Below are 68,432 nucleotides of genomic sequence, written 5' to 3'. Positions count from 1 at the left end.
GGCCGAGGTGCGGGGAGGGACCTCCCGACGGGGGAGTCCGGGGGGAGGCACCTGTGTTAGCGTCGCTGTGCACGGAGCCCGAGACATGGTGGGGCGGGCGCTCCTCGAGGGGCCTTGCAAGACCTCCTGGGGGGGGCCAGGGGAAGGGGAGGCGGTGGGCGGGCTCTGTGCCCCCAGTCCCGATTCCGGCCACTCTGGACTCTGGCATGTGCTGGGGGCCGGAGGAGCTCCCCTGAGTAGGGGTCCTGGGGCTGGAACAGGTGTGGGGGCCCCGCCCCCAGCTGAGCGGGCGTGTTGAGGGCAGCCCCCCTCGGGGGTCCTCTCCCCCCGGGACGTGGTCTGGGTGCTCTTGGCCCTGGGGCTCAGCCTGGCCAGCCGCGCGCCGCCTGGATGCGTTTCCACGTCCCCTGCTGTACGTCACGAGACTTACGTTCCTACGATCCACTCACACGCTTGTCCCATGGTGTCTGGTCCCCTCCTCGCTGGAGGGCTCGCTCTCACGGCACGCGGCGCCCTCTGACCCGGCCGGCCCCGCCGTCTCGCTGTGTGCTCCTGTTCGGCTCACCTGGTCCCTGAGCCGGGTGCCACTTTCGCGGCCAGCCTGCTGTCAGTCAAGGACTTTACGGTCCCCTTTTATTCTCGTCTGTCACCTGTTTCGAGTCGACCGTTTAGTGCCTTTTGTGGCTCCCCTGGGAATCACACGACGCGCCCGTCTGCGTGACACCGCGAGCACGTGGGGCAGCCCCGGGGGATCCAGCCATCCCCCCTCTCCTCCCGCCGGCGGATTTGCTTCCACACGTCAGCCCCGCCGGTGGCCGGCACGGTCCACAGCCAGGAGGTGCTGCATCTGCTACTCCGGACGTGGGCCCGGAACGTCTGTGCCTCCCTCGGGGTCACTTCGAGCTCCGCGTCCCGACGACCGTCTCAGGGTCCGCGCTCGTGTCTGCGGGACGTGTTCGCTGGGCGTGGGGGCTCCGGACGCAGGCCTTTCCCCCCCTGGTCCTGTGGAGATGCCATGCGCCAGCCGAGACTCACGGCCTCTCCCCGACCGTCCTCCCCCCTGCACTGAGGTCCCGCGTCAGGGCCGCCCCAGGCCTGCGAGCGGGCACCTCGAGGATTCGGGGAGCCGGCGGAAAACCCTGGGCGGGGGCGGGCGTCACGGGAGGGGGAGGGAGCACGAGGACGCTGGTGGGAATGAACGGGCACCGACAGGTCCCCTGTCCGGGTTCCCGCAGAGGGACGCCCCTGCGTACTGTCGGCCTCTGTGCTCTTTTCTGAGCTGTTGCTGAAACGTGAGCCCTCATTTTTGGGGCCAGAGGATGAGTTTTTCCCATCAGCTTAATCCCCGTGGTTTGTGGGGATGAATCTGTGCAGACACGCTGCTTCCTGCTGGCAGTGGGTGGGGGGCGACCGCCGTGGTCTTCCTCCTGCGGGCGAGAGGCAGGGGTGGGTGTGACGCGGGTGGACGAGCCGAGCGTGCTGGAGCTCATCCCGCATCCCCATCATCCCTGCGTGGCTCAGGCTCAGCTTCGCGTCCGTGGCCGCTCGAGAAGTCTCTCCAGTGTCACTTCTCCCCAGACCCGCCCTGGAGGGATTGTGCAATCCTGGAGGAAGGTGTTCTATTTGGGGTGATGGGGTGGGGGGCAAAACTTCCCTTCCGAGCAGCGGGAAGTGCTCCCGTGGGGTTCGGGACCTGGCTCGGCCCTGCGCACAGTGCTTCCTGGCTTCTGCTGTCCGCCTGCTTGGGGCCCCGCCGGAGAGCGACAGCATTTTAGTCGCGGGATCAAGGAATCGTTTTTGAAGGAACATAGCCAGGAAGCAGGGTGTTCTCTGCTCGGCCCTGTTTTCCTCCGTGGAGCAAACAGATGCCGAGAGCATTTCTGCGAAGTCCCCTGGACAGACCCCGGTCTCACTGTGGGTGCCACGTTTTGACTTTCAGCCCAGCACCTCGGTTTGTATCTTGGCTTTACCAATCTGTCTGTGTTCCTTGGTAAATAAAGCTCCGGTCCTGACACCCTTATCGTTTGGCTGGAAACCTTTTTTTTTTTTTTTTTTTTAAGTTTTTTTTTCTTTATTCTGAGTGAGTGAGAGGGAGAGAGGGAGACAACACACGAGTGGGGAGGGGCAGAGAAAGGGAGAGAGAGAATCCCGAGCAGGTCCACACTGTCAGCCTGGTACAGGGCTCGATCCCACAACCTGGAGATCATGACCTGAGCTGAAATCAAGAGTGGGACACTTAACTGACCGAGCCCCCCGGGCGCCCCTTGGCTGAGAACCTTCGTGAAAACGGTGCATCTGTATTTTCATTACTTTCTCTGTGCATCGCTGTTGGGCGCATGGGTCCTGATCCTGTGGGTAGTGACCACCCCGCCGGGCCTTCTTGGCGTTAAACGTGGCGAGGGGCCCTTTCTTGTCTTGGTCCTGGCCCCGGACGTGCCTGGACCAGAGACTGTGACCTTAGCTCCGGGGCCAGGTCTGCAGAGCTCAAAGGGAACCCTTTGTGTGGAGAGGCGGGTGTGTGCTTGTGGCTGAGCCCTGTGACCCTGCTGTGGGGGGAGGGGAGGGGGCCTCGCCCTCCACCCCCCTCCCTGCGCAGCCCCCATGAGCTCACGATTGCGGCCCCACAAGGGTCTTCTCTCCATGATGTCGTCCTTCGTATCGCCTTCCTCACCGACACTGACAGCCTCCCGAGAATAAGCCGCCTCCCGAAACCTTCCGGAAGGCTCTCTGGGATCCGCTCCTCTGGGTGAGCTTGCCGAATGCTGGGCCGGTGGCTGAAGGGTCCCAGGGCCAGGGCCCAGGCCCCGAGCTGGCGGTAGAGTCAGGGAAGCACCACGGAAGGTGCCGGAAGGCGTGTGAGCTCCTTGCCCCCGTGCCCCAGCAGTGCCTGGGTGCTTGCTGGTATTTGGGGTTGACTTCCCGTGGCAGCGGGGGCATTGCTGTGTCCCACAGAGGGGCGTGATCGATGCACACTCCTCTCCACGCTTGGAGCCCCTCCAGTGCGACCCTCCAGTGTGACCCTCCAGTCACGCGTGCTCGTGAGGCGGCCTTCCTGTGAGGCCACTGCCTTGTAAGCCCGTGTTTCCCTCACGTGGCTCTGAGGGTGATTCGGAGTCTTGAAACTCAATCTGCTGCAGCATTAAGACCGAGCCCTGTGGCTGAGCCCCGTGCGGCTGTGGTGTGCGTGCACGTGTGTGTGCGTGTGACAGACAGAGGGACAGAGACAGAGTGACAGAGAACGAGAGAAAATAAAACAAACCACTCAAGGTTACAAGAAAAACGTGTGTTTGGGCGGGGACTCCACACAAGTTGCCTTTAAAATCCTAAATAGAAATACACAAAACTTGTCAATCCTTAGTGCCCTTCGTTTGGCTCACCCCTCTGTCTGCCCCTCTGCCCCTCCGCCCCTCCCTCAACACCCCTGTGCTGGGGTCCCCGACAGCCAGGTGTGGGGCTGGGGTGTGGGGAACCTGTGTTAACAGGGCCCCGGGGGAGGGCGGGCCCGGGGCCCCGTGCAGAGAAGCTGCGTGTGGTGGGAGTGGAGCACAGCAGTGACATCGGGAGGAGCCTGAGTGGGAGCCTGCTGGCCCCAGGCATGCGGGAACCTTCCGGCTGTCTGTCTTCCTCCGGCACGCGATGAGCTCTTAGCCACCGCCGTCCCCCAGTGAGCAGGGGAGTGCTCGCGGGTGGGTCAGGGAATGAACGAATGATTCCCCCGTGACCTCACGAGTGCGTACTCGGGGGCACCAAGCCCCGTTCCGTTTTGGTTCAGCGGAAGCGGGAAATTCACCCTTCGGTGCGGGACACACGGGGAGAATCTGAAGCCCCTCGCACGGCCCTCCCCGCCCCTGAGCCAGGTAGTCAGATGTGGGTCCAGGACTGGTCGGTGTGGCCCTTCTCACAGGTCCTCCCCGGAGCCCGGCGAGCGGTCGTCGGCGTGACACGTTCGCCCTGTCTGGGGTGACGAGGACTTAGACCCACTCGGGTCAAACGGCCCCCGCTGCAGGAGCCCCCCCACCCCCCCCGGACGACCAGAACCATGAAGCCCCCAGAGCCCGCGGGCCTGAGTGCGGGAAGCGGAGTCTCCGGGGACGGGTGGGAGGAGCGTCTCACGGCCGCGGGTCTCCAGGGGTGCTCCCCGTGCTCCCAGCATCTTCACAGGCAGATGTCACCCGAGACCGGGTGGTGAGAGCCACAGCAGTCCACTCGGTCTCCGTTCCGGGGGCCGGGGGTCAGGGGGGAGGGGTCGCAGGGCTGGTCTTTCTGGAGCCCTTGGGGGTGGGGACCGTGTCCCAGGCGCCTCTCAGCATCCGGCTGTTGGTTCCTGATGATCTGTGGCGTCCTGACTCGCAGGCGCCTCGTCTGCACCTCTCCCGCCTCCGTCTTCCCACCGCGTTGCGCTCTGTCTATACGTCTGAAACTCCCTCCCCTTGTGGAGACACAGTCGCTGTATCTAGGGCTCGTCTGAACTTGACCACACGTGCCAAGACCCTATTTCCGGACCAGGTCACATGCACAGGCCCCAGGCCCCCAGGCCCCAGGGCCACCATCACCCAGCGTCGTGCTATTTGCTCTCTCGTGGCGTTGACGTCCGCACCGACAGGGAGGTCCCGGCGCCACGCCGCGATGCTCCGGGAGGGTGCCGGCTCTGCGGGCGGGCGGGCGCTCTCGGCCACCGGAGACCCTGACAAAGGTGCCAGCTCCCATGATGAGTCCACGTGGCGTGCAGCCACGGCCGAGCTCGAGTAGCCCTGACCGAGGACCTGGCACGCGGGGCACGCAGGCGCGCCCTCCGTGCCGGGTTGCGGTCCCCGGGATGTGCCGAGCCCAGAGCCGGGCCCACGGCCGTGTTCAAGCGGCACCGTCTCCCTAGAGGAAATGGCCAACAGACAGTGGCGAGGGGGACCTGGTCTGAAAACCAAATGAGGTAAGACTGCCATTCAGGGGGAACCACGAACACTGCTCGTTGTCAGAGCCCCGGGCTTTCAGACAAATACCGGGAGTTTGAAAAACTCATCTCCCGGGACTTACAGACTAATGAGGAGATTGATGGGGACATTCATGAATATGATTTGCTTCTATTGTAAAATAAAACGTGTTGACATCTGGAAGACATATTTAGCCGAACGACTCGATAGTTTGTGAATGACCCACGCGGGTTGTTCCAGAATTATGTGTGGGTAAAAGATGCATTCGAAGCACAAGCTGGACCAGTGGGTTTTAACATAACAGATAAAACTTATGGATGGGATTCCAGATTTTATTTTATGACTAAGCTTAGGAAACTGTACTTGTTGAGTTTTGGTGTAATATCAAAGAAGAATAATCCACATGTTCTGAAAATACTATGAAAACACACCTCACAGGGGCTCCTGGGTGGCTCAGTCAGTTGAGCGTCTGACTTCGGCTCAGGTCATGATCTCCTGGTCTGTGAGTTCGAGCCCCGAGTCCGGCTCTGTGCTGAAAGCGTGGAGACTGCCTTGGATTCTCTTTCCCTCTTTCTCTGCCTCTCCTGCTTGCACACTCTCTCTCACTGCAGACTGAATGCAGGAGCACACAGCTGTCAGCTACTGAGCGGGACATTAGAGGAATTTGGAAAATGTGAAACAATGCCACCCTTTTCAGTATTTTTCTTGAAAAATAAGTTTAATAAAAAAATGATACTTATGTTAACATGTAATGGATTTGTTTTTATTTTTAAAATTTTTTGAATGTTTATTTATTTTTGAGACAGAGAATGAGCAGGGGAGCGGCAGAGAGAGAGGGACACACAGAATCCGAAGCAGGCTCCGGGCTCCGAGCCGTCAGCACAGAGCCCGACGCGGGGCTCGAACTCACGGAGTGTGAGATCACGACCTGAGCTGAAGTTGGACGCTCACCCGACTGAGCCACCCAGGCGTCCCGATTTTTTATTTTTAAATGAATGCATATGTATTTTCACGTGACCTATCTGAACTCCCAGCGTGGCAAACAACAATTTCAGTAAGCCGCGAAGGAGAGTGTGTTGGCATCCTTGGCTACAGGTCCTGGGAGCCAGGCGTTGGGGCTGCCTTCTCTCACCGAGCTTGTGCCTCGTCAGTCTCTGGAGAGGGAGCGGTCCCAGCCGCAGCGCGCAGGAGACAGGTGCGCTCCGACCACGTGGTGGCCGCCACACAGCACGACTTGTCTGTGAACAGGCCAAAGCTGGTGGCTAGGCACAGAGTGACTGTGGGGTTTCGGCACGTCCACGAAGTTCCTTAACAGTCCACACGAGAAGCAAGTTGAGGACGGAGGGCCCCCCCCCCCCCAGCAGAGCGGGGCTGCCGACCCTGGGACCCTTGGATGCGCGTGGGCCCTCAGCCGGCTCCCCTCTTGAGTTTCCAGCGTTGTGCTAATCTGGCTAACAGTTAGCAGTGAGTTGACTCATTCTGTGTAAATGTTAGTGTAATAAAAGTTATGATTTATTTCCCCGAAAGCATTGTAGCTGTGACTTCGTGGGTCTGGTAGAAAGTTCCCAGTTACTCAGCTGCAAATCAGAACACTGTGCTGATTGTGACGACGTCTGTGTCCTGTGTGGATGCCGCTGCAGAATGGAACAGAGGGGGAGCAGGTGGAGTGCAAGGTGAGGGCTGGGAAGCCTCTTCTTCCAGCAGGGCGGGGGCGGGGTGGGGCAGGGGTGGGGCGACGCTGCCTGGGCTTCCCTGCTCTGTGTGCGTTCGGCTGGCAGCTTTCTTCCTGGCACGGAGAAGCCCCCTTCCCTGCAGGTGCACCCGCTGAGCTGGCGTTCTCCGCAGCAAAGGGAGGGGGGTCCTCGGAGCCCGTGTGTCAGTTACCCCTTTCCGCCAGAACGCTGCATGACAGACGGCCCCGAATCAGTGGCTCGGGGCAGGAACCGACCGATTTATGAGTCTCGGGGCCTTGGGTGCCCTGGCTGGCTGTTGGCTGGTGCAGGGTGGTCTCCGAGGGCGACTGATGCGTCCTGCTCTCAGGCCGGCCTGCCCGCACCAATCTCCGCTCCTTTCCTGATTGAAACGCTCCTCCCGTGTCAGCAGGGGAGCCGCCGATTGGCAGCAGGAGGCCGTAGCTTAGACACTGTTCTAAGGAGGCATCCCGGTCCCGGCCCGAAGGAAAAGCCAGCTCACCCTGGTTTTCCAGAGGGAGACAGCCAGTCAGGCTTCCCCGAGTGACGGGGCCTCCTCGGGGATGGGTGTGCGTAGTGCAGGACGGTCCACCGCCCTGGGCGTCTGGGAGAAGCTGGAGCCTGGGAGCAGGCGGTGCCCAGGGCGTCCAGCGGGGCCGAGGCCAGGCAGGTGGGTGAGCGGATGGGGAGCCTGGCCCTCAGAGCCTTGAGGAAAGGGCACTGCCTGAACAGAGCCGACGGGGAGGGACAGAGGCCGTGCCTGAGGGGCTCAGAGCACATTCCCCTGTCTTGTGCGGGGACAGCCTGCTTCTTTCCCCACCCTGGACACCTTTCCAGTGTGGCCCGAGTTCAGGTGCTGATGGGTGGCCGGGTGGACACTCGGAGCAGCAGCGGGACCCAGACATTCGCTCAAAGCGGAGCGTGGCCTTTCCCTGTCGCCTTGGCTTGCTCCAAGCCACGTGGCCCGGCCACAGCAGCTCGCGGCCGCCGCCTCCCCGGGGCCACCCGTGCTTGCACTTCCGAAGCATGTGACTTTGCGGCAGGCAGTCCCGACTTCCTGTCGCCGGCCCCTGGGGGGCCCCCACTTCCTGTCGCCAGCCCCTGGGGGTCCCCACTTCCTGTCCCCAGCCCCTGAGGGGCCCCCACTTCCTGTCCCCGGCCCCTGAGGGGCCCCCACTTCCTGTCCCCGGCCCCTGAGGGGCCCCCACTTCCTGTCCCCAGCCCCTGAGGGGTCCCCACTTCCTGTCCCCGGCCCCTGAGGGGCCCCCCCTTCCTGTCCCCGGCCCCTGAGGGGTCCCCACTTCCTGTCCCCGGCCCCCGAGCAGTCCCGGTTCCCTGTGCGCGGACGCGGCCGGCGGGGGCTGTTCGTCTCAATCACTCCAGGCCTCTCCCCCGGCAGTGGCGGGAGGCGCTTTATTGCCGTCATGGGTGTTGCGGCCGCTTCTGCTAATTGAGTTTCCCTCCGCGATCGGGGGCGCCTCTCCCCTCTGCGCTCGCGGTGAGTTATGGCAGCTTGGCTAATAAATGGAGCTTGTTCTGTGGCTCAAATGGCCGTCGTGGGCCAGGGGGCAGCCCGGGGCCGTGAGGGGGTTGACTCCGGGAGTTTGCTGGCGTCAGGAGTTTGCCGCTGCGTGCGGACGTTCTGACAGAGTTTGCAAACGGAAGACGCGGCTCACCTCTCGGCCGCGCGTTTCAGTGACTTCCCAAGAAACCACACAGAAAAGCACTCCCGGTTACGGCTGAAAACTCCAGAAAAGCCATGGCCGTGGCCTCGCTGCGCCGTGCTCTCCTGCACAAAATAGATCTCATCTGTCCGTTCCCCCCAATGTGGGATGAAAGGCTGGGGACAGTTGTCAGAGACGCTCGTGGGTTTATTTTGAAGAGTCACGAGGGGACTATCTTTCGAGAGTCAGGAGCCCCGTGGCCTCCGTCCAGCTCGGCCTGCGTCCCTGATGGGTGGTCCTCCCCTCCCCCTTTGTGCAGCATGCTCGGGGACAGAGGCAGCCCCGTGGCCATGTCGCGGGGGACCCGGGGCCGGTCAAGTGGCCACCGGCAAGTTGGTCCAGCCCTGCGGTCTGGCCGTGGGCACCCGTGGGCTTCAAGCCCCCACCGCGGCTGGCCTGTCACGGCCGACTGCACCGTGTCTGGGGCTGGCACCCGGCCCCGGGGGGGTCCCACCTGGTCCTGGCAGGTGGGGCGACGCTCCCACACAAGGAAGCTGTGGAGTGGGGTCTTTCCCGCTGAGCCGTGCAGCCCCTCTGGGTTTCTCGGCTCTGCTACTGCTCCCCGAGGAGCCCTCCCGCCCGCCTTCCCCAAGCAGGGAGGAGGCGGGTGGGGCGGCAGCTTAGACGGGCCCCCGAGCCTGAGCAAGGGCACAGGACACTTGGAGGGAGGTGGTGGGGCCCGTCTGGGCTCTCGGCCCCAGCCCCCGCCGCCCACCCCTGCGTCTGCGTTCACACGTCCACACCGGTGGCCGCGGTCCACTCCACACAGAGAGCACGACTTCCCCTTTCCCGAGCGGATGGCGGGGGTGGGTGGGCTGGCTTTTCCTTTGGGCCGTGACTCGGATGCCACCTTAGAAGAGTCGTGTTTGGGATCGTCAAGGGAAGGGCCCCCTGGCCCCGGATCCCTGTCCAGACACGGCTTGTCCTCCAGCCATCAGAGGGGCGCGGATGAGCAGTGTCCTGACCGGGGCCCCCGTGCCGGGCGGATACGCACTCACAGCGGGAGATGCGCCGTCACACGCTCACAAAAGGTCACATTTGCAATAAGTAAAAAGGAAATGTAGATAATTGGTTCTGGAGCTGTTAATACCTCTGCAGGCCCTGAGAGCAATCTGACGGACTTGAAACCTTTTTGTTCAGGTAATTAAAAATGAGATTTCATTATATCATTAAAAATGAGGGCCAGAGAGCTGTTTCCTCAGATAGTATCGTGTGTCAGAAGAGGGAAGTAAACCCGGCCAGGCATCACAGCAACCCCCGGGCCCCCAGGCTGGGGTGGAGGCCGGTCAGGAGGGTGGTGGGGACGCCACCGGGTCCGCGGGGGCTGGGGGGTTGGGCCCCACGGTGAGGTCTGGGCAGAAACCACACTGGACTCTAAACACGTCCCGGCCTCTCCCAACTCGAGAGACGATTCACGGGGCTGATTGCACGAGAAACGGGAGGGACAGGAGGCCTCCCGCAGCCCACCCGCGCTCCCCAGACCCAGGCGCGACGCAGTGCCGCCTGGGGGCCCGTGTGCGGGGGACAGCTGGCTGTCTCGCCCGCACCGGGCTTCATGGTGAGGTCGCAGGCTCCCCATCCCTCATGACGGGGCCCCAGGGAGTCTAGACTAAAACCGCACGGTGAAATCTCACCGTTTATGTAATCCAAGGTGAAATGCCACGTCTAAAAAATAAGACACAGACGTTTTCATGACATGTTCATGTGTGTGATTTTTCCCTTTCTCCATCCCACCTGTGAAATCTTTGCGGGCCGTCTTCCAGCCCAGGGTGGCGGCCTCGTGGAAGACAGGCGGAATTTCACCGCAGGGCAATCACCGTCTCCAGCCCAGCCTTGCTTTAACGTTTCCTTAATTGTCATAAAACGGCGCAGACGTGGCTCGGCTGCGCGGGAGGCCGCCACCTGGCACTGGCTGGGGATCACGGCCCCGGCGCTCTGACAGCCGGGCCCAGCCGAGCGGCTGCGCCGGGCCCTGCCTGTGCCCTAGAGCCGCGGCCCCGCAACCCCGGCCCCCGGCTCTCCCAGGAGGCGTGCCCTCGTTTGCTTAAGGGTCCCGAGATTCCACATTTTACTCTTTTAAGGCGCATTTTCTCAGCGCACGGTGCGCCGGAGCACGCTCACACCTCCTTACACGCGGGCGCGGGCGCTCGTGCACACTCATGAGCGCACGCTTCCGGACACTTTGTGTGTTTGCTCAGTTGTCCTCACAAGATTTAGAGGAGATCCAGATCTTTTTACAAATCAGGGATGTTATTTTTATTTTACTGTGAATCGGAAGTGTATAGAAGCCTTCTTCGGGATTCGTGACCGTGTCATTTTGACCAGGAATGCTTTGGGGGAGGATTTTCCTGCAGGGCGCCAACCTACAACTCCAAACTCGGCCCTCGGACGGGACCAGAGCACGCTCTCCTGAGACAGGGTCCGGGCCGCCCGTCAGGAGCACGGGGTCACCTTCCACGGGGCCTAAGTCCTGCTCGACGCGTTTCAAACCAAATTTGTTTCGTTTTTCCACGCCTGCCGTGCTTGGAATCGTGGGGCGTCGGGGTCCCGGCACGCCGTTCCCAGCGCAGCAGGGGAAGGGAGCGCACGGGCCCGAAAGGGACAAACCAACCCCCCCCCCCCCCAATGCCCGGGAAAGCGCGGGTGGGCCGTCTGGGGTCTCGTGAGGCTTCGCGTCTCCCCTCGGGCTCTCCTCCCACGTGGGCCCGTCCTCTCTGGTTCGTGAGAAGGGTTTTGGGCAGTGACCTAAATAACGTCTCAGACGGGAGAGGTGCGGTCTGGTCAATTGTGGCAAATGAAGCGTGGACTGCTCCCGCTTGCAGAGGCCGGATCCCACGTGGGGTTCTCGCGCCTGGGGGAGCCGGCGGGCACCGAGCCATTGTCCAGACGGTGACTTGTTTTCCAAGGCCTGGGTGTTCTCCGCTGTCTACGTGGTGCAGACGCTCATTCTTCCCATTTTCAAACGAAATAGATTTTGAGGAAGCTTTCAGCTCACCTGGGGGTCTGGGTCTGGAAAACTCTGTGGCGTATAAAGTCATCTGTGATTTTGCTGTGACTTATACACAACGGAAGGGTGAGGGAAAGGTTAGCAATAACTCTGCCGTTGCAGTTCAGCTTGGGAAAAATGTAATATTGATCGATCAGAAAATGGAAAAGCACCACTGTTAGCGCCTTACTTGATCTTCTGTGACCTTTACCCCGCCATGTTGATTTTGCTCTGAAATGTTATGTCTCCCGTTCCAAAGGTTTGTCCTGTTTAGTCTCCTATTTAATTAATACATCATCTTCTTCATGCTGTCTAATGTCGCAACAAGACGTTTCCTTGATTTCCTTGTTGAACCGCTGTCCTCACAGCCACGTTCTGTCTGCCACCCCGGCCGCTTCACACCGCGATTGTCTGGAGCCACCGCAGAATCCCCTCGACGGGCGTTTAATACCTCTGTCTTCCTGCAGGTCCTCGGAGCAAATGGCTCTTTCGGACGAGAAAGCCCCGTGTGCGTGGGCGCTCTGCCAGGAGGCCAACCCACGTGTGTGCGTGGGTGTGCGTGTGCCTGCGCGTGCATGTGTGTGCGCACGTACGTGTGTACCTGTGTCTGCATATGTGTGTCTCTGCGTGTGTGCGGGTGCGTGTGTCTGGTGTCTGTGTGTGCCTGTGTGTACCTGAGCACGTGCCTGCACGTGTGCATGTGTCTGTGTGGGCACACGTGTCCACATGTGTGCATGCATGTGCAGATGTCTGCGTGTGCATAAGCGTGTGCCAGGATGTCAGCCTCACGGGAGAGCCCAGCAGCCCCCTCGGAGGGACAGCGTGACAGGAGCGTGTCACTTGGTGGGAGGCCAGAGTGCAGGGGACCGGGGTCCAGCCCAGGGCTCAGGGGCTGAGCCCTCGCTGCCGACAGGTTGGTCACACCTGTGCTGGGTTGAATAGTGTCCTCCCCCAAACTCCTGCCCACCTGGGACGGGGGGGTGTGACCTTATTTGGGAATGGTGTCTTTGCAGATGTGACGGAGTGAAGACGAGGTCATGGTGGCTTCAATCCATATGACTGGTGTCCTCACGTGAGGGAAATGCAGACTCGGAGGCGGGAGTGAGCGTCGGCAGTCCAGGACCAGAGGGGATGGAGGGCAGCCAGAGGCCTGGGTCGGGTCGCCCCCCGAGGCAGCAGCGGGAACCCCCTGTGGGCACCTCGATGTCGGGGCATCGGGACCTCTGCCCCCAGGGCTGTGAGGCAACACGCGTCTGTGTGTGGAAAGTGCCCAGCTGCCTCCCCGTGCTGGGAGTCCGTGCACAGTGCCAGGAGCTCCCCGGGGAGGTCATAAGCCACACGCAGGAGCGGGGGGTTGGGCCTGTCACCAGGTGACCACTCGGTCGCCAGGCTGGACACATGCTCTAGGCCCTGCTGGGCGGCTGGGATGGGCCTCGCACAATGGCATTTCCCGTGTGCCGGGCCAGGCAGGGTACGGGGCTGGGGTTGCGGCACAGAGGGGGCAGCAACGATCCCCGCGGAGCGTTCCCTGACCCCGCTGGGGGACGGTCCTGCCTGCAGAGGCTGGGCCCATTCCCAGGGAGGCCTGCCTCGTGCTGGTGGTTCTGTGAGATTCGAGACCGGCACCGGGTGTGGGTGAATGATGCAGGGCTGTGTTGGGGCAGGAGGAGGGCAGTCGAGTCCCAGGGGCCCTTCCCCTCCCCACCGGCTCCGCTGTCCTTCGGCACCCCCCCCCCAACCATGTTCTGTCCCTTCTCAGGGACAGCCAGGGAGGAAGGACCGAGATAAGCCCTCTTGGGGACGGGGTTATCTTGCTGACCCTTGGAGAGGCTGAAAAGGGAGTGTTGTCACCCAGAGGGCACAGAGGGGTCGTGCGGTGGGGAGTGGCCACCGGCTGCCAGAACGGTCAAAGGCAGACCTGGGAAGACAGCCTGGACGGCCTGGCCCGCTGTCAGCGCCATCAACGCCACCGTGGCTCCCAGACGCCCAGACACGCCTGCCGGCACGCATGAGCGCCCCCGAGTCCCCCTAGGAGGGGCCGGGCTTGGGGCGACGGGAGGGAGGGGCCCACAGGTGGTCTGGCGGGCCTGCGGGGAGGATGGAACGGCTGTTTATTGAGACGTGGCCTCCAGAATGATGAGGACGGAGACAGGAATCTTCCCGTAGGCTTCTCCGTGGCTTTCATTAAATCCCCGGTCCTGCGTTTTCCAGGCAACATGAGGGTATCAGAAGGGCACAGGCGGCCGATTTGTTTAAAAAGTAGGCATTTCTCTTTGTGGGTCCTGCATCCGTCTGTAAATAAGCAGCCTTCTGCATACGAAAGACCGTAGAATCACCTGCATTTATCCACACCAAACACAGCCTCGCGGAGTCCTCCAGACGTGCGTGACCGTTCGCTGCATGGGCGGAGGACGATCGGAAAACAGAGTTTTCCCCCAATAACCATTGCTTTCTAATTCCCTGTGATTGATTTAAGGGGAGGGAGGACGAAATTGTCCCGCGTTAAGCAGCGTTTTCAGAAGCCACCCCAGAGCGCCGGGACTCTCTACAGATTGATGTTCTCACTTAATAAAGCGTTCGGGGGCCGCACGGGGAGGGCGAGGAGACCCCTGCCCGGAATTCGAGACCGCGTTGAAGCTCCGAAACGCAGTATTTATTCAGAACCTACGCTTGTGTGACACGACTCATTCTTGAACACCACTCCACAGTGACAGTGTTGCGCTTCGGAATTATAACTGGTTTTTCGTATGATTGTAAAGGTCCCTTGACTGTGTTTTTTATAAGGTACCTTTTATTACTCAGACCTTATACACACACGTGCGGCCAAAGTGAAAATATTTTTTCACGAGTTATGATCTTTTAAAGAGTTTTCTAAATTATAAATTCCACTCTCTCTTAAAACCTGATCAAACAATAAAAAAAAACAAAAAACAAAAAAACCAACCCTGATACCCTGATACACAACTGAGAGGGGAAATGTATTTTAACCAGTGTGCATCTTTAAATTGCATTCTGTAAACTCGCTCAAACCAATGAGTGGGTTTCAGTGAACCAAGAAATGCATTTGCCATTGGCGCTGAGAACGTCTGGGCCAGCCGGGCTCTGCGGTAACACAGAAGACGCTGCGTAAACACCTGGTCACAGGGACAGAAGAGATTAGAACACGGAAGCTGCAGACTCCCTTACGACCGTGGGAGCAGGGCCCGAACACGCCAGAGAAGCGAGCCCGAGGGCGGACGCTGCAGACGCGGGGTCCGAGGGCGCGTGGGGCTGCACAGGCTCGCCATCCCGTCCCCGCCAGGGACACGTCGTGTCTCCTCTGAACGCCACACGTGACCATTCAGTGCCGGGTGCTGGTAAAATGGAACTTTGTTTTTGCCCCTTTTCTCTGAGAGCCCTTACTGTTAACATTTATTGCCAGTAGACAAGGAAGACCTTCCGGAAGCTGGCGGAAGCGTTGGGTCTTTGGCAGCTGTCCTGGCTCTGGTGGCCCCGTGCCTTCTCTCCAAAGTGTCCCTTTGGGCTCCACTTACGGTGGTGGCGAGAGGGCCCCTTGTCTCTGGAGAGACGCCATGAGCTCGGCCGCACAGCCCTGGGGGCGCATGCACACGGTCCCTGTCTTGTGCTGGGTCACACGCACAAGGACCCCGTGCACTCCCCGACGAGGACCCCGTGCACTCCTGGACGGGCCACCTGCACTCCTCCACCTGCCATGGTGGGCCCGAGTGCCCCGGGCCGTGTGTGGCTAGAGGGCACGCGGCTCCTCCCTGCGGTCGTGGCGCCCTCTGCTTGGCGCCGGAGCCCCTGACAGGCGGCACGGGGTTTTCTAGGCTCAGGCAAGACGAGCGGTGCTGCCAGGGGACAGCCCTGAGGGTCCCCGTTAGTGACGCTGGGGGCTCTTCTCCAACACGTCCGGGACGCTGGTGCCAGGGGCCGAGTGATCAGCCCAGTGGTGGGCGCGGGCGTGGTGTCCCGGCGACCCCCCAGACATAGGGCCCGGGAATGGCTTCCTGTGCGGACACTGACTGTGAGATGCACGAAGTCTCCAGGAAGGTGGACAGTCAGACCCTCCAGTGCCCCCGGGGTTTTCAGTCTCCCGCTGGGGCGCGTTGAGCGCCAGCCTGGCCCTTGGTGACCCACACCTGGCTCTTTGGCTCACCGGTGTCCTCGCAAAGGCCCTTTTCTGTTTGAGTTGGCCAGAGGTGGGGTGTTGTGTGTGACCCAGGGCCCCAGCAGTGGGACGCCCTGTGTGGGGACACTTGGAGACTGTCCCCAGTGGGGGAAGCCAACGTACCGTCCACAGGCATCACTGCCTGCACAGGCCATTTCCTTTCTGTGGATTGGATGATGCCATTATTTGGAACAAGACTTTTTGTTGCTGTTGTTCTTAAGAAAAGACTCAGGGGATAATCCAGGCCGCCAGATTGGTCTGGAAGGAGCCTCAGACCCCTCCCCCCCGAGGTCAGGTGCGTTCTCATCACCGCTGTTGCTTTTGGAATAAAATTTTTGACCAATTCAACCTGTATCTGTTCAGTTCTGTACAATGAAACATAGTGCCTCTCACCTTGCAGTGGGGGATCTCCCGGGGTTTTGTCACAGCGAGGGCCTGAGCGGAGGTCCCCGGGTGCTGGGCCGGGAGAGGCCAACCGTTTGGGCTGGACCGCGTGCGGGAGAGCAGCAGCGGACTCTGCTCCAGGGAAACACGCAGACAGCGTCGACACGGTGCCCGCCTGCTGGACGGGCAGGGCGGCTGTTAGACTGTGTTCCGGGGGCCACACTGTGATTGTACCCGTCTGGGCTTCCTTCGGTTTTGAAGGGACACAGCGTGTTTTTTGTGAGATTGGGGAGCTTGCTGACTTACTTCTCCAGCGCTGGTTGTCGCTCCCACCCAGGGCTTGTGGCAGAGACCGAGGGGGTCCCGGTGACCCTCCCCCACATTCACACCTCTTTGTGGGTGGGGCTGGGATCGCATACACGTGATTGCGTCGCATAGTTACGTCGCGCATCTGTGGTCACGTTCCACAAGATTGGGACATTTCTGGTGAGCACACCCTCTCCCTCGCTGGCTGTGAGAAGCAGGTGGCTGTTCTGGGAAGTCCCAAGCAGCACAGGGCCAGAGTCCTGGAGCTCGGTCCCCACAGTACGAGCGTGTGTGCGTGCACACACTCACGTCCACACCCCCCCCCCCCCCACACACACACCCGCACCCATGCCAGCACTGCCTCGTCTCTAAGGACGACACTGGGAATCACTGTTGGCGGGAGTCTGGCTGTCCCTCCTTGTGTTCCCCGGTGTGACATCTGAGGGGGGCCCGGGATTCAGCTGCCAAGGCCCTTCCGTCCTTCCTCTCTTCCCCCCACCCCCCAGTGCCCACGTGGTAGCGCCGTGAAATAGACGAAGCAGCCACAGGGGCCATGTGAGCAGAACGCAGCTCCTCCTGTTCGCACGGGCGGAGCTGTGTCTTCTCCGTGTGGGACGCTGCAAGTCCTCTCTGTGCGCAGGGCTGGGGACAGACGTGTGTCCCAAGGGACAGAGACAGGCCATCAGACCTGGACGTGGCCCGGATGTGGCCCCTCAGCCTCCTCCCCGGGAGGAAAGTCTGCCCTGCAGGGGGGCCGCTGACACACGCGAAGCACACCCATCACTTGCGCGTGTCTGGCCTTTCTCTAGAAAGGGGCCTCGTCAGCCGCACTGTAACCCGGGCGTCACGCCTCGTGTTTGTGAGGCGAATGTCGCGAGTGGGGTCATGTCAAGATAATCACGTACCTACAGATTCACCACGTGGTTCTTTAGGGCACTGCCTCCTACCGTGCGGCCACGCGCACGTGAGCACACACGTGCACGCACAGCACGCATACTTTCCGCAGGCCTGGGGTCTCAACACCTCCGCTCTCCCGGAACTTTCCGGAGCTGCAGGGAAAGTATGACGTGCCGTCCTCTGGAAGCTCCGTCCGTCTGGACCTGCGTTTCGCTTCTTGCGCCCCCTCGGCCCGCGGTGTGCCGGCAGTGACAGCTGGGAGGCCGGGGAAGTGTCGGCGAGGCGACCTCTCCTCACCTCCGCCTGTCACGTCTGACCCTCTGTCGCTGTGGTATTTGCAGGCGCTCCCCGCTGCCGTGGGCCCTGCAGCAGGATGCGAGCCAGCGGCTGCCAGATGACACACGTCAGCCGGCCGGAGCGGGCGCCTGACCCCGCGGGCGCGCACCGGGAGGACCCACAAGTGGGGGGCGGCACTCAGCAGCCAGCTGGCACATTCCAGAGGCTCCGGTGACCCGGGGGATGACAGGCGCCACCCCGCCCCTCCCGGAGGCCGTCCCTCCCTCTGAGAGCAGGAGAGCCGGGGCCGAGCTGGCCTGGAACATTCATTCATCAGCCGGGCCGGCTGGATCTTGGAAAAGCCTAACGTTTTCCCCGCATGCCTGTCAACGAGGGGCAGGAATGTGAGGCGGGCGGCCGGCCTGTCTGGGCCTGCTGGCCTCCGCCTCCTTCGCACCCGGCTCACGTGCCTCTGGGGACCTCTTGGGGCCCCACCGGCCTCAGAACTCAACCCCCCACAGCCTGCCCTCGGCCCTGACGTGCGCCCTGGAGCGCGGGCGAGCAGGCGACGGCTGGGACCGGCCGGGAAGGCTCGGCAGGAAGCTGCCTCAAAGCGCCGGGAGGCCTCGCCTCGGCCGGGCGTCCAGGACTCTCACTGCCCGAGTCCCGTGTTTCTTAGCTTTTCATGCAACACACGTACTTCTTAGTAACCTTAGCGAAACAACAGAAATTCTGAAATACAATGAAAAATAATTCTAAGGTGGCTTCATTGCGGGAAGAATGAAATGATGGGTTTCATCAGGGGACTCCCTCACCACACTCTTGATTTCTTATTGTTTTTATTAATTCACAGACTGTTTTTTTCACAGCAGTTTTAGGTTCACAGGAACCCGAAGGGAAGTACGTCGCTCCACGTCCCGCCCCTCCCGGTCTCCCCTCCCGCTGACGTGCCATGCTGGCTGGGCGCACCTGTGCCCCAGGTGAGCCAGGTGAGACACCGTGATCCAGCCCCTCCCGTCTACACGGGTGGCTCTTGGCGCTGCACCTTTGCGAGTCTGGACAGACGTACCCTGGCGGGCGCCCCCCGTTCCGGTGCCACCCGGGAGCGTCTCACTGCCCCAAACCTCCTCCGTGCTCCACCTGTTCGTCCCGCCCTCCCCACTGCCGCCCCTGGAGACCATTCAACTTCCCGCCGCCCCCACCGTGTCCTTGACGCGTGCTGTGCGCAGTCTTCAGCCCGGGTTCGTCACTTGGCAGGTGCGCACTGGCAAGTCCTCCACGTCGGCTGTTTTCGTCCCCCGCTGCGCGGCCTTCTCACAGGAGACACGGTTCCGTCCGAAGCCTGCCCACGGGTCTCCAAGCTTCCTCTGCAGCGCGTGCCCACGGCGGGTCCCACATCTCCTTCGCCTGGCGGTTCAGGGTGGCCTCTTCCGCGGCGTCTAGCCGAGGCCTCGTGGGGTCCCTGCACCTGGGTCACCGCGGGGCCGGGAAACGAGCTGTGCAGTTAGGAACCAGCGCAGGTGAGCCTGGGGCTGGCCTATCACCTGTCTCCCACCTCCTCCCTTCCTCCCCTGGCCGGTGGGAGGCTCCTTCCAGAATCATCCACCCCTCTCACCTCACAGGTAGGTTGGGAGTCGCGAGGACCCTAGCCTTGGCGCACTGCGAAAATGGGTGCACCGACCGTGGGGGTGACTTTTCTGTTGTGTTCTTGGTGGGAGCCAGGTGGCCAGTCCTCATGGGGGGCTTTGGCGCCCACGTGGCCGTGGGTCTTGTGGGGCCATTTGTCCCCGAACCCACGGCCGCTTTAAGCTGAATTCATGCCCGGCCAGAAAGTGAGAGGTAGCTCCAGACGGCATCGTCTCACGGCTCCCAACATCCCCAAAGCCCTCTGTGTGAAACCCGCCGGACCTGGGCTCAAACAAAACCTGGCCCCTGTCCTCGAGGAGCCAGAGCCCCGCAGCAGAGGGGACCCAGCCCAGAGCCACCTGGGGGCCAGTGCGGGCAGGCACGCGAGGGTCACAGAGGAAGCCACCTTGCGGCTGGAGGGCTGGTGGGCGTGTGGGGCCCAGGCTGAGAATCAGGGTGGTCCCGGGCCGAGAATCGGGGTGGTGTCGGGACGGGGGGTGCACCTTGTCATCCATCCTGGGCCTGTGCTCCAGCTTCGATGTGGCCAGCGGGGGTGGGATGTTCACTCTCTTAGAGCTGACCTTCAACCTGCATCCCCAGCACCCACTGGGCAGAGACAGGAGAAGGAGAGTGATGGGCAGTTTGTGGGGACCACGGGGTCTCTGGAGGAGGTGGGGGGGGTCCGGGATGGGGCTGTAGCCAAAGTGCCCGAGAGCCCAGCAAAGAGCAGCTGGGGAGCCTTTTTCCACCCTTACACCGTGGACAGGATGACACCAGGCGGGGGTCGTGGGAACGCACACACCGTGAAGAGCTGCCCGAGGCCGTGTCGACCAGGGTGACAACGGCCCGGGCCTGGGGCCTGACTCTGCGGGGCGGTCAGCTCTGCCGTGTAACAAGCACCCCTGAATCTCAGGGCGCTTCCGCCTCGGCCGTGGGCTGGCGCCTCTCTGCGCCTCTCTTCACCCTGGCCATGAGGCCATGAGGAGTGAGCAGCCCCACTGGGACGTGGCTTCCTCATGGCGGCCGCGGAAACCGGAGGCCGGGTGGGAGCTCTTCGCGGCCCTCCGACCTCCAGTCTCACGTGGCTCACGGGGCACCTGCCCGAATCCAGTTGGCTGAGGCGGGTCACACGGCGGGGCCCCGAGTCTGGAAGGCAGAGATCCACGTCCCCCCACAGATGGCTGAGGGGAACGTCACGGTTGGCTGTGCTCTCCTACAGTACGGTCGCGGTGTGCCTGCAGATTCACGTGAGGGCTCGGTGGGGCCACGTGCGTGTTACGCCCAGTAGTGTGGCCGCAGTGGACAGGTGGCCGTGTGAAGGCAGCTCCACGTGACACCTTCAGAGGCCGGAGTCCCACTTATATATTCTCTTCAATAAAGAATGTGATTTCAGGGCACCTGGGTGGCTCAGTCCGACTTCGGCTCGGGTCACGATCTCCTGGTTCGTGAGTTCGAGCCCCGCGTCGGGCTCTGTGCCGACAGCTCGGAGCCCGGAGCCTGCTTTGGATTCTGTGTCTCCCTCTCTCTCTGCCCCTCCCCTGTGCACACTCTGTCTCTCTCTCTCTCTCTCTCTCTCTCTGAAAAGTAAGCAAACTTAAAAAAAAATTTAAAACAAAACGTGATTTAAATGTGGAGTAGACACCACGCTTGTTCACTAGACTAACAGCAAATCTTTTTTAATAGGCCCTTGGCTGGCAGTAACTTGCAGTGAGTTTCAATGGGTGTGGATTTAAAAAGGCAGGCGGTGTGCGTTCAGCGTTGACCAAATACTTTACGTTGCATGATTAGCTCTAAGTGGATTTCAGAGCTCAGCTGGTGGGGGTGACGGGGTGGGGGTGGCCCCACAGCCTGAGTGGGCGAGGCCAGGCTCGGACCGCACCCGGCCTCCTGCCAGCCAGGACGCAGAGCCAGAACCTTCCGCTCGGGCCTTGCCCGCCGCAGCTCCGTCCCTAGCGGCCTTGGAGACGCCCGCTTGCGCTGAGGGATCCGGAAAGCGCTCCTTCAGAAACACACTACCGGGGTGTTTCGTCTGTGAAGTGAGCCTTTACGGGAGGGGTGGTGGCATCACAGTCACCCTCCAGAACGGGGTTGAGGTTTTCCGCACTGAGGCGCAGCCTGGGCTCCTGGTTCTGCTCAGTGGGGCCCGGAGGCGCTCACCGGTGGGCCCGTTACGCTTTCCTCCTGGAGATTCTTAGCTGTCTTTCTTGTTCCGCGTGGAGGGAGAGGCCCCAGGCTGTGGCACGGACGGGGGGCATGCTCAACACCCTACCCGTGGAGACTCCCCCACGTCTGCGGGCTGACCTGACCCTCGGGCTGTGGCCCTGCCGTGGCGTCCGGCCCTCGGCATCCACGGAGGCAGAGGCTGAGCGCACGCGTGCGTCTCGTCTGCAGCTGTGGCACTGGCTGTGTCCCGCGGATGCGGTGGACTGTCACCCTGGGGACAGACTGGCTTTCCGGTCGTCTCGCTAATCCTGTGCTGCCCAGCTCCGTGGTTCTGTGACTTCGCTTCCGGACGTAAGTTGTCCGGTCCCTCATTTATTCGAGTAGACCTGAGACCCGCGTCCATTCGCGGGTGCGGGGGACTCTCCAGTCCACCCGCCAGAGCACCGTCCCTCAGCTGCTCCCACCTCTGCTGTTTCCACCATTTTCTTGCCCGGTTTCCTCCGCCTCTGTTCATTCTCGCCTCACAGCGGTGACCCTCAGGGAGAGGACCGTGTCAGGAACCTTCAGGAGCGATCACGATGCGCACATTCCCTGCACAGGAGACAACCGCATCAGGAACCTTCTGGAGCCATGGGGATGTGCACGTTCCCTGCACAGGAGAGGACCGCGTCAGGAGCCTTCTGGAGCCATCGGGACGTGCACCAGGAGGCCTGCACCAGGAGGCCTCCTCAGAAGGGGCCACGGACAGCTGGAGGGACAGGGCACCCTGCTGACCATCCCCTGGTCACACCCTTCGGGAGGGGCAGGGTGATTACCAGCTGAAGCTTGTTGGGGACCCGTGGCTTTAGGATGTTTCTGGAGAGAAGATGTGCACCGTCCTGCTGGGACCCTCCTCAGGGCAGCAGCACCAGGCCCCCGATCTGTGTGGCCACATGCAGGGCATGCCCAGACCCCAGGGTGTGAGGCCACGTGCCGCCGGCACCCTAGTCACGGAGCCTGTAAATCGCCGCTCCGAGAACCCTGCATCCCCGGACGTGCAGCCACCATGTAGCTAAACGGCGCTGACTATTATTGCAGAGCAAATAAATGGCTATTTCACTTTGCAGATCACCTGTAATTGTGCGTGCACTGTGTCAACCTCAGGTTTAATTGGTGTGTAGGCTGCGAGGCATGAATTACGGCATGTGTAATTTATTTATGCAATAAAATTTACCGTTAACTGAGAGGAAAAATAAAGAGAAAAATCATATGTTTCACACTATAATTACACAATAAAGTTTGAATTAGAAATGTGGTATGGGCCGCACACTTGCTCTGGACCCGGAAAGGCTGGAGCACAGCCGTTGCTTCCTTCCTGCCGAGACGTACAGGAGGCCGCGGTTCTGAGGCCGAGAGCCCGTTTTAAGACGGAACCATCTGGAAGGCTGAGGCCGCAGGGAGCCGGACCGCTCTGAGATGGGGAGGGGCGCCCAGCCCAGGCTGGCAGAAGGGAGATGGAGAATGGGAAGACTACTTTCCCATGTAACAAGGAATCTTTGTGAAAACGGCTTCTTAGGGGCATCAGGGCTTCCACTCAGAAACGGGAAGGAAAGACCCACCAGTGGAGCAGTGTCTTCTGCGTTCGTTCTGAAGTTCTGCCGTTACGCCAGAATTGACAATAATCCTCACGCTAAGTGCCGAACGACACGAGTCTGGCTTCCACCAGACATTTCCAGCAAAGAGAAGCTGTCCGTGGTCACTCCTAATCTGTAGGAGTCCTTAAAGGACTAACACCCAGAGCGCTGCTCCTGGGGCCCAGATGTGGGGGCGACAGCAGCTCCAGGGACCCCCCGGGCCCTCCTGGCTCTGCCAGGACCCCGTCCTGTGGAAGCCTGTCCTGTGGCTCTTCCCGATCCCTTAATAATGGAGAAGGAGGCTGTTCATGGAAGGACACACTGGCACTGGAAGTCAAAAGGGACATTTTGAGGTGTACTGTCTAGGGGTTGATGGCCAGGGAGGCGGCCACGGGCTACGGGGAGACAAGGTGGGCGAGGCTCTGGGGACGAGGCCCCTGCTGGGGGGTGCCCAGAGCGGCCCAGGACTCCAGGGATGCCAGCTTGGTGGGCTCGCTGGCTCACAGCCCAGGTCAAGGTCCTCCCACTGGCTGGACACCATCGTCCTCAGTGTCGTGGGTACCACTGTGAGGGTACTTGGGACAGCAGTGCCCAGGGCCCTGAGAAGGGCAGGATGGTGGGGCCTGGGCCCCCACACGGGGAGAAGAATCTAGATCCCCGAGGAGGACAGCCTGTGGGGAAGTCCAACGCCTACTGTGGTCCTGTGGCCCCAGGAGGTCTCTGAGAATTTGCCTCGGAGCTGTCCGGCCCTGACCGGGGTGGGAGGATGGCTTGGTTTTATTCTTCCTGGTTGTAAGCTGCCTGGACCTGTTAAGATCCGCTCCTTTCTCCTCTGCGTGGCCTTGATCTTCCCCGGCTGAACCTAGCTTCCCTGAGCAGACCTAACCACCACCTTGACCTTTACAGGGACGCATCTGTCCCAGGGAAACAACAGCAAGCATGAACTACATCAGAGTAGGAAGCTTTTGCACAGCAAAGGAAACAGTCAACAAAACGACAAGGCAACCTAGTGAAGGTATTTGCAAATCATGTACCTGATAGAGGATCAATGTCCACAGTACGTAAAGAACTTACACACCATAAAACAAATAATCCAATGAAAATATTGGCAGAGGACCTGAAAAGACGTTTCCCAAAGACGTGCAGATGGTAACAGACACATGAAGAGATGCTCACCATCATCATCATCAGGGAGATGCAAATCTAAACCACGATGAGACACCAGCTCGTACCGTCCAAGTGGCTAAAATCAAAACACAAGAAACAGCGGGTGTTGGCGAGGATGTGGAGAAAAGGGGCCCCTCGTGCACTGTTGGTGAGAGTGAAAACTGGCGCAGCCACTCTGGAGAACAGTGTGGAGGGTCCTCAGAAAGTCGAAAATAGAACCACCCTACGGCCCAGCCCTTGCACTACTGGGTACTTACCTGAAGAAAATGAAAACCCGGATGTGAAAAGACACCTGCCCCCTGACGTCTGCGGCAGCGTTACCTGCGACGGCCATGGAAGGGAGGCAGCCTGTGTCCTTCGACTGGTGGATGGACGAGGAAGGGGCGGTGTGCGCACACGGCAGAATATCACTCAGCCGTGAAAAAGAACGAGATCTTGCCATTTGCAAGGACACGAAAGGAGCCAGAGAGTACTATGCTGAGCAAAACAGTCAGAGGACAAATACCGCACGACGTCCCTCCTGCGTGGAATCTATGAAACACGTGAAGAAACACCCAAAAAGCAGAAACGGGCCTGTCAATGCAGAGCACAAACTGATGGCTGCCAGAGGGGACGGGGGTTCCGCAAGATGGGCGCAGGGGAGGGGGAGGTATGGGCCTCCGGTTCCGGAAGGAGTAAGTCACGGCGACGAAGGGCCCGGTGGCCGGAGCGGTCGTGCGGATGGGGGCAGGTGCTAACACACCCGTGGGCCCCGTGCAGCACAGAGAGCTGGAGCACTGCATCGTGCACCTGAGACTGAGGTGGCGTCGCCAGTGTGGCGTCAGCTGTGTTTCCATTTAAACAATAAAATACTGTAGTGACAAAATTTTGAGACTTAAATACAGATTTATCTATGTCGACGTTAACACGCCTATGTTAGAGTAAGGCAAAAACACACGAACACAAAGCAAGGATCGTCCGTCCCGCACGTCCCTGGGGCTCCTCGTCCTCTCCGGCGGGAAAGGCGGCCCAGACATCCTTCCAGGTCAGCTCATGCCCCAGACACAGGCCCTGCAGGGTCCAGGGCTGTGGAACGACCCCTTACTTCCCGCAGTCTGCCTTGTTCCAGAACACCTGAGGCCCAGGGGTGCGCTCCGTGCAGGGTGCTGACTGCCCGTGGGCGCCTGCCCTCAAGGAGCCCAGACCCCTCAGAGATGGCAGGCGGGCAGCGGGCGAGGGGCGCTGATGGTGTCCGGATTCACCCTGGGCTCCGTGGTAGATGCTTGGAAGCCCACTGGTGGCCCTGCCTCCGTGGCTTGGCAACCACTCGAAGGTGTTGTCGGGAAGCTCCGTCGGTGGCTGGCTCGGGCAGCCTGGCCACTGAGACGCCCGTGTGCCCAGCAGCCCCCGCCGGTCTCTCGCGGCCCCGGCACCGAAAGGGGCCTCGCGTGGTCTGGACCCGAGGGGTAAGGCCCCGTGGTGCCCCGCTGGGCCCCCGGGAGCGGCGGGGTGAGGCCAGCGGTGACCGCCGCCCCCGTGCAATGCTTCACCCTCTCCACCCAGACTCTGGAAAGATCTACTTCAAAAGGCATCATGGGTTCCGTGCTCCTGGTAAAGGTCCGTGGCCAGCTGTTTCCCTGGGGCCAATTTTCCCGAAAAGACTTGTCAGTGTCATTGGCGCAGTAATTGCAGAGATGTGCGTACAGACAGCAACTGGAAAAAATTCATCAAGATTACATACGCTCTGAGGGCGTCACACGTGACTTAATTTTCCTCAAACTCCTTTGTGTTTTCCAAATTTTCTGTTCGAGCGTCTATAGTAACAATCAGAAGAACGGTCTGAGCAAAGGGCAGGAATTGCAGCCCCCCCAAGGACACGGGACTCAGCGTGCATTGACTGTTGGACATTTGTCACAACCGGGCCTGTGGATGCTTCCCCTACAGCGAGAAACCCGGAGAAACACAGGGAAACGGCGGGGCGGGAGGCGAGGGCGATTTATGCGCTATTTCTCTGCAACACGGGAGAGTAATGTGGAGGTCATGTGGGCAAGGTCAAAGGACAATTTGACTTTTGCAGGATGACCCGGGGCCATCTGTCCTTCGTGCAGCTGATGAGCTGTCAGTGCGGGGTGAAGGGAGGAAGGGGGGCCGCCTTACTGACGAGAGCGCCCCGCCCCCCCGGAAGGGACAGCGCTGCCGCTCCCGCTCCCGCGCCCGCCAGGAGGTGCGGGGGAGCAGGGCCCTGGAAGGGGTCCACCCTGGGGACCGGCCTCAGAGGGAGGAAGGCCTCTCTGCCTGCCTGCGGAACCAGGGCAAAGCCCCAGTGCCCATTCCTCCTGTCGCTGGAGGCCGTTCGCGGACGGCTGTCGTTCCAAAGACACTTCCTCCACCAGAACCCTGTTTCCCTCCCTCGCAGGTTTCTGGGACCTCGGAGACCCCACCCTGGGTTCTCTGACCCCCAACCTCTGCTTTGCTCTGGTGGGACAGTGATGTGCCCCGGACCAGAGCTGCGGGGGCCGCTGGCCCTGACCGAGGGACTTCCTAGCCCCGTGGTCTCCTGTCCACGGGTCACAGTCACCTCCTGCCGTAGTAACCCTCCTGCCTGTGACCTGTCCTCATTGTCCCGTGTCACCACCTGACATCTTCCCAGTGTCTCTTCTGGAACCAGAGATTTGCTGGCCCCTCTGGGTTTGGTTCTGATAACCTAGAAGCCAGGGGTTCTGTGTGCCCAGCCGCCCGGCAGGGAGGTCCCTCGCCCTGTGTGTCTGTGGTTCTGCTGTCCCTGGCGAGGCAGAGCCTCCTGACAGGACAGCCCCAGCAAGATGGGCTGAGGGACTCAGGAGCACCCGCTTTCTTTCTGGTAGACGGCTTTGACCGTGCACGGACTTGTGACCCGTCCACGGTCCTGCAGACATGGGCTGGGCTACTTGGGGCCTCGGCTGCTGTAGAGAGAAGATGCCATGCCCGTGCAGCCCCCGCCCTTTCTGTGTCCCGCAAGGACACCGCCCCGGGTGTGGGGAGTGCCAGGCAAGGGGACCGAGCCCGAGGCCCCTGGGGACGCACAGGCATCGCCGGTCCAGCTCGTGCCGCAGAGGCGGTTCAGCACAGGCCCGCTCTGCCCGGCTGCCCGCACTGTTCTCTCCCGGTTGTTTCATTTACGAGGGTGTCCCTGGGCAGTAACGTGCGCGTCGGGGCTGCCGCCCCCCACCCCGAGGCCCCGTGAGTGCAGATGGGTTCGAGTGGAGCAGGCAAGACCGCCGGAAGCGGGGCTTCAAACCGTGCGGGTCCAGGTGGCGGTGACGTGAGCGGTGCTGTCTCTGTGCCAGGACGGCCCCGGAGATCCCGTCGCGATGCCACAGGGCGTGGGCCTCGCGAAGCTCGCAGGACGCGGTCTCGCTGCGGGGTCCACCATCGAACCTGCAATGAGAAGCCCGTCGTCGTCTCGCGAAAGCCGAGGTCTCTGCCCGCGTACCGAGGGCGCGTCGCTCTTCGCAGAAACCCAGCAGACACGCGCGCAAACGGGATATCCCCACTTGGGAGCATTCGCAAAGCTCGGGGCGTGTTAGCGGAAGCCCGCAGCAAATCCAAAGGTCTGCACAAGATGCCTGACCACTTGCTAACAGGAAAGGCTGCGGGCCCGGCGTTTCACAGGGTTTGAGCCAGGCTGTCAGCCTCGACTCTGCCCGCGTCTGGGCGTCCAGCTTCTCCCACCGCCCCCCGTCAGTGCCCGGGGGCTGCTGGGGCGACGGCCGTCCCTAGACCCGGTGACTTCGAGCAAGGGAAGCCTGCCGGTGGGAAGCCCGAGGGCCGGGTGGACAGGCTGCTCTCTCCTCGGCCCGTGGACGGGCACCTCCCCCTGTGTCTGTGTCCTGATCTCCTCCCTTCCTCAGGACACCGGTCGGATTGGATCAGGGCCCACGCTAGTGACCTCACTTTAGTTGATCACCTCTTTGAAGACTCCGTCTCCAATCAAATAGATGTCCCCTCCCCCGTGTCAGATTACAGCAACTTTTCTTTACCCACAGGACGGGAGTATCTGAAAAGCCCAGAGAACCTTCTGGATTGCAGGCATTCTCCTCCCTGCCCCCGTGTGGAGTGGTGACCACTCTCTGTTTTGTGATCAAGGCCACTCACTCGGCACGCCCGGTCACGCCCAGGGGCCAGGGAGCACAGTGGGGCTTCAGGGAACACAGTGGGGCTTTAGCACAGCCTTCTTTGCGGGTGAAACCGTATGTGTGGTGGTGTTTACTGACCGCCATAGAGAAAAATGCGCTCGCACATCGTTAGCCACTCGTTGGTGAGAAGGGACGCGTTGATCTTTTCCCACTAAAGAAGCCACGTTTGGAGAGTCAGCCCCAGCGGGGGTCACCACCCTCCTGAGTTTATGGTGATTCGATGACGTCCTACGAGGTCCAGCCGTCCCCTGTATAGGTCACGGGGAGGTCGGTGGGTGTCTGACTGTGGTCACCACCCCCGAATCTCTCAAGGTTTTGAGCCCCAGCTCCATGCACCTGCCTGCATGGGTTCCTGTCCTGACTGTGGCCACTGCGGCCCTCCTGATTTCCAGAAATTAGTGTCCATCCTGAGCCACTGTGCAGAAATCCCCGGGATGTGTCCCTCACATGGCACACGGTCACGCTGGCCCTCTCGGGAAGGTCAGGAAGGAGACTTGCCCACGCACCTCTGGTGGTGCAGAGGTGTCAGCCCAGGGGACACGGCCTCCCTTCCGCACGGGGCCTCGGAACCGGCGCAAGCTGGGCGTTGGTCAGCAGGCCATGGTTCAGGTCGAATCTTGTCCGTCAGGCTTGGAGGTTTGACCCGGTTTTTGCTCGTTTCCAGGCTTTTTGTCTTTGTCCCCCTTATTGTACAAGCCAAGTAGGATTTGAGCGGGCTGACTACTGGGGTTCGTGAATGGGGTCCCGCGCCCACCTTGTCTCTGGCGGTCGAGACCTAGCCGTTGGCCCTGGCGCTCTGGGACGCCATCCCCGTGAAATCGGGGTCTCTCGTGTTCAGCCCACAGGGAAGAGCCTCGCAGGGCCTTTGAGAATGCGGGCTCTCTCTTCGACGGCTCCCTTCCCAGGGCTGGGGGAGGGGATGCGCTGGGGCCTGTGGCAGGAATGGGCGGGGCTGGGCGGGGCAGGCATGGTGAGCCCACCTGATGCCACAGTCCTGTCTCCCGAGATTTGGTGTCCTCCCCTTCAGATTTAATTCCACGTGGCGGCGAGAGAGCCCACATCTCCATCAGCCACTGAAACACTGGGGGCCCCTCTCGGCCGCCCCAGCCAACGCCACGGAGCCAGAGCGCAGGGTGGGGGATGCCACGCCCTCCAGCCTGGCCTGTTGCCCTCGGGGCCACTGCCCTCCAGACTCCCTGTGGTTCTGTCCATAAAAATTGTACAAACTTCTTGCGCGCACGGCCCGTCCTCCTGGTCAGTTTGTAGCTGAGCCCTGGACCCCCGGGATTTCAGGTGGGTTTCGGGTTTTGAAGCACCGAGGGGTGATGGGGATCCAGGAGCTCCCGGACAAGGAGAGGGTGGCTGGGGGCAGGGCAGCGAGAAGTGCCCAGACTAGGCAGGGGCTCACACCCTCCCCTTACTGGACTCCGTCCCTGTCCTCTCATGGTGCCGCCCCGGCCACTGGCTCAGGCCCTCCAGGGCTGGGACCCCAGGTGCCCTGCCAGGCGGCCTGAGAATCCGGTTTCCAGCCTGTGACCCTCAGGCTACTGGAGAGAAGGGCTTCCTTTAGGACAGCCCCGTAGCTCTCTGGTCCTGACAGGGTCCAGGATGGGGATTCCGAGCCCTGGGGTTCTTCATGCCTGGGCCCTCGCTCTGCAAGTTTCTACCCTGGTGCACGTGGTGGCCGCCTGGTCACCAGAGCCTCCTGTGAACAGGCGGCCGTCTGGAGCCGGCCACAGGTGATGGCTTGCGTCATGGTTCTGTGGCTGTAGGTGCTTCAGACCACGGGCAGCACGGATGCCTCTGGATCCCATCTGACCAGCAAACTCCATCTAGATTTCTATCCTGAGGTTCTGTTTCCCGGAAGTGCACCTGCACTCAAGGCTTGGTCAGTGGAGAGACGGCCCTGTGTGGATGATTAAGGGGATGCAGGGAGTGGGGAGGCTGGGGTAAGGGTCTTCTGGAAGGAAACGCCGGGTGTCAGCCTGTGGTCCTGGGTGGGCAGGACAGCCCCCAGTGCAGATGCTCGAATGCCAGCCCAGGCGTGGCTCATCCGGACGTCCTGCGGCCTCCCGCTCTGTCCCTCTCTCTCCTGGACAGCGAGGCTCCCTTGTTTCCGATCCCCCAGCCTCTCACGAGCCGCTCGTGATGGCACAATTACTAACCCTGTGGAGGCCGGAGGGCGGGTGGTGGCGCGGGAGCCCCGGGCCCGGGCGGACGACATGGCTGCTGCAGCCTGGTTCCCGTCCCCCGGTGACGTGCGCGCGGCGGACCGTCCCATCCGACTGCCGCCCCGCGCGTGGTCTGGACGGAGCCGTGTCCTGCGAGCGCGCACCGTCCTGAACAACCCAGCCAGCGCGGCACCCCCGGAGCCCGGCCCCCTGTGCTGGGGGAGGTGGGTGTTACTCAGCTGGGTGCTCAGCGGCCCCGGGTGGCCATCACCGTGCCCCTTCCTCTGTTGAGCATAACGATCCCTGAGTGGGGATCACCTGGTCCTGTAAACCGCTGCTGTCCCTTTGCAGCAAGTGCCTGAATTACGTCTGTCTTCTGGGTGAACTCGAGGAGAGGGGTCAGCGCAGGCCGGAGAGGGGCACAGAGACACTGCAGGATCAGGCACCAGCACTGCTGGGCCGAGCAGGGACCCGCGAGGGCCCCACGTGCTTCAGGGCCACAGTCTCATTCTCCGAACCGCGTGAGAAGTCAGGTGATTGTGTGAAACAAAAGCAAAGCCGTGATGAAAACCCTAAACTTGATCTTCAAGGAACCACCTAGAAAAGGCAGGAGACACTGCCTCTCCCGCGTCTAACGTGTCCCTTGTGTGCACGTGTCACGTTGCTTTTCAAGTCTGTGCACGTATCTGTGTCTCCCCCCTTCCCTGCGATGCGATCCCACAGCCCTGTAACTTCTCCACACAAGGGGTGCCCTTGGTTTCGAGAGCCCAAAGCAGGTCGGGGTCTTGGGGCGTTCCCCCCGCGAACCCACGCCTGCCAAGGGCGGGTGGCGGCCCGCGAGACGCGGCCTGGGACTTCGGTGACCCAGGCTCGGACGACGCAGTCTATGTTCACCGCAGGGACAGCGCTGTTACGGCAGGTGAGGACCAGGGAGGCCGCATGGTCGCCGGTCTCCCCGGGGGGGTGGAACCGGGCACGTCTGGAAAAGACGTCCGAGGAGGGGTGCTGCGGCAGTGCGGGCCCAGCAGCTCAGTGCGCCACGTGATCTAGTCTGTACTCGAACCGGAGGAATAAAAAGTGACCTCTGGTTTCCAGAAGCTTGGGAACAAAACCAAAATAACAATGTGGTTTGTGTCTGTAGGGGGGTTGCCGGGGGCTCTGGAACCCACCGTCTGGGGTCCAGAGGGCCCTTCCACTGCTTCCTGGGGGGCCTTCCCTGCAGCCCCAGCCCGCTGAGCTGGAAATGGGTGAAAAGTTGCAAATGCGCTGAAAATTCACCCTAATGAGCCGCGTGTGCTGCACCATGGGGGAAGCTGGGGTTCTGGAATGAAATCTAGAGGAGGGCAACCAACCAGGCTGTGGGGGCGGGCGGGGAGGCACGAAGGTGCCTGAGCGCTGGCTGCTTCGTCCCCAGGGCTCTGGGGCCCCTTCCTGCGGGACACCCTCGGCCAACTGTGTGGTCCCTGCACCTGTGTCTTCCCCAAGGGGCTCCTTGCCCTCCTGCGGTGGAACGTTCTAGGCTACTCTGTTACTGAAGACACAGGCGAGGTGGAGAAGGAGCGTGAGCCTTTTCTAAAGCGCTGTCTCCTCCGTTCCCACCGTGTGCGCCTCACCCCTGCAGCGCCCGAGTTAGAAGTGAGCTCTGTACGGGGTGGCCCGATCCCGCAGGCCCCGGGTCTCCCCTGGGGTCAGCGGTGCCCCTTGGTGAGGCCACACTCACCGGATTTCCCTCCCGCCTGGCTTCCAGCGCCCCACCCCCGGCGAGGCAGCGAGCTGAGCTGGGGAGGGAAGGGGAGGAGGAAAGCGGGGCGGGGGCGCCCCTCCCCGCCAGGCCTGCCGCTGCCTTTCTGAACCCTGGGTGCCTCCCCTGCACGGCAGGCGTGTGTGCCCCTGCGGCTCCCCTCCCCCCGGAACTGCTGTGGGACGCCCTCCCCCCACGCCGGCCCAGCCTGGAGCATCCTCGGGGTGCTGCCCCCACCCCCGCAGCCCCCAGGGTCCCACACAGGTAGCCACAACCACGCACGTGACCGGTTTTCACTACCGAAGTGCCAGCGGGAAAGGCCAGCTGTGGCCCCTGAGTCCTGGGGTTCTCCGGCCTCAGTGCCCCACCCCCCGTCAGGGCCGCCCCGTCCACAGAGATGGGGCCGCCTCGGAAAACCTTCATCCTGTTCTCACGGACACACGGGGGCATCCGTCACATACCCACAGACCAGCGGAAGCAGGGCCATGTGCAATGGACTCTGATGACCCCGAGAGGTGCCCATGACAGCCTGTGTGTGCGCCGTGCCACAGAAGGGTCTGTCCCCAGCTCCTGGACGGTCCTGTGCCTGCAGGTGAGCCCCCTGCCCGGAAGCCGCGCGCCCACCCACTTGCCGGACGTAAATTATGTTCCTGCCCCCGGCGAGTGTTGTTGCGAAGCTGGAGTTTGTGTTCAGGCTGATTATCCTGAACTTGGGCTAATGTTCCATGAAAAGAGTCTCTATCATCAAATTCATTAATTAAGGTCCCATTTGCAGGCTGATTGTGAATGGGCGTCACTTGTGTGATGGGGCAGACCTTGCTCCTGGCTGGTGAGGCTGCTGTGGGCACGTGAGTCAGTCTCTGAGGGGCGGGGACACGGTCCCCGATTCCAGGTCAGCCTGCCGGGGGGGGGGGGGGGGGCTGCACTTCGAGCTCAGGCTGGGGCCCGGGGTGGGGGTCCTGTGACCAGTGGCGCCGGTCGGCCGTCGCTTCCCCGCAGGACCGCGTGCCCAGTGCATCGCCCTCTGGTGCGCAGGAGGGGTCGTGGGGCGGGTCCTCCCCGGCCTGTGAGGGAGCGGGGCTCCTGGGGGCCTGGGGCTGCTTGCCCTCTGGCCCGTGACACTGGGTCCTGCCCCCCTGCTCCATTCCCTCACCCCTGCGCAGAGGGTGAGCTCCCCCTCCTCCTCCAGCCGACTCAGCGAGGTCTCTCCTTCGGCGTCCCCCCCCCCCCCCCAAACCCTCCGTAGGTGCAGGCGGGCTTGCTCGCCTCATTCTAGGCAGGCTCTCTCAGTGACAGCTCCTCAGCCAAAGGTGCTGGCACCCTTCCCTCTCCCTGCCCTGCCCCTGCACTGGGGAGGCCACAGCTGGACCAAGCTATACGTCTGCCAGGCGTTTCCGATGGAGCGGCCTCACCTGACCCTGCGGGTCCCCCAGGGCAGGTGCCCTTGGTAAGGCCAGGATGCCCACGAGGCGCCAGTCAAAGCCCGGCAGGGACGTGGCCGTGCCGCTGTGCGGCTGTTCTCCTGGCCCGTGGCACCCGCATACTTACACGCACCCATCAGTTTCCTGCTGTCCCCAGAGATGCCCCTAATCTTACTAGGCCACTAGCAAATGTCAGAGCGTCACACGGAAACCACATTTCCTTTGTCCTGGGGTTTGTCTCTGCTGCCTGCACTCTGGTGGATGATTGGGTGGTTTTCTTCTGTCCTTGGCCGCCCCACGTCAGGTGAGCCGGACACACTTTGGTGAACAGCCCCCACCTGCCTACACCCGCCTGTCTACGCCCACCTGCCTACACCCGCCTGACTACGCCCACCTGTCTACACCCACCTCTCTCCACCTGCCTGCCTACACCGGCCTGCCTACACCCGCCTGTCTACACCTAGCCACTGCATCCCAGCCCTGCCCTGGGAACTGGGTGACTTCCTGCCCCTAGGGGGCTGTGGCAGGTGACCTGAAGCTACCCCCCTGCTCACTGTCCCACCTACACTTTCCTCAGTCCGGCTCCACTGGTGTTGCTGTCCCTGTCTCCCCTACACTCACCCGTGTGAGTCCTGTCACTTCCGGTGCCCTGGCCTCTGGACTGGCCCCTCCCTCCACCGTGAATGCTTTCCCTCCTCCTGCTCTGTCTGTCACAAAGGCCCTCTCCAGGCCAGCTGTGGGCCCTCCCAGCTCACCACGGCCAGCCCGGGCATCATCCCAGCAGGACAGGGGCAAATAGCGACGACATACACACGTATGCCCGACCTGCTGAATAGCTTCTGGGGCCTGGCGTGGGCCCCTCCTGCTCTCCCAGCCTCCCCCGGCCAGGCCTGCTTGCACCTGCTGGGGCCGGGCAGGCCGACACTCAGTGCCTCTCCCTCAGCACGGCATCTGCAAACCCCGGGCCGGTGGAAACGGGGTTCACACAAGTGTTGTGCACATGACCCCATCAGCTCCTTCCACCGGCTCGATCGGACGAACGTAAGGGTTATGCCTTTAAGATAGCACAGTGCCTTGAGAAGCAAAGGCAGGGAGGACCAGGCTGGTGCACCCCCCACATTGATGCCCCCATTAGTTCTACTCCCATCATGACCGTTTCCCGGCCAGATGACAGAGTCCCTAAGCACACAGGCGGCCCCGCTCAGTCTCGTCTGCATCGACACCAGAAGTGGAGGTCGGATGCTGCTACAGACATTCAGCTCCTTTTCTGGGAGCTCCTCCCTGGAGTGACCACACCACTGTAACGGACACAGAATTCTGGTTGGATTGCTGGAAGGGAGGCATCAGCCACCCCGAGTGGGCCAGGGTTCACGCCAAGCCTGCATAAGCCCCTTCTCGCTCTAATTCCCGCTTTGGGCGCTCACTCGGTGGGCTTAGTTCAAGACATTAAGGCTCTTAGCGGGCGGGGCTTCTGGCTCCTGAACTGCACCCTTCGTGTTTAGATCTCCTTGGAAGTGGCAATAAGCCCCGGGGTGGGGAGGGGGCCTGGGGCCAGGGAAGACACCCCCCCCCCCCCGGGGCCGGTGAGACGGGTGCCTCGCCTCGTACAGTCCTGCCCCAGTGCCTTTCGGGCGGCGTCGGCCCCCTGCACCCCAGCAGCCACTGCACCCCAGCAGCAAAGTGGGGGCGCTGCCCGCTCAGGGATCCCCCAATGTGCAGGGGCCTGACTGGTCCCGGGGCTTCAGTAAACCCCTCTTCACCCCAGGGCCAGAGTCCTCCGGGGAAAAGGCAGTTTCTTCACAATTTCATGAAGCTGATGCCAGACATGCTGGAAGGCAGTCCTCCCTCCTTCTCCCTGCCCCCCTCCTCCCTGAAGGCCCCCCCCCCCCGCCTTCTCTTCCTCCAGGGCCCCACTGTTCCAGACAGGGTCAGATGGAAAGGTCACGGTGTTTCCTTCCCAGGGCTTCACCGCCTTCCCACGCCGTGATCCTGGCCGAGGGGCTTTCCAGGTTCTCCCGCTTAGTGGCACCAATGGGGCAAATACCCTGGCCAGTGTCACCGTCACTGTGAGGGAGGGAACGGCATCTTCCTGGTGCCCTGGCGCAGAGGACAGCAGCTCTGGGCAGGGGACTCCCTCTGCCTCAATTGTACCAGCTGGAAGGAGGCACTTCAGAGCGCTCCCCTGGTACCAAGTGCCACCCGCCCCAACCTGGGCTGTCCCTTCACCAGACGGCCTGCCCGCTGTGAGCGAGGCTGACCTCACGGCCTGCAGCCTGGGCGCCCACACCCCACTGGAGGGGCCTCGTCTGGGCCCCGGGGCACCGGGGACACCACGTGGCCAGCTGGATGTCCGCAGGGGGAGCCAGGCTCAGTGTCCCTCAACCCGCTACTATGTGCCTTAGGAGACAGGCGGTCCCAAGAATCTTCCCACTGGGGAGGACTGGAGCACGGAAAGATCTTTTCTCTGTCTCTTGTTTTATGCGAGAGAAAGACACAGACAGAATGGAGAGGGGAACACACGGCGGCAGGTAGGCCGGGGAGAGGGAGAGAGACGGAGGGGCGGGCAGGCCGTGTGCAGCCACCGGCAGGCAGGCAGGCAGGCCCGGGGAGAGGTGGTGGGGCATGAATCGGGCAGTCTCAGGAGACCATCACTTTAAATCTTAATTGGTTGCCTTTTAAATATCATTTAAGGGCTGGTGTCCCTGCCTCTCTCTCTAGTTAAGAAGGTGTCGTGTCAAACTCTATTACCTCGCTGGACGAGTCTCCCTTAAGTTAAAAAAAAAAAAGGGGGGGGGGGGGGGGTAGAAAGAGAAAAAAAAAAGAAAGAAATGGAGGCATCAGCGGCGGTTTGAGGGTCGATAAAGCTCTTAGATTTGGAGACGTTTTCCGGGAGCCCATTTCCCGCGGCTAAGAGTTGTTAATGGAGCTTAAGGAATTATCTTAGACCGGGCCGGCCGCCGCCGTATATTTCCCTGTCGGGTCTGGATATGCTGCTGTCAGACTCGCTTAATGAAAAGTAACGCGCGGCTGATTACAGTTTTATTTGGGCGCTATGTAAAGAGCGCCGTTAATTTAGCAGCCCTTCCTTGGTGTGTCTGAATTGGCCACGCCTGAGTGGCTGAGAGCGCGGTCCCCAGCGCCGCTGCCCTGACAGCCTCCCGGGAGGGAAGCGGGGCCCCGCCCCCACCACGACCTTTCTCCCCAGCACCACAGACCCTTAAAATACACGTCCCCACCCTCCCCAGCCCAGCGGCGGCCCGTCCCCTCCCCCTCACTGAGGGGATCCGCCTCCTGACCCCCACCCCGGGGCACACAGGCCACTTGGGGGTAAGGGTGCCTACGGCCAGCCTTCCAGAGCATTCCCCCCAAAGGTAAGGGGGAGGTCCAAGGGACAGCCCCTGGTGGGGGGGGGGAGGGGTGCGCGGCTGACTCCCCGCCCCCACCTGATGTCTTTATCCCCACAATTTTGCAGATTAATCAAACAAGTCTCTTCCAGTCGGCGCCACCAAGGTCTGGGGGCTCCTGCGGTGCGGGATTCTGACCTCCAGTCTGCGGGGACCGGCCGGGCTTCCTGCCCCACAGACCCTGCCCAGAGTGTGAGGTCTCCAGGGCCAAGGCGTGGTCGGCAGCGGGAGCCCTCTGGGCCCCCCCCCCCCAAACGGGGGGGGGGGGGGCGGGGGGGGGGGGCGGGGGTCCAGACCCGGCCGCGGCCCCCACAGCCCCTGCCACCCGCACCGGGCCCGGGCCGCGGCCCCCACAGCCCCTACCCCGCCCGCCGCGCCGCCTGCGTCAGCGAAGCCTCATTTTTGCTGAAAATGTCTGGCTTTGTCTGGGGCTGGGGTGGGGGCGCGGGGGCAGCCGCCCTCGGCCGCATTAAAATTCCTGGCGCCCCAGCCGCGGCCGCAACGCGTCTCCCCCGAGACTCCACTTTCGCTATTACTGTCAAGTACCCTTGACTCTTTATTTTTGCCCTTTTATCTATTACAACTAATTCGAGTTCTTTTGCCCTTTTCAGTCTAAGACGTGGGCTTTCTGCAAAGCCTCCCCCTGCCAGCGAGCTCTCGGAGCGCGGAGCCTTTAGAAATTGAGGGGTTTACTGTCAAAATGAAAATTTCACTTCAAATTATCTTGGCTGATGCTCGCTCGCCGGGCCGGGGGCCCCCGCCCAGCCTTTGACAGGCGCATCAGCGGCGAGCCTCCGAGTCCCGATGATATCATCCACGGGAGCGAAAGTCAATACGGTGACAGCGCGCGGATACAATCCAATTACCGCGCGGCCCGGACAGGCCTGGGGCGCGGCGCCCGCCCGGCCACCGGGGTCCGGGACCGCCCCCTTCTCTCAGGCGCCGGGGGTCGAGGTCCGGTCGCTCTGGGGCGCGGACCCCGACACCGGCCTCTGGCCACCAGCGCTCGAGACCCGCCCCGGAGCCGCTCCCCGGCGGCCCGGGACCCCCGCGGGGGCGGGCCCCTGTCCAGTCCCAACCGTCGCAGGGAGGGACCCCGCCTGGCGGGCGCCTCCAAGGCCCCCCGCCCCCCGGCAGGTTCGCCGACTTGCCGATCCGTCCTTCCTCGGGACGCCTGGGACTGCGACGAGGCCCCCGCAGCCGAGCGCTGGCCGGCGAGGGGACCCCGAGTGCAGAGCGCAGCGCTCCCCGCCGCCCTCCAGGGGCCCGCGCCACCGGAGGGAGCGCCCCGAGAGCTTCCTGGGCTCGGAGGTGCGGGCCGGGCTCCGCGGGGGTGGGGGTGGGGGTGGGGGCCGGAGGGAAGCTGGAACCCAGGGCTGGAAGCGCGCGGGAACCGGGGCCAGGCGGGGCTCGCCCCCGCCCCCGCCCCCGCCCCGGGGCCTCCACTCCCAGCCCCGCCTTCTATCCGCAGCCGACTAAGCGCTCGCCCCACCCCCCCACCCCCGGGGCGCGGCCCCGGGCTTTCGGAGCGCGGGCGAGGCAGCCGGTCCCGGGAGGGAGGGGAGGCGGGGCCGGGGGCGGGAAGGCCGCGCCACTTCGGCTCAGGGCGGTCGGAACGCAGTCCACGCCACCACCACCCCCCCCCCGCCCCCCCCCCAGTTCCAGGGAATTTAGCAAGTTTAAAAGTTACTCTCATCTTGCAAGGGAAACCCCCACTTTCTCAGCATTGTGGAGTGTGGTAACGGGGCAGAGTTTGCAGTTTAGGGCCTGTGCACTTCTCTCACAGACTCCAAAAATTCCTGGAAGTTCCTGCAACCGTTGCTACAAACGGGGCTTTGAAGCAGGACGTCTGGGCTCTGCGGGTTAACCTCGCGGGGCACTCGGGCAGGCCGCCGCCCCCTCCTCCCCTGGGCGATTAGCACCTTTCCTGGGCAAGACCTCAACCCCCTGGGTGTGAAGCGTGTTCATTTTGCAATGCAAACACCATCACTCGGTTTATTGGTTTGTTATATCAGCCTCTGAAGCAGGCAATTATTGGTGTGAACATACACGTAAAAAAACGTAATTGTATCGAGTTACGAGTGTGCAACAGTGTAAACAGGTGGGAGTGCGGTTGCTGGAAGGTGTGCTGAGGACGACGCGGGTCAGCGGGCTGAGGGGTCTTCGGAAGGAGCAAGGATGCCTCAAACCCGGGAGGAGGCAGCAAAACTAAGCCTCAGAGCTGAAATGTCTGGTCCGTGTAAACTTTGGGACGTAAACTTTAGGCTCCGGGGCGGCTCCCTTCTGCTCTGGGAGCGTCCCTACCCGGCTGGGGCCCGGGGCGGAGGTCGGAAACGGCCCGGACCAGTGCTTGTCCAGGCGGGGTCTGTGGCCGGGAGGGCCGAGTCCGGCCGGTCCCCCCACGGCGGGTGGGCTGCCTGCACTTGGACGCGCTCCCGTCCTGCTTTGGAAACTCCGTAGAAACAGAGTCTGCGACGCGCAGCAGGCCGGCTCCCCGCCTGCTCCTCCTCCGCGCGGGGCGGGGCCCGTTAGGCGCAAAAGGGCTTGCCCCCGGCCTTGGGCGCCGCCAGCAGCTCCTTGGCTGAGCCTGCGGTCGGGGCGTCGTGGGGCGCGGCGGGCGGGAAAGCGCGCGCCAGGGGCGTCGTCAGCACGTTGGCACCTGCCCCCAGAGAGCGTCCCAGCGGTCCTGGGTCCAGGAGGGCGCCCTTGGCGGTGGCCCAGGCCTGGTTCAAAGTGCTGTGCCTGAGGATAGGGTCGTGAAAGACCCCATCCACCCAGTTTCTGAGACTGGTTACCGGGGAGTCCTGGTGCCTGTCCAGGGCACCAGTGGGGGCCGGGGCCGCAGGCGAGGACGACGCAGGAGCCAAGGAAGCGGCCGCAGGGGCAGCGGAGCCTTGGCGCTTCAGCATGCACGAGGGGAACTCAGTCTGGCTCAGGGCTGTGGCGGCCGCGGTAGCCGTGTGAGCCAGCGACCAGATGCGCGGCTTGGCCTCGAGGCCCGCCGTCGCCCCAGCCGGCGCAAAGCCCAGCTTGGCCTCGCAGGCCTGCGAGCCGCCCCCAGCGCCAGGCTGCTGCTCGGGCGCAGCGGCCGCGCTCCGGAGGCAGCTTCTGGCCCTCTCCAGGTCCTGGTCCAGGGCGGCCGCGCCACCGGCGGCCAGGGGCATCCGGAGGGTGCCGGAAGCCTCCTTTCCCGGGGCGCTTGGACCGTCAGGCGCGGCGGGGATGCGCTCCAGACCGCCGTCCAGGGGCTGGAAGGGCGGTTTCAGCTCGCACTCAGGGGGCTCCGCCTCCAGCGGGTCGAAATCCTCCAAGTCTGTGAGTTCTAGATCCTTCTCCCCTTTGCCCACCATCTCTGCGCGGGGTAGAAAGAGGGGCCGGTGCAGGAAGAGAGGAAGGCGCTAATCTGGACCTCACTCTTCCTTCCTAGCTCTGCGCACATGGTTATGGGCCCGACCCTCCGCCCCCAAGCTAGGAGAAGCACCTGTACCTCCCACCTGCTCCAGAACCCCAAGTGGTAACAAAGAAGCCTAGCGATTTCCTGCTCAAATCAATGGGGGGGGGGAGGAGGGGGAGTGTGTCTATTGTTTTAAGCGTTATTTTGGATTTCTTTAAGCCTGTTCCCAGTTACTCCCGCAGGCCCCCAGGTCAGGGTCCCCATGGGTCAGCTCATTCATTTGTTGCCCATGCCCTGACAGTTTGCTCTTACTGCCCCAGGTTCAATGTCTTCAGAGGTCCCAGAACCCAAGAAGAAGGCACAGGGAGTCCCGGCCTCGGTGCCCCAGCCTTAGCATTGCAGGTCCCACCCACCTTCATTCTTGGTGCTCTTGAGGGGCTCCTCCCTGGCTTCCTCTTCGCCCCCCTCTTCCTCCTCGCCCTCCGCGTAGGGTCGCTTCTCATCCGCGCATTTGTTCCTCGGGGGCCACGTCATCTTGTTCTCCTTCTTGAGGCGCCGGCGCGCGTTGGCGAACCAGGTGGACACCTGCGTGAGGGTCATCTTGGTGATGATGGCCAGCATGATCTTCTCGCCCTTGGTGGGGTACGGGTTCTTGCGGTGCTCCTGCAGCCAGGCCTTGAGCGTGCTGGTGGTCTCGCGCGTGGCGTTCTTCCGCCGCGTGCCGCTGTCCATGGTCCCGTACCTGGAGACAGGCTGGGCAATGGGGCGCTGGGCCGAGACCCTTGCATCGCGGGCGGCGGGCCAAGGCCCAGGCAGGCTTTCAGTCCCCGTCGTGTGGGAGTGTTTTTATGGTGGTAAGACCTGGGTCAAACCCAGGCCCCTGGTTCCTCGCCACGGCCCACAGGCACAGCCTTTTGTGGCCCAAGATGTTTATATTTGATTCAACTTACAGGGAGCCTGGGCTCCTTCCTAGCCGGAGTGGGATGTGGGCTCAAGGCCTGGCCAGGTCTCTGTCACCCTACATAGACATCTATTTCTTCAGGTTCCTTTATGGGGCCCCTCGCCTACCCTTTTGATCCCCGAACCACACAAATGTGAACCCGACTATATAACAGCCGTGGGCAGGGGTGGTCATTAGTGTCCGTGGGGAGAAAGCGTCCAGACGGCTTATGTGGACTTCCTGCAGTTAAATTTATAATTGTCACCCTCCTCCCCCCAAGATGGGCCACGCGTCTCTGGATGAGCAGACTGGACTCCCCCTTCTGGTTCCCACCAAAGGGAAAGGTGGGCTGGGCTCTTGGGCAGAGGGAGGCGTCTGAAGCCTGGGCAGGGAGACTTGACAGCCGCCCAGAACCACAGTGCAGCGAGGGCTGTGAGGGTCCAGACAGCGAAGGGAGCGAGAGGGAGAGGCTGGGGACGCATTTGCCCAGTGGGGCAAGGCTTGCCAAGGGGGCGGGGCTCGGGAGTAGCGCAGGTCAGCTGAAACCTGACCCGAAATCCCTCCCCTAGCCGCCCAAACATTCACAGGGGACGTGGGGCTGGTGGTGCGGAGTTTGACGACTGAATGGAGCGCGGGGGCCCGGGCGGGGGCAGTGAGGAGGGATTCTGTCCGCCGGTCCCTCACCTGTCGTAGGGGTACTGGCCCAGCGCCGGCTCGTAGGGGTAGTAGGCGGCGGCCGCAGCAGGCGCGAGGCCCGCATGCGCAGATCCCGGCGCGTCCTTGGAGTCGAAGCCATTCTGTAGGATCCCACGCGCCTGGGGTCGCAGCTTCCGGGAGGCGACCCAGCTCAACCCCAGCCCCCCAGGCCCCTTGGCTCTTGCACGCTTTGCACACACCCCTGGGCAGCCTCATAAGCCACCCCCACCCCCGGACTCTCTCTTGGGCCCAGGGAGCAAAGAAGCCTCAAGATGGGGAGAGAGGACGCGCAGAATTGGGGGGGGGGTGGTCGGGGAGTAGGAGAGAGAAGAATGAGGTTGGAGGGAGAGGGGGGCAGAGGAGACAGGTGGGGGTTGGGAGACAGCAGGAGGGAGGACCCGGACCCAAGAAGAGGACCGACCGACCGCCCGCAGGGAGGAAGGAGGAGCGAGGGGGGAGACGAGCTGGGGGGAGGAGGGGGAAGGGAGCAGGGGAGGGCCAAGCGGTGGGGCACTGGGAGGGAGGAGGAGGGAGACCGGGAGGAGTGAAGGTAGGGAGCTCAGAGGAGGAAAGCGCGGGACGAGGGGCGGGCGCCGAGCTCGAGCTCCGGGGGCGGGCGGTGCTGGGAGGAACCCGGCCAGGAGGCTCCCCCTGCAGCGTGGGGTCCTGGGCACTTGCGCCCGCGCCGCGGGCTCCCTGGGAGGTGGGCTGGGCAAATCGGGGGCAGGGGCGTGGCGGGGCGGAGGAAGGCTTCAGACAATCCCCTCCCCTTACCAGCGAGTAGAAGGCGGACGCCTCGGAGCCGTAGGTCACGTAGTTGCCGTAGCCCTGCGAGCCGCCGTACGGGCCCCCGTACACCCCAAGCGCCGCGGCCGAGTTGAGCTCGTGGCGCGCGGTGGCCAGCAGCCGGCTCTCGTAGACCGGGCAGTAGACGGGCGCCTGGGCCGAGGCGGCGGGCCCCGAGTCGGCCAGCGTGCGGCCGCCGGACTCGCAGCACGTGCTCAGGGAGTTGGTGGTCATCAGGAACTGGGGGAGAGAGGGGCCGCGAGGAAGCGCCGGCGCCGCGGGTGAGGGGGGCGCGCCGCCCAGGGGACCCTGCCCCACGGCCCGGGGCGTACTGCCGTCCACGCCGCGCGTTCCCTCCTGCCGCGAGCCACTGGGGGACCAGCCCTACCAGGCCCCGGAGTTTTCACACGCACCCCGGGAGTGTGGGTGTGTGTGTGGGGGGGAGGGGGTCCCAAGGCCGCGCACGCCCTCCTGTGCCACGATGTCTCTCCTGGGGTGATGGTGAGGGTCAAAGAAAGCGGGAGACAAGGGGGGCCCGCACGTCAGAGTCTCTCGGTGCCCCTGCCCTCCCCGGGGCTGGGTGCAAGGAGCGCCTGGCACAGGCCCCGCTCTCTGGGAAGCGACCCCGGGTCGCTGGACAGCCTGCCAGCCGGCGTGTCCGGCCGCGTTCCCCGCACCCTCGCGGGGCCCCCTTACCTGGGGTGCGGAGGAATAGGGGTATCCAAACTGCGGGTAGGACATGGCGGGGCCGGCGGGGTCCTGCGCGTGGTCGCCCGCGTGGCGCGGCCACTGCTCCGGGGCCGCCGGCTCCTAGGCGCTGGGAGGGCGAAGCGGAAGAGCGGGTTAATTCATCCACGCGCCCCGCAAACTTTTCTAACCCGGCGGGAAAGTGAGCCGCGGCGGCCGCACCGAGCCTTTTAGCCTCACGTTCCCGAGCCTCGAGGGGGCTCTGGGACCAGCCCGCCTCGCAGCGGCGACGCAAATACATATTTTGCAAAAAAGGGAAAAAAAAAACCACCGAGTTGCGCGAACCCGTCAAGTCAAATGTGCTTGGCTTTCAGCGGCGGGGGCGCTGACGTCAGCCCACGCCGCGCAGCTCGGCCGGGCCGCAGACGTGCGGGTCACTGGCGGCGGCCGGGCTGTGGGGCTGCGGGGCTGCGGGGCTGCGCGCGGGGCGAAGAGGCCACAACAGGCTCTGACAAATGAATTCCGTCCGTGGAGTCAATATCGCCCCCACGAATGCCGTTTCTCCTTAGTCACCGAGGATGGGAAGCACTTTTAATTAGAAATTAATTAATGAGCACCTGCGCCTGCCCGCCCCACTGTAATCATTAGTCTCAATTACAAATGAGACATGTGAAGGGACACACGAGCGAGTCTCCACCGAAGATGTAATCAACAGTTAAAATTAGCCGGGCGCTGGCGCAGGCGGCCGGGCCTCCGCGCCCCGCTCGGCGGCAGGTGCAGGAGGGCCGCTCCGCAGGCCCGCGCGCGACCCCGACTATTGTTTAACTGGCTCTCTGCTCGGCCTCCCGCCGGTTCGAACCCTGCTCCGGGGCGGGGAGTTCCAGAACCAGATGCGGCTGCCAGTGTGCGCGTCCGAAGGGCAACCTGCTCTCAGGTGTGTGGGTCCCGCGTCCTCCCCAGAGCCATCCACCGAGGCCTCCCCCAGAGCCATCCACTCCGGGCCTCGGTGGTCCAATTGCCGCGGGGCTCTGCGTCTGCCCGCCAGCCTGTCCCCCGGGAACGCCCCCCCCCCACCGCCCCCGCGCGTCCCACCCCCGCGCGTCCCACCCCCGGTCCTGTGAGTTCCCGCACAGCGAGCGGCCCTCCCTTTCCTCCTCCACCCCCTTCCGCGGCCGCCCTCCCAGCCTCCCCCTGCCCCTCGCGGCTGAACCCGGGACTGCCAGACAGCCCTGCGCGGTCCGGAGAGGAGGTTTCCGCCGCCCTGCTCCGGGGCCCCTCCCGCTGTGCTTGCTCCGCCCGGCGCCCCTCCGGGTTAGGTGCAGGGGAGGGAGCGCCGGGACGCCTTCCCCTGCCCGTTTTGCATAGCTCTGGGCCCGGGGCGTGCGGGGCAGTCTGGGGGCTGGGGGACAGCCACGCGCCCTCTCCAGGACTTTCCATCGGGTCCCGGTCCTGGGACCCAGCTCGAATGCAAAGCGGAGGCCAGCACGCAGGCTGCAAATGGGCGCCCGGGCACCCCGAACTCGCTCCCCGCCTTTTATGCAGCCGCCCTCCGGGGACCTCCCAGCTCGCCCCTGCCGCTCTGCCCCGCTCGGCCTCCCGCGGTCGGGCGGCCGGGAGGGGAGCTGTGCGCGGCGGCGCTGTGCAGACTTGCTCGGAAAGATTCCTGGGTTCAGACCTGTGAATCGCCCCAGGGTCACCCTCTAATTAATGATGACGTTCTCGCCCTCTCCCCAGCTGCAAACCTGCCTCCCAGAAACGAAATCTGCCCGCTCTGACAGCTCGGTTGAAGGTGATTGATGACTGTCTGGAGACCACAGTACGCATCATATAATATCTGCTGCGTAATTGCTTTAATTTACAGATGAAAATACGAGCTCTCCGATCGCTCTGAACCACAGCCGGCCACGTCCGAGCTGCTTGCGAAGGAAAATCATCGGAAATAATGAATAGCCGCCCCATGCAAATTATTCAGACAGTTTAAGCGTCTGTAGCCGGGAGAGATATATAAAGAACACGAGTCAAATGACATTAATAATTGTTTCTGAATTCTGTATTGATCTCGTGGCGGCCGTGTTTATTTCTTTCTCACCTGAATTGCTAATATCACCTTCCTGTAAATAATAAGAAACTAGCCACCGGGGCTTCTGGGGCAGAAATGAATCTCTCAGTCGCTCTCCCTCTTCCTCCTCTGCTCCTCCCCTCCCCCCCCCCCCTCCTCCCAACTCCTTCCAGTTTTCCCGGCTTCTGCTGTGGCTTTTCTGAACATCCTCCTACTTTCCATTATTTATTGTTTACAAACAGCTCTCTCTCTCCTGGTAATGAGGTTTGGGCCACGGAGGGGCCCGAGCCACGGGTGGCCGAGGGGGCTCCGGGAGCAGCAATCCGGGGCAAAGATGCCTTCAGCCCCTTGTCCTCACCCCACTCCCAAGGCCCAACCCCAGCGATCGTGAGCGCTCGGCTGGCAGGGGGAGGACAGCCACCGCCCAGGTCCCAGCAGCACCGAGCCACCTCGCTCTGGCTTGCGGGCAGCACACCCAGGCCTGCGCCCTGCCCTTCCTCACCCGGGCCACAGCTCGCGGGGAACGCCGCCCCCCGAACACGCCAACATTCATCTTGTGAGCAGCCTTCGGAGCCCGGAGCCCTGGAGGGCACAGCCCGTCAGTGGAGGCCTCAGGGGGGTCAAGGGCTTCCTTTGACCATCACTGCAACGTTTCCCTTTCCAGCCTGGGTCGTAAAAAGACGCCCCCAGTCCCCACCCGCTGGCCCGGTTCTCCCAGGCAACCTGGACTTCTAATCCAGAAATCAAGCTCACCGACTACTTTCCAAGGCCTCCGCTTCCCGCCGGCTCCAGGCCTGCCGCACCCTGGCGGCCACCCTGTCTGGGGAAGCTCGGTGCTGTCGTGAGGAGCCTGGCGACCTTGTCCCGGCTCACCCAGGCCCCGCGACCCGATCCTGGATGCAGGGCTGGCCAGGCCTGTCTCCAGACTGGCGCACACCCCGGCATCTCGCGGACACCCTGCGCCGGGCTGAGGCCGGCCTCCTGCAACCGAGATACTTTCTGGGTTATCTTTGTCCCGGAGCAAATGCCGGAATAACTCTCGGAGTGCCCTTTCCCAAAAGGCTGAGCCTTGAGCTGAGGCCCCGGGGTTTCCCTCCCAGAGCGGGCAGAACCGGAGGGTCGGCATCTCAGGTACCATCAGCTAAATGCTCCTGCATAGACGCGCGTGCTGAACCCAAGTCCCTCCAGGGACCCTCGGTTCTAAATACACCCCCCAGAGGCTCCCCGGGGACCGAGCAGCAGCTCAGCTCTGGCGAGGTGCCCCCACCAGCCTGTTGAGTGCTGAAGGAGCCCAGGGCCAGGGGGCCTGAGGATGGTTAGCGCTCAACGTTAGAGGCCTATGGGTCGCTCTCTTCGCCCCGGGGGGTGCTGTAGGCCGCTGAGGGCCTCTGGGAGGTAGGCCGCGCCCTAACGTTCCACGCCGCCCCGCTCCCCGTGGGGCTTCGCTCCCGAGCCCCGCCGAGGCCAGGCGCTCCCCGCGGTTCCCCGAGTCGTCCCTCGGGGCCACCCCGTCCTCCGCACCGAGAGCCTCCCGGGGCTCGCTCCAGCCCGACGAAGTTGACCTCAGGCAGAGGGCGGAGGCTGGAGCGCGCGGAGCCGGGCGAGGGCCAGCCCTCGGGGCGCCGGTGCCCGCCCACTGCTTGCGGACACCCGGGCGGGGTGTGGCGCTGAAAGGCGTTCTGGATGTCGCTGGCGCCGAGGTCGGCGGGTCACTCCTTCGCGGCCGGTCCTCCGGGTCTCACGCGAAGTGAGGCGGGCGAGCTGCAGGCAGGCGCGCGGAATCCTGCTCCCGAACCGCCTGCACGCCCCCCCCCCCCCCCCCCGTTTCGCTCCGGTTCTCCCGCCGCGCCCCCGCCGCCCGCCCGCAGGGCGCCGCCCGAGCGGGAAAGGCGCGCGGTCGGGGCGTCCCGGGGCAGGCCCGGCTGCCCCGCGTCGGCCCCCAGCGCCCCGCGCCTCCCCCGCACCCCGTTTCCGCAACTTGCAGCGAACGCGGCCGCCTCTGGAGACCCCAGCGGCAGGCGGCAAACTTTGTGCCCTCCGGCGCAGGAGCGATCCCCGCAAAGTTTGTGCGGCCGAGCCCACTCCCTACCTGCGCTGGGGACGCGCCCGCCCGCGCCGCTCGGGCGCCGGGGCCGCGGGGAGCAGCGCGCAGCCCGGGACGCACCGGGGAGTCGCCGCAGTCGCCGCCGCCCGCGCCCCTCGGCGGCCGCGCGGAGCCTCCGCCTCCCCGGAAGGGGGGAGGGGTCTCGGAGCCCCGGGGCGGGGGCGGGCGGCGGGGGACCTCGCCTACCTGCGGTGGCGCCCGGCCACTACCGGCCGCCCGCGAGGGCTCTGCGCGGCCGCTCGGCGCGCGCGCTCCGGCGGGGAGCAGGCGACAACTAATGGAGACATTTCCAGGCGGAGCACCTGGCGAGCGGAGCGCGCCGGCGTCCCCAGGCGCCGCGGTCGTCAGCCGAGCCCGCACCGGCGTGACGTGGGCGAGCGAGCGCGCTGCTCCCACCCGGCCGCCCATTAACGCTTTCCCCCGCGGGCGCCGCGCGCTCGCCAACTTTCCCCTCCGCCTGGCCCGCGCCCTGGGTGCGTGGGGCGTAGGGGCAGGCACGGGGGGCGCCCTGGGGCGGGGGCAGGGACGCCGGGCTCAGAGAAGACGGCGCCGCCACAACGGGGCGGCAGGAAGGCAGGCCGCCTCCGTCCGGCCAGACCCTTCGGGGGGGCTGTTAGGCCGCCCTCCCCCGCGCCCCGCTGTCTTGGGCCAGAGGAACGGCGCCCGAGACCGCCTCGCTGGTTCTTGGCCCCAGTTCTCCTGAGTCGCCCGTTGGCCACGCTACCCCGCGCTCCGAGGAGCTGGCAGAGGGCTCGGCTGCCCGAAGGCCTCCTGGGAGTAGGCTGGGCGAGCAGCTCCTGGCCCGGGCTTCCTTCCCCGCACTCCCAGCCCCGCAGCATCGCCCCTTGGCGCGGAGGGAGCCCAGCTCCCACGGCTACTGTCTGGGCGAGTCCACTCGGGCTGTCCGGGCAGCGGGGACTGCCTTGGTGTGGGCAGGTGGGGGTGGCTGTACAAAGGTGACAGCAAGCCTGCAATCTGCCCAGGACTGGGTGGCGGGAGTGGGAGCTTGCTAAGGGCTGACTGCAGTGCTGCTGGGCTGGGTGTCCGGCCTGGGGCCAGCCCTCCGCCTGGACAGCCAGTGGCTCCTGAGACCTGAGTCCAGGAGGGAAGTCAGTCTGGGTGGGTCCCAGGTCACTCAGCCAGAGGAACCTTGCCCCGCCCCCCCCCCCCCCCGCCCCCTCCCCATCATTTCAAGGAACAGGGGAGTTGTTCTCCTCATGATCTGTGGCCTTATAATGACGTCTGAGATTTGTTGACCCGGATCATGTCTGAAAAAGTTACTTGCTGTCCTCCTTGTTTTTTCCCTTCAAAGCTCCGGCAACCGCTGGGGGACAGTGCTCATTTATTTGCCTGCTCCGACAACGGCACGCTGGGTGGTGTTTGTCTCTGGGCCTCCCGTGTGCCTCTGTTTCCTCCACGGAGCAGAAGGAGAGCCAGCAGTCCTGGCTTCCCGGCCCTGCTTCTGAGCCCAGAGCTTCCGCTGGCTTCTCTGGGAAGGACACAGCTTTGCCGTCTGGGTTCGCTCTGGAAGCACGAAGCTGGGCCTCGGGCGGGCTACGGGCCTGCAGACACCCTTTCCGACCCTGGGCTGATTGGAGGGGGTTGTGAGAGGGGTGCCTGTATGTCGGGGCATCTGGAAACGTCCTCCAGAGTGAGGCAGGGAGCTTGCTCGATTCTAGCCGGAAGGAAGTGGACTCAGGGCTCCGAGGGAGGGATGACCGCTGTCCCTGCCCTGCTGGCAGCTTCCTCCTCCCTCTTCTCGCCACAGGATGGTTTTGGCAGGGCCTCGGGGCCAACGGGGACAAGCACGCCAGTCCCTCCCCGCAGAGCCTACCTGGGACTTAGATTCTTTTCATAGCTGACGATAAGCAAGGCATGTTTGTGTTCACAGCCCTGATGGGGAGATAGGCGCATTCTGCCTGCCTTCGCTCATTCAAGACAGCGGTGGCCGTGGAGGCGGGCGTCTGAGAAGCACCAGGGCCCACGTGGAGCTCAGGGCAGCCGGCGGCCTCCGGAGTCTCCACAGCCGGAACAGCACCCAGGCCCCCGGAAATGGCACCTCCCCAGAAGGTGCGCTGAGCGGCCCGTCGCCCTTCCTTGGGGGGCAGGGCCTCCCTTCACTCCGCTCCCTGGAAGCCAATCTTCGTGTCCCATCACTTGGACGCTGCCGGGCCTGACCTTGCCCGGCTCCCTGGCCAAGTGGCCAGAAGCGTCGATGGCCCTCCTCTGCCCCTGCCTCTCGGGCAGGAGGCTAGCGCGGCTCTCCCGCCGCGCTGAGAGGGCCTCCTGGGCCCGTGCTCTGGGGAAAGGATGGCAATACCCCAGGTCTTGCCCAGGGAGCCTGGCAGGGAAAGTCCCTCTTTGTCCCGGGACTGAGTGATCTGTCCAGGGAGCCATTGTGCAGCCGGCCACCTCCGAAGGGCAGCGATCCCCCCAGGCCGACGGAGGGCGCCCCCGGCACTCCCTGCACAGGAACGAGGCCAGGGGCTGCGCCCACCCCTGCGCCCCCACCTCTGGTCCCTGTGGTCGGAGGTGCTCCCTGGTGGATCCATTGTCTGTCGATTGTCTTTTGTTTCTGCTGCTGGCAGAGCGGCCGGGTGCGATCTGAAACAAAGTCTCCGTGCCCCCGGGGCCTGGCCCCGCTGCGCGTCCCCCCCCCCCCCCCCGCCTGGCCGTTGCAGCAACATGCAGAGGCATCTGGGGGGGAACGAGGAGCTGGCCCGATGCTGTCTGCTGCCTGCCGTCACCCAGGGACCCGCGCCCCGGTCCCCCTCCCTGGGGACCCACGAGAGGCTCCGACTGCAGTGGGGGAGGGGGAGGGGAGGCCACAGGAACCGGTCCCGAGTGAGGATGGCCTCAGAGGGACCGCCTGGCAGCACTGGGCATGGGGTCCCGAAGATGCCCTTGGGCTTGGAAGTCTAACGGCTCCGTGGCCAGACTTAGCCGCAGAGCAGCGTGGGGCCCAGATCCTGGGGCTGGACAGTGGAGAGCGACATGGCTCATCTCTGGCAAGTGCCCCCGGGAGCTGAGGACTGGGGCCGCAGGGCTGTAGGAGGGCTTTGTCCCGGCCCAGCGCCAACCTGAATTACTTAAAGCAGAAAGTCTGAGTGGCTTCTCTTTCAAAGCAGCCTGGTGCTGGGGTCAGGGTCAGGGACAGGGACGCGCCCCTGGCCCCGGGTCAGAGGTGCCGGGGGCCGCGGCCCAAGGTGATCGGAGGGGCCTGAGGGCTGCCCCCCACTCCCGCCCGGTCACCGCCTCCCTTCCTGTTTTCCCACCCTCGTGGGCTTGGAAGGAGGCCAGGGAGCAGGAGTTGGGAAGTTTTTCTTTCTCCTCATTTCAGAAACACGATGTCATGTCTGTGATGCTGAAACGCATGGGCAGATTTTAGGGAGGTTTCTGTTATTAAAAGCGAGAGGCTATCAATTCAGACACTGTCTGCAGTCTGTGTGGTCCAGCTTGAAACGTTTACCTGGACTCACCGGCATCCACACCAGAGGGAGGTACCGTGAAGCGTAGAAGAGACAACAGCACACACACCGCCTGGAGTTTGTCGCGTCGGAGTCCTTGACGGAAGGGTTGGGAGACAACGTCTTGCGGGTGGGGACAGGAAGTGTACGGGTGGGTCCCGAGTGTGCGAGCTTGTGGGGGGCCTCCCGTAGGAGCCCCGTGGGGCGCGCTCCCCGGAACTCGCGGCCCGAAAGCCCATTTTCCCACGGCGGCGGCAGCGAAGGCGCGGTCGGCCCGCCTCGTTCACGCGCACTGCTCCGCAATCACACGCCAACAGCCCTGTGGCGGGTGGACGGTGACCAGGTACCAAATGGCACTTGCCCAGGCCAGGGAGCGGGTGAGGGAGACAGAGGGGTGGAGCGCAGGGCACAGGGGGCTGTGCTGCCATCGGGGCTGGGCTGCTGGCCTCTCCTGCACCCCTCCCAGCCCGGGTTCGGGGAGGCCTGTGTGCACCCCTCCCAGCAGCGCCCCAGACGGAGCCGTGCCGTCAGGGACCTTTGCCGACGTGGGCGGGTCAGCGCTGTGGCTCTGTCGTTGGGGCACCGATCTGCCTTGTACTTCGTTGTCCTGGGGACTCTGGTGTGTCCCCCTCAAGGGTGGCTGGGGACAGTTGCCGGCCACCTAAAAAAACCGAGTGTCCCCCCCGCCTCCCCGGCGGTAAACTCAGTGCAGCTGGTGACGCTCCGACGGTGACCGGTGTCACACACAGGCTTTTAATTACTGTGGCAGCAAATCATACAGGAATGTCCTCCAGGAGGTGGCTGATTTTTATATAAAAAAAAGCCATTTCAGAGTATTTTTGAAATTCAATTAATTGAAGGCCCAGATAAAAGGAACATATTCTTAATGGCTATAAAATAACCCCGAGGGAGGAGAGGGAGCCACCGAGCCCGACTTCAAAGTGTGACAGAAATACTTACTGTTTTACTTTAAAAGTATCCAGATCAATGACTCAGTCAAAATTACTTATACATTTAGCAACCTTTTCATTTTCTGTGTACGAACGGCGGAAGAGGCATTCTTCTTGCCCGTGACAAGAAGCTCCTGACAAGGGACTGCGGTCACCAGGCTCGGTCAGAAGCACACCTGCCCCTCGGGGGGCCTGACCCCCAGCTCGGGGCTCAGGGGAGCCCCTCCGCGGGGGCCTGACAAAGAGCCACAACCCAGGGGTCTCTCTCAGCTCTGGAGGGGACAAGTCCGAGGCCAAGCCGTGGGCAGGGCTGGCCCCCCGAGGCTGTGAGGCGGAGTCTGTCCCAGGCGTCTGTCCGGCCTCTGGCGGCTGCTGGCGGTCTGGGGGCTCCTGACCCCCGCTCGCATCTCTGTCTTCAGGCTCACACGGCAGTCGCCCTGGGCGTGTCCGGTGCCTGTGTCCAAAGTTCCCGTTTCTGTAGGGACACCGTCATATTGGATTAGGGCCGCTCACTCCAGCACAATCACATCCTAACCGATCGCAGCTGCGATGACCTTGTTTCCGAATGAGGGTGCGACCTGGGTGCTGGGGGTTAAAGCTGCAAGTACGAATATTGAGGGGACACAGTTCAAGCTGTAACAGAGGAGGAGTCTGGGAAGGCCTGGGTTTGTGTCTTTAGAGCGACCCCACCATCACCACTGGCAGGTCCACGGAGGGGGTCCCCATGTGTGTCCATCGGGAAGGATGGCGTCTCACACACCCTTTTTCCCTAACTTCTCGAGGCCTCTCGGGTCCCCGCCCCAAGTCTGGTGCGGCTGTGTGGGCGGTGAGCCCCAATATGCTCCCGTTTTGTTCCTGTGTTTTATTGCCGTCGGGCACATTGTATCCTTGCTTTATTTCTTTGCCCTCATTTCCTCCCTCCTACGCTAGAATCGATGCTTCAAGAGGGTTGGGGACTTATTGTAATAGTAGGTGCACATTAAACGCAGAGTAGGGGCTTAACGAGTGTTGAATGAATGAGGACATATGGGTGGCATTCTTCGTAGAAGGAGAGCTGCGCAGAGAAGAGACATCAGGAGCGTTCTTGCATGCGGCAGGCTGAAACTGTTCATGTGGGACGTACTGACAGAGCACCTTCCGTGTCCCAGGCGCTCTCCTGGGGCTTTGGGGTGCACCAGTGGACAGAAGAAAGAAAGGCATCTGCCCGGGGGAGCGTGCATGTCCTCAGAGAGAGGCAGATAAGCAATCAGCAGACCGAATGACCGCGTAGACAAAGGAGCTCACTAAATGCGCGAATGCACACCTGCATTGCTGATCCGTTGCTGTGCCTTCGCAGACTCAGCTGCGCGTACTGCTTGCTGCCCTCGCTTTTGGGGGCCAACCACCTTCTCTCACTGTGTTCTCTCCCAGCGCAGCTGGCCTTCCGTGGGCCCCCGGGGGGTCACTCCCGCTCAGCTGACTGGGAAACCACAGACCCCTGTGACTGCATTCTCTGACCTTTGACTTTCCTGAGGTTTCAGCGAAGGCTGTGCAGTCGCGGGAGGCACGGTGGGCTCCAGGCACGATTTCCCCGGTCCTCCTGGTTCCCAGCCTGCTCCCTCTTGCTTCTGGCCCGGGGCTGCGGTGAGGTGGTGACGCGTGGTGGGGAGCCGGCCCTGGGGGCCTCCTGGTGCCGCCCCTGGGGTGAGCGCCCTCGCCCACCGCCCGAGGGCTCGGGACCTTGTGACTGTCTTTGGCTTGCACTTCACCCCCCTCCCTTCCACCTGCTGTGGCAGACGGTGGCACCTTAGCTGGTGGAGGCTCGGCCAGGCTCCGTGGATGGGGCGGCCTGCTGACCCAGGTGGACACACTGTGAGAGCCAGAATCAGCCCCGATTTTAAGCCACTGCGTGTCGGGATTGTTGTTACGGCAGCTCGACCTGCCCTATCTGACTGCTACGGTTTCTTCTTTTAATACTGTTATAATATAATTGTATATTATCATGTGATTATGCTATAATTATGTCACATAATTCCAAATTCAAACGGTATGTTATTACATAATTATACATTACAATCTAATTTTCAATACGGATAAAATACCTAGAAAGAAACACTAACTTTTTTTTTTATGTTTATTTATTGTTTTTGAGAGAGAGAGAGAGACAGAGCAGGGGAGGGGCAGAGAGAGAGAGGGAGACACAGAATCCGAAGCAGGCTCCAGGCTCTGAGCTGTCAGCACAGAGACCCATGCGGGGCTCAAACCCACAAACTGGGAGATCATGACCCGAGCTGAAGTTGGGCTCTCAACTGAGCCACCCAGGCGCCCCAGAAAGAAACACTATCTTTTTTTTTTTTAATTTTTTTATGTTTATTTATTATTGAGAGAGAGACACAGAGCATGAGCAGGGGAGGCGTAGAGAGAGGGGGGAGACACAGAATCTAAAGTAGGCTCCAGGCTCTGAGCTGTCAGCACAGAGCCCGACGCGGGGCTTGAACTTACAAACTGCGAGATCATGGCCTGAGCCGAAGTCGGTCGCCCAACCAACTGAACCACCCAGGCGCCTCAAGAAACACTATCTTAAATCTAACGTAAGGGCAAGATTATACAAGGACACTAAAGGCTGAAATTAGATTACATGCCCTTTCATTGCGGCCATGGTCTGGAAAAAATATCTTCAAGAAACTTTCTTAACTTACCCACGAATATTTTCTATTTATGAACATTTCTAGCACCCACTGGCCTCACTTCCTTGCCCTGGAACTCTCTGTAGGACTCAGTGTCCACACGTTGTGGTACCTGGTTGCTCAGACAAGGGTGTCTGTCCGGCCGGGACTCCAGGACACTAACTGACCACTGCACTGGCCACTGGTGACAAGGACCATGAAGATCATCGGGGAGAGAGGGCTGTTTTGACAGGCCTGAAGGACTTAGAGAAAAATAATGATGTGCTAGTATTTTACAGTTTTAAACTAGCAGCCCAAAGAACAGAGAACCAGGGAAATTCTAGTATGGCTCTAAAAAAAAAATCAAAATCTTCTTATAGTTTAGGAAGATAAGAATATTTAATATTATAATATTAGCAAATTATAATATTAAATAATATGTATTGGTATTTTACCTAGTTTTAGTGATTCAGTATTTGGTAATAACATTTCATGTTGTCGAGGGTATATTTGACTTCGCAGAAATATTTTATTCCGTGAAATAAAACTGTGTGCTGGGGAGGGGAGCCACTCATACACGGGGCCCAAGGCAGGGGTGGCTCAGAAAACCTGTTGGTTTTCCATGCATTAGAAAAGAATAAGAAACTTGTAGATGTGGCTGAACGTAGTCCGTCGTCAGGTTTTTCCGAGCAGATTCCGTTTGTGTTTTCTTTAACCACTGACAGAGTGAGCTTGCGCGGTTAAAAGTCAGTCCTTCTGGAAGAGACGTTCCTTCTCCCTGTACTTCCCTTCTGGCATTTCCCTTGCCCCTGGTGGTGGTTGTGCCCCACAGACGTCCACGGTGGCTGTCCCCTGACCCGCTCTGGATGCATGGCTGGCATGGGCGTGTGCAGGGGCGGCTTGCTGGGCGCACAAGTGCTCACCCCGGAACCACACGCAGGGGCCGGCCCTGGGGTGCGGGACTTGCCTGCCAGTGGGGTCGCCTTGCTGAACACACACCTGCTCCTTCAGAGCCTCGGCCCCACGGCCTGGCGTCCTGAGAACGTGCTGTCTTCCCTTGGAGGGGAGGCGCGCGGGCCTGTGGGGCGAGCCGCCCCAGGAGCTCCTGACTGCCCGAGCCCAGACGCCACCAGGGTTTGCACCCTGTTTCGGTCCCCGCTCCACCGAAGGTGTCGCCACCGTGTCTGAGGGCCTGTGCACATAGGCGCTGTCTTCTGACGTTGCTCCTGGAGCCCGGGATGGGGGACCCCGAGGGCTGGATGGGTCGCTCTGCTCCCCAATCAGGGACAAGCTCAGCTGTAGACCTGCCTCTCTGCTCGGTGTGCCTGTCAGGGCTGGAGCCGCGTCCGGTGCCCTGGGACCCCATCTTAGGCAAGACGCTCAGCTCAGACTGTCTCCCGGTAGGGCTGTCCTGCTGGCTGGCCGGTGTCTCGTCTGCGGGACGTTCCGTTACAAGGAGAAGGCTAGAAATGAAGTCATTGGAGGTTTTGCTCTCCCTTCTACCTCGCATTCTGTGAGGAGGCACAGGTTCTCTGAATTTCCGGAATCCTGATGGGGTCCCGGCCTCCAGAGCAGGAGGCTCAAAGCCGGGTTGGACCTCAGCTCACACCCTTGGGCGTGGTGCAGACTTGAGTTGTTGCCCACGGGGCCCCAGTCACTCCAGTCTCCCCTGTCCCCGGGGCACGATGGGTCTTGGCACCCTTGTTAAGCCTCGTTCTGGGCGGGGAGAGAAGGGCTGGTCATCATTTTGGTCAGAACAGCAGCCTCGCAAACGCCAGGAGCCTCTGCCCATCGTCACCGGCCCCCAGCCAGACGAGGTGGGATCTCAGTTGGGGTCTTCCGATCCTCACAGTTTAGGTGAGCGTCTCCCACAATGTGGAGAAAAGGTTGCTGGTTTTCTCTTTGATTCCTCGTGTTTTGGGGGGAGTGGGGTATGGGGCTGAAAGATCACGAGCTCCGAGAAATTTTCTACGGGCTGAGACTTTCAAAGCACATTGAGCTGGCACTTTGAAAGTGTGCCTTTGCCAGATCTCTCTTTGGAGCCACCGTAAGACAGAGAAACACACGGGGGACCCGCAACCATCCACTGCCGTCTGCGGCCAGAGGTCCGGGAAAGCGGCAGGGCAAACCGTACGGAGGCATTGTTTTCATAAGAAGGCCGGAAATAGCAGGCCCGTGTTCAACCCAGTGACGGTTTTCAGTGTTTCCCTGTGAACCCCGGGAGCCTGGTTCGATACGGCGGGTTCTGGAAGGCAGGCAGGGCTCAGTGCTGTCAGGGAGCCGAGGGAGCTGTCTTCATCGGCCGGTGCTCCGGGCACGCGCTCAGCAGGGAATCAATACACATCTTCCTGGCCTCACTGCCCCTCGAGCCCCTTTTCCAGTTTTGTGTGTTTGCCTCTGATCGGCCTGCTTAGGTCTGATATTGCCGTCGTGTGGCCTTTTCCAATGGGTCACCGTCTTCTGGGGCCCCGGTGGCCAGGCCGCACGCTGAGATGGCGGGAGTGCTCTGCTGCTCCGGACTGTGGCCTGCAGTCACCTTCCGCTGCCCCGGGCTACAGCTCGTCTTGTGCACAACAGGCTGACGTCACGGAAGCCTCTCGGCCGTGGCATCAGAGGCAGGGAAGCCCGGCGGGCAGCCTTGGGAAGGCCTGGCTGGCGGGGTTCTGGGGGGCCCGTCCCTGCCCTCCGAGTGTGCCCAGCCTGGCTCCGAGAGGGCTGAGGACGGGCACGGCCACGCTGGACCCTCTCCTGCTTCCACGGGCCCCGGGGACCTGTCACTGACCCGCACGGGCTCTCCAACAGCTGGCCGGGACAGACGACCGGGCTGCGGGGGACGTGGCGGGCAGAGGTGCACACGCAGGGGCGGACGTGGACCGATGGCACACAGGACTCTTCGCCCGTCACTTGCACACTTAATCTAGAGAATCAGCACGCAGGGCACGGACACCTGCTCCTGTTCCAAACTCCACATTTTAAACGATTCCTCACGGGAAATTCCAGGCATTCACAAAACTAGAGTAGAACAGGCTCACGTAACTTGGGGCCAATCCCACCCGTTTCCCCAACCTGTTTGCTGTGGGGCAAACTCAGGACACCAGACGTGAATGTTTCGGCGCTTGTGTCTAAAAGACGGAGACGTATAAAAATGTCTCCGAGGCAAATATCAGACCTAAAACAGTCAGTCATTCTCTGATGGCCCCAAATACACAGTCAGTATTCCTACTTCCTCATTTTCACCCAGTTTGGGTTTTTTTCAATTTTCTTTTCTTTTCTTTTTTTAAAATTTTATCTTGTTTTATTTTTTATTTTCTTAAATTTACATCCAAATTAGTTAGCATAGAGTGCAACAGTGATTTCAGGAGGAGATTCCTTAGTGCCCTTCCCCATTTAGCCCATCCCCCCTCCCACAACCCCTCCCGTAACCCTCAGTCTGTTCTCCATATTTATGAGTCTCTTCTGTTTTGTCCCCCTCCCTGTTTTTATATTATTTTCCTTCCCTTCCCTATGTGTATCTGTTCTGGGTTTTAAAGTCCTCCTATGAGTGAAGTTCTAGGATATTTGTGTTTCTCTGAGTGACTAATGTCACTTAGCCTAATACCCTCCAGTTCCATCCACGTAGTTGCAATGGCAAGATTTCATTCTTTTTGATTGCCGAGTAATATTCCATTGTATATATGCCACATCTTCTTTATCCGTTCATCCACGATGGACATTTGGGGTCTTTCCATACTTTGGCTATTGTTGATAGTGCTGCTATAAACACTGGGGTGCATGTGTCCCTTCGAAACAGCACACCTGTATCCCTTGGATAAACGCCTAGTAGTGCCATTGCTGGGTCATAGGGTGGTTCTATTTTCAGTTTTTGGAGGAACCTCCATCCTGTCTTCCAGAGTGGCTGCACCAGCTTGCATTCCCACCAACAATGCAAAAGAGATCCTCTCTCTCTGCATCCTCGCCAACATCTGTTGTTGCCTGAGTTGTTAACGTGAGCCATTCTGACAGGTGTGAGGTGGTGTCTCAGTGTAGTTTTGATTTGTATTTGCCTGATGATGAGTGATGTTGAACATCTTGTCATGTGTCTGTTGGCCATCTGGGTGTCTTCTTTGGAGAAGTGTCTATTCATGTCTTTTGCCCATTTCTTCACCGGATTATTTGTTTTTCGGGTGTTGAGTTTGATAAGTTCTCTATAGATTTTGGATACTGACCCTTTATCTGATATGTCACCTGCAAATATCTTCTCCCATTCTGTCGGTTGCCTTTTACTTTTGCAGATTGTTCTCTTCATTGTGCAGAAGATTTTATTTTGATGAGGTCCCAATAGTTCATTTTTGCTTTTGTTTCCCTTGCCTCCGGAGACGTGTTGAGTAAGAAGTTGCTGCGGCCAAGATCAAAGAGGTTTTTGCCTGCTTTCTCCTCGAGGATGTTGATGGCTTCCTGTCTTACATTGAGGTCTTTCATCCATTTTGAGTTTATTTTTGTGTGTTCACCCAGTTTGTTTTAACCTCAGCACGTGGCGAAGTTCACGCCCGGGGCTCAGATGACATGTTAGTGACATCTCGTGAGGTCTTTCTGGTCCTTTCTGTCCCTCCTCCTTCTTCTGACTTTTGGTTGCTGAAGAAGAAACTGGGCTTTTGCCCTAAGAGTTTCCCATGTTCCCGTTTCTGCCGACCCTGCCCTCGCAGCACCAGTGACCGCGCTCCTCTGTCCCCGCACATCACGGCCACTGGCGGCCGGTGCAAAGGCTGCTCAGGTCGGGCTGTGTGTCCTGGGCTGCGTATGTCTCTGCGAGGCCGTGTTGGGGCCGCCGGCGGTGGTTCCGGGCTCGGGAAACGGCGCTGTTGGAGCTCTGTCGTCTTCCCTCACTTGTGAGCTGGGGCAGCGCACTCATGGCCCCTCGGAGACATGGCAGAGACGGAGTGAACGTGATCTGATGGCCCAGGAGCCTCCCAAGGAGAGACGTGAGAGCTGTGCCTTCTGAGCCTCAGGACCACCCCTTGGGTTGGAACATGCTCCCTGTGTTTTGATCCATTGCAGCTACTGGGGCTTAAAGTGTCCCCCTTTGGCCCCTGGGAGACTCCCCAGTCCCTCCAACGGCCCTGCTTTTCTGGCACAGCGACACGTTCTGGGCCCGTGCGCCCGTCTCCCGTCCCTGCCCTGGTGTCCTGCGGGTCCCGGCTGCTTCCGGGGTCAGTGGTACTTACAGGCCGCGGCCAGGGCGCCGTGTCACCCCACGTTTAAGACGCGCAAGATGGGAAGTGAGCGGCTTATTTACGGGGCGCCGTCAGTCCCCGTGCTGTCCGGTCTCTGCTGGGACGCGGGGTCCACAGCGGCCGCCAGACATCCCCTCTCGAGGTCACCGCCCGATGGAGGACCTAACCGCGGCCGTGCGTTTGCGTGTCACACTTATTCTGAGATAACGTTTTGCTGCATAACAAGAAATGTTGCTTTGTGTCACGGGATGACGTTCTGTTCTCAGGACCCCTTCCCCAGGACCGTGCACAGCACCCCCGGACGTCACCTGAAGGACACACGCAGGGCGTCGCGATGTGCGTCGCCCGTTTTGTCAGCTGTTGTGCTGCGGGGAGGAAGCAGGAGCAGGCGGACAGCCGGGCCGCGGGCTCCTGTCCCCCGAAGTGACGTGAGAAGCGGGATTTGGAGAAACACGGATGCACACCCCGTGCTGTCAGAGCACCGAGCCCCCTGACCGGGCGCCTGTCGGGAGGGGCCGCGGGGTCCGCGGTCAGGGCAGGCCCAGCCGGCGGCCGCGGCCGACCCTTCCTCCCGAGAGCTCTCGGTGCTCCCGCCTCTGTCCTCTCGGGCCGGGCTTCCCCGGGGCGCCTGCCAGGACCAGCACGTTTCCAGCGGGCGACCCCGCGAGGCCGGCCTGTCGCAGTGGGAGGAGGCGGGGCACAGGAGCCGTCGGGGTGGCGGACGAAGAGCCATCTTTTCCCGAAGGCCCCGTGCACGGCACCCGGGCCCTTATCTCTCCTTTCAGACCCCGCAGGAAACAGCCACGGGAATGAGAGGAACCCACTGGGCTCGGGTTGAAACCCCCCGACGCACCCATGCGCCCTGGCTGGGATAAAGCGACCTGAAGGTCGGGGCCGAGAGCGCCCTTTGTGGGCCTGGCCCTTCCTCCTTTTGCTTTTTCCTTGTGTCTCTGATTTTGTAGCGAAGTTTCCTGGAACGAGGGCTTTCTCTTCTACACTCAATTGATTTTATGGTACTCAGAACTGTTTTTCATAAGCACCTCACTGGAAAAATATTCTTCAGTAGTGCCTGCCAGCATGTTGACATAAAAAAAAAGAATTGAACTCACTCGACCACTTTCCCATGGTTTAATCCGTTGCCCCACTTCTGAGAATTCGGGAGGGTCCAGCCAATAACCAGAATCATATTGTGGAAAAGACCCCAATCACAGTGGCACGGGGCCCGGGCGAGAAACACACTAGGGTCCTGCCTGCCGAGAAGCCGGAACCACGGTCCGACCCCTAGGCCCAGAGCACAGGCCCCCGGGGCGCGTGACGCTCGCTCCCCAGCCAGCCCAGGCCCAGGACAGAAGCAGGCTCTCGGCAAGAGTGTCTCCAAGGAGCGGTGACGAAATCCGCCCCCGTCTGCCTGTCCCGGCGTCCCCGTGTGGGGACCGACCCCAATACCACCTCTCCCTGTCGCATGGTTGCTCAAGGGCCGCATCAGTTATCAACTGTCCGAACAAATCGCCCTGAGACTTAGCTCAGACTTTCCGTGGGTCGTGGATCCGGACGAAGCTCACGTGGGGCCTGGGCGTCAGGGTCTCCTGCGAGGCCGCGAGCCGGCAGCCAGGGCTGCGGGGTCATCTGAAGGAGCCCTCGGGGAGACACCTGCTCCCGAGGGGGCTTCCGCGGCTGAGGTCGGGAGTCGGTCCCTCGAGCAGGTGGGGACTCACGGCCTCGGCTCCTGTTGTGGAACAAGCCGTGTGCGGCCTGACCTGAGAGGCGACAAACCAGGTCGCTTACTGTGTTCGGTTCGTCGCCGTGAGTGGCCAGGCCCGGCTTGCGCTCAGGACGGGACGTGCACCCGGGGGAAGGGCGTGTACCTGGCACGCACAGCTGGCCGCTGAGACACGCAGGGAAGTCGGCCTGGGGTTCTGGAAAGATTTCTTTGTGACGGAAAGAAATGGCAAGAAAGGGCCTCTCCTTCCACCGGATGCGGCCGTACCTGGAAGTGACCCCTGGAATGAGCGGTACCAGTGCCCACCCGGGGCTGGGGCCCGGGGCCGGCAGGGAGGTGGACGTCCCGTGGTGGGTGAGTTGTGTTGTGTGGCCCCAGGAGTCCCGGCTCCCATCCCCGCGGCCACGCTCCTGAGCCTGCTTGCTCAGTGCCCGACTTGGGTGGCTCAGTGCGCCCCGTTCACCAGCTAGGCCTTCTGGCCTCTCGCAGAGGAGAGCCGCCCGGTTCTTGGGCGGGTTTCATTATCGCCACCAAACCAAGTCTGTCAAGAATGGGTTAAAATAACTCTTCTTACCTTAAAGGATCAGCTCTCAGGCTCAATCTCGTTTGTCAAGTTAGTTGGCTGTCTTCCGAGAGCTGGCTGTGTAGGTTGCTGGAAAGCGTGGGGAGAGTCCACGGGGCAGCCGTGGTTTTGTCCAAGGGCAGGGGGAGGCCGGTCACCGTCAGTCCCCACGGAAGCGTGCGGCAGGAGGCCCGACAGCGCGGACGAACCCTGTGCACCTTGGGGGCCCCCGGGCGAGGGGAGAGCAGGGTGCCGACAGACCACGGGCGTTGCCGTTACCGGAGAAGATGCCAGAGGGCTCGGTCAGAATCCCCGGCTAAGAGGCCGCGGGGCTGGAGGGGGGCCGGGTGGGGAACTCAGCACCTGGCGCAGCGGCGTGTTCCCGCCAGCGTGCTCTCCTGGCGGGCGGGGACCAGCAGGAGGCAGGTTGGCCAGAACCCAAGCCCTCCGAGGCCTTTGCAGGTGCCCGAGCCCTGTCTGCCCGTACGCATTTCTCTTCTGTAGAGTGAGAACTGAGCCTAAAAGCAAAGCTAGAAATCAGTCCGTGAAGTTAGTCACGTGGTTTAACAGAAACCACTTCACGAGCTGTGTTCCAGACTGTGGCACCCATGACGGCAGCGACGCTCAGCGCTGTAGACGTTTGTGTGGACACCTCTGTGCCCGGCCCGTGGGCTCCTGGCCGCCCTCGAGCCGGACACAGTCGGGACGCGTGGCCGCGCAGGGCGTGGCCTGCCAGCCCCTGCCCTGTGTATCTGGAAGTGACCCCTGGAACGCGGGTCCCTCCTGCTCTGCCCAGGCCCTCTTGAACCCCGGGTGGCGGCGGGTGTAACTCCCCGCGCCCCCTGCCCGGTGGACGGTGGGAGCTCATGCACGAGAGCCCATCACACCGGTGACAGGCTCAGGGATGGCCTCAGACTGCCTTCCGTCCTCGTCCTTGGCTTTTCCCAGGCCCCACGCCTGCTTCCCCCAAAGAGCCACGCGCACCCACCGTTTCTGGGTGAAGACTCAGGTAAGACGTCTCATGCGGGCACAGAGGCAACTCCTGGAGGGCCACCGATGGTAGAGGCAGGGATTCTAATGAGCGGGGGGAGCCCCTGGACGGTGGAAACCCCACCCTTTGGCTCCGGCAGAGCTGGTGCCTGAGCTACGTGCTGCTGTGTCCCGTGGTGCAGACTAAGCACGTTTAGGATATTACAGGAGAGAAGAGCCGTCTCGGCAGGGGCTCCCCCAGTGCCACCGTCCCCTGGAAACTCCTCTCTTGCGCGTGGGCCACCGTCCCCTGGAAACTCCTCTCGTGCGCGTGGGCCACGTGGCCACTGTGGGGTGGAGATTCGGTCTGCTTTCTGCATGTAGTGAGCTGGCGTCTCCCACACCGTCCAGAATGGAGGAGGACTGGAACACATCCTTCCTGAATAAATGAATTGGTGAAATTAAGTAAATGAACGGCTACCATTTGTGGAGTTTTTACTGTAAATAGGGACCATCAGAAACAGTGGAAGTTAGGACAAAAATCAAAGGTTTTATGCTGGAATATTCCGCAGTCACCGAGAACATCACACATCCATGAAGATAAGTGGAGACATTCCCTTGATGAGCCAAAGCTAAGCAAACCTGGGAGGGAACAGAACGTTACAGCATTCTCCCAGTTTCCTTAGGAATCTGTCGGGTAGGACAAAAATAATTTGCAAACGTGTTACGAGTTTTATGACGCACGTAGACGGATGTGAGATGAACGCACGCGGATCCGGAAGGGAGGGCCGCGTGGTGTGTGGGGTGCGGCCGTGTCCGCTCAGGGCAGACTGTGCGTCAGGTGCCAGGGTGACGGCCGGCGGGGCCGCTAGCACGCACGGCCAGGCAGCACAGCTGGGAAGTCAGTGCGTGTCTGGTGAAGCGAACCGACATTCACGAGGTCCCACGAGAGCAGTTTCCTGTGTGTGAGAACAGAACGTGTCGGAACCTGCCGGAAGCAGCTGAAGCCGTCTTCTTCGGGAGTCTGCGGCCTTCGATAGATGTATTCTAAAAAGTTGGAAATCAATGATGATTCCTGCTTGAGAGTTTAGAAAGAGGGAGGGGAAATGAACGTGAAGAAAAAGGAAGCAAATAACAAAAGTAAGAGGAAAAAAATCAATACACTATAAGCCAGAGAGCCCATAGAAAAAAACAAGGCCTAAAGTCGGTTCTTTGGGGAGTTAATAAAAATTGGCACGTCCCAGAGACCCATCAAGAAGACGTCAGGAAGCACAAATTGCCAATATCAGGAGGCAAACAGGGAGCGTCCCTGTAGATCCTGCCGACGTGAACAGAAGGGCCAGCAGGTGACGCGTCCAGCTTCGCGCGCAGACAGGCAAACCCGGCGCGCCCCGACCCAGGAGGTGCCCCTCACCTCCTCCCCGTCAGTCCCACCCCGACTCGGTGTTTCGGTCTTCTCTGCCCCCTCTCCTGTGCCCGCGTGCGCACGTGTTTATTTACACGTGTATGCGCTCGAACTCAAACAAATGTCTGAATAGCGGCCCGGGTGCCGTGGCCGGGGCACCACAGAACCCGGACGCGGCCGTGAGCTTCGCAGATTTGGGCATCACACGCACCTCACACTGCACAGCACGAAGGGGGCCGCGTGCACCCCACGGCCCTCTCACCTCCTCCTGTGAGAAGCGGAGGCTGGCTCTCCCTGAAGGAGCCGTGGCCGGCGTGGGGACGTCGGCAAGGGCTCGAAACGTGCCCGCACGTGGGGCCTCCCTCCCCGGCTGGGGGGCCCTGGCCACCGTGCGGGTGTCCCCCGTGGCCCAGCCGACAGCTGGCCCCACCGCTCTCCGGGAGCAAAGCCGTCCTGGACGGCCCCCTGGCCGATGCGGCCCCCTGGCTTGCCCTCCGCCGAGGACGGACACGGGCACACCACCGTGGGTGGCTCCGAGCGTGGCTTTGTCCGAAGCTACTTGAGTCATTCGGTGGGCGCTTAAGGCGTACCTCCCCTGGGCCAGGGTCCACGGGCTCCTCGGCCGTCTGACCCCGTTCCGCTGGCTCCTCCACCTCCTGGCGTGGGGGCAGGGTGGGCCGGGTGCACGTGGGGGCTCGCGAAGCAGGAGCCGGGGGGTCCAGCGTGGCCCCGGGGGGGGTTCTGGTCCCGGCTCTCGCTGCCCGGGGGGGGGGGGGCCCTGTGTTCCTGGCTGCACCGTGGGCTTGCACGTCGTGGGCAGCGGGCCCAGGGCAGCGTCTGGATGTGCTGTCCCATGTGCACAGGAAGGGCACGCCGTGCGGTCAAAGCGGGTGCCACGGGCCCAGCGTGCGTGGAAGCCGCGGGCAGGGTCCACCCCGGGGGTCCCCCTGACTCCAGCGCTGCTGCCTCGGAGCGGAGCGCCTGCCGCTGCCTGTGGCCTCCACCACCGCGGAGAATCAGCGCCTTCGGGGGGCCCGGGGGGCGTTTCTCCCACACCTGGAGCCGCGCCCTGGGGAGGGGGCTCCCCTTGGTCTGGACGGGCGATCGCGGACAACGCGGGCCGGCCGCACGTGCTCGGGGTCTCCCAGCTCCAGAGAGGAGCTCTTTCCTCGTCTCTGCTGTTTTCTTTGTTATGACCTCATGTTTCAGGAGACCCATTTGAGTGGAGCCTGGAGACGCGTTATGAAACTGTTAGTTTCCTTCAGGAAAAGGGATTTACGGCAGACAGGGGGCCTGTGACTTTAGGAGTGCGTCTCCCTCAGTCCCAAGTGTTTAAATCATGCACCGGCATATTAGATGCTGCCGTGTGTCGTTCGGGTGCAGGCAGAGCCACCCGGGGCGCGGGACGCGGGGAGACATCTCCGGGCGCCGCGCCCGCGTGGGGACCCGGGTGCCGCAAAAACCGCGCTCGTTCCCCGCTGCGCTCCAGGGATGTTTTAAAGCTGAGACTTCTCCACGGTCACCCCGGAGCATAAAGATGATCTACGCGCAGCATAGACGGTTCTCGTTAAGTATGTGCTTTCTCCATAAAGAAGAAAATCGGACGGACTTCCCGAGGAAGATTATTTACAGCGGACTTTTTCTCCCCCTCCCTTCTGTTCCTCCAAAGGCAATGAAAAGCAATTCTGAGAGCACAGCAGAAAATCAGTTTTTAATCAAGGAAAACGTGTGGGAAGGAGCGATGTGCGGCTCACCTCAGAGACGATCCAGCGGCCGCCGGCACGCAGGGCTCCGCGGGGCCTCGGGGACCAGGAGGGCGGGCGAGCTGGCGGGCCCCCGCCGCCTCGAGGGCTTCTGTCCCCGACGGGCAGCCCGAGGCTTGTGCCGCCAGCCCGGGACGAGGACACCGTGGCCGTGCGGACGGCCTCACAGGCGCTGCTCGGCGGACGTGACTTCTCTGTGGGCTTGTTTCCAGACAGGTGCAGAAGCCGGACGGCGGCCCTGCCGGGACCCCGGACGCCAGGCCTCCGGGCCCCGGCCTCTCGGAAGCCGGTCGGCCCCGGCGTGGCGGGTCTGGATCCCCCGACGCGCCCACACTGTCGGGAGGGCCCAAACAGCCATGGGGGGCACTCAGTTTGGGGTGTTTTGCCACACGATACACAGGAAGGGGACAGTGTCCAGGCAGGTCAGCCCTTCCCGTCTCCCGTCTCTGTCCCGTGGGCGTCCACAGCTGAGTGGGCAGAGCTGGCAGGACACCCAAACCCTCGGCCCTCAGGAGGCCCCCCGGGGCCCGCTGCCCGCTCTGCTCAGCCCGGCGAGCGGGTGTCACAGCCGGAGGCCAGCGTGGGCACCTCAGCTGTGCCCTGCCCCTCCCGGGAATCCCAGCACTCACTTCCTCCTGGGACTACTGGAAGCGGCCTCCCTGCCCTACCGACACCTTCCCCGGCGGCCCCGGGGACCCCGCCTCTCGTGGTCAGCTCACCCGGCCCCCCGGGCGCCCACCGGCTGAGTCTGGGTGCTGCTGCTTGCGGGCAGATTCTGGCTGACCGTCCAGTCCCCCCTCCTCCCTCCTGGAGCGGGTCTTCCGAGGGGGGCCGGCTCACCACGCGCGCTCCTGACGGGCCAGGGGCTTCGCAGCCCCGAGGGGGCCCCACACGCGAGGCTGCTCAGCAGGGATGGGCTCGGTCTAGAGTCTGCGAGTGAGGGCCAGGCCTCGTGGGCACTGGGGTCTCAGTGAGCACGGCCGTGGGTCCGGGACTGGAGGGGGTGAGTCCTGACCTGTGCCCGGTGCGTCCCGGAGCAGAGCCTTGAAGTGACCGAGGGGCCAGTGGGAGGAAGTTGGGAGATGGGGACATTCGGATGCCGCGGGGGTCGGGGTGATGGCTGGTTGGGGCGTCTAAGGGAGCCCAGCCCAGGCGGGAAGTGCCGTCTTTCACAGAGAGGGAGGTCTGTTCCCAGCTTTGTGCGCGGCCATCGCCGGTGGGGGCCAGGAGCTCTGAGACCTTAATGACCAGCCTCACGGTGTCACCTCTGCTCTCCTGTGTTTTCCCGAAATAAGTGCAAATATTTTCATTTCGTCCTAAAGGAACTAGAGTTGACTTTGAGAAAAATGTGTCATTTTTCCTGGGAAGGGGAGCCTGGCAGGACGGAGAAGTAACGTGCTCCCTGGACACCACACTGGGACTGACGTGGTGACCCGTGTCAGCGGAGCCACTGGACATCGCTCGGACTCCAGGGGCAAAGTCCGCACGTGTGTCCCCTGCAGCTCGTCCCCAGCCAGCCCCTGCCAGAACCCCCTCCGCGACACTGCCACTCTCACCAGCTCTCCTCCGACCTGGTGCTTCAGACCCGCTGTGCCCTCGAGGCGGCCGCACACCCCAGGCTCCCTGGTCACTGTGAACGCAAAGCCCGGTGCCCTTGACCCCCAACATGTGCCCTGGACAAAGTCAGCATCCGCCCTGCTGCTTGGCCCCCTGCATGCAGAGAGGGGAGGGTGAGCGGCTCTGTGCCTGCGCTGGCAGGACCTCTAGGAACACAGCGTCCCCACGAGGGACCTCTAGGAACACCAGCGTCCCCACAAGGGACCTCTAGGAACACCGTGTCCCCACGAGGGACCTCTAGGAACACCAGCTAACCCACGAGAGACCTCTAGGAACACCAGCGTCCCCACGAGGGACCCCTAGGAACACAGCGTCCCCATGAGGGACCTCTAGGAACACCAGCGTCCTCACGAGAGACCTCTAGGAACACAGCGTTCCCACGAGGGACCTCTAGGAAGACCAGCATCCCCACGAGGGACCTCTCGGAACACCACGTCCCCACGAGAGACCTCTAGGAACACAGCATCCCCATGAGGGAACTCTAGGAATATCAGCGTCCCCACGAGGGACCCCTAGGAACACCATGTCCCCACGAAGGACCTCTTGGAACACCAGCGTCCCCACGAGGGACCTCTAGGAACACCAGCATCCCCACGAGGGACCTCTAGGAACACCAGCGTCCCCACGAGGGACCT

At 62.1% G+C, this 68,432-nt stretch overlaps 1 protein-coding gene and 2 long non-coding RNA genes across 3 annotated transcripts; 1 reads left to right on the top strand and 2 right to left on the bottom strand.

The window, feature by feature from the left end:
- Positions 1-38,906: 38,906 nt before the first annotated feature.
- Positions 38,907-43,074, bottom strand: IRX4 (iroquois homeobox 4). Its single transcript, XM_049648300.1, has 4 exons — positions 42,628-43,074; positions 41,842-41,954; positions 40,631-40,959; positions 38,907-40,175 (listed from the first exon to the last, which is right to left on the bottom strand). The coding sequence occupies exons 1-4, from the start codon at positions 42,871-42,873 to the stop codon at positions 39,352-39,354; spliced, it is 1,512 nt and encodes a 503-aa protein (XP_049504257.1). The 5' UTR covers positions 42,874-43,074; the 3' UTR covers positions 38,907-39,351.
- A 2,080-nt stretch (positions 43,075-45,154) lies between these two features.
- On the bottom strand, positions 45,155-47,152 carry LOC125935193 (uncharacterized). Its single transcript, XR_007461625.1, has 2 exons — positions 46,139-47,152; positions 45,155-45,311 (listed from the first exon to the last, which is right to left on the bottom strand). It is a non-coding gene; the product is annotated as an uncharacterized LOC125935193 (long non-coding RNA).
- An 841-nt stretch (positions 47,153-47,993) lies between these two features.
- LOC125934735 (uncharacterized) lies at positions 47,994-50,916 on the top strand. Its single transcript, XR_007461510.1, has 2 exons — positions 47,994-48,608; positions 49,381-50,916. It is a non-coding gene; the product is annotated as an uncharacterized LOC125934735 (long non-coding RNA).
- Positions 50,917-68,432: the final 17,516 nt, after the last annotated feature.

Source organism: Panthera uncia (genome assembly GCF_023721935.1).
Source record: "Panthera uncia isolate 11264 chromosome A1 unlocalized genomic scaffold, Puncia_PCG_1.0 HiC_scaffold_17, whole genome shotgun sequence".
Classification (NCBI taxonomy): Eukaryota; Metazoa; Chordata; class Mammalia; order Carnivora; family Felidae; genus Panthera; species Panthera uncia.
Note: the sequence above shows the minus strand (reverse complement) of the source record. Positions and strands in the feature narration are given on the sequence as shown.

What these genes read in the sequence shown, in the direction of transcription:
- IRX4 (XM_049648300.1), bottom strand. Translation starts at nt 42,873, where the DNA reads ATGACCACCAACTCCCTGAGCACGTGCTGCGAGTCCGGCGGCCGCACG. An exon ending in GGCCAGTACCCCTACGACAG is followed by an intron (nt 40,960 to 41,841) that starts GTGAGGGACCGG and finishes GCCTGTCTCCAG; the next exon opens with GTACGGGACCATGGACAGCG. An exon ending in CAAGAGCACCAAGAATGAAG is followed by an intron (nt 40,176 to 40,630) that starts GTGGGTGGGACC and finishes TACCCCGCGCAG; the next exon opens with AGATGGTGGGCAAAGGGGAG.